Raw genomic sequence first — 71,218 nt, 5'->3', positions numbered from 1 at the left:
GTGTTATAAGCAGCCTGCAGAGCCCTCCCAGCTCCCCCCCTTGTCGTGCACCGCTTTGTGGGCAGGTGTGCAGGTCCCACTTGAGGGAAGCACTTTGGTGCTATGGCCATGGCTGCTGCAGCCCAGGGTGGAGCAGGTGAGGGCCTTGTCTCATTTCCCGGCTGTCGTGAAGACCACTCGCTGACCCAGGGCCTGGGAGGAGGCAAAGGCATCAGATGCATGGCCTCTGGGGTGATCATGGGCTGCTCGACTGGGCCATACCTGAGAAGGGGGAAGGTGTTGCCAGTGTCAGAGGCTTCGTTGACCTTGACTCTAGCTGGGTGCTGGCCCTCAGTAAGCCGTCTCTCTCTTTGGGGAAGGACATGGCGCAGACCACAGGGGGAGTGACCTTCTCCCAACATCTGGTGCCAGCTAGTCTCAGCTGACTTGGGGAGACAGCTACTAAGTGGGGGACGCCCCGGCACACAACCTCAGAGGCTCCCAAAGCAATGCAACCCAGTGGGGAGCCTGGTGGGAAAGGGAGTCCCCACGAGATTGCACAGTGGGAGAGCACAGGTCTGTCTGGTGCCCAGGGCCCTGGCCGGTCTCCTTCCAGGCTCCCCCCTAGGTAGGGGGATGGGATGCAGGGGGAGTGGGTCGGTGTGAGTGCCCACAGATGGCAGCGGCCTGGATGGGGCTGCGGCCTGCCTGGAGGCCTGGAGTGCTCAGTGTGACTGTTGGGGCCAGAGAGCCCTCTGAGGCTCCAATCTTGATGTGATCATGGGGGACACCCCAGTGCCCACCTCAGTGCCCCCTCTAACCTTGAGCTCCAGACTAGACACCGGGGTGAGGGGCTGACGGCAGACACGGGCCTCCCACAAGAAGGGAGTGTGCAATAAGTAGCTGGGCCTGGGCTGAAGATCTGGACAGTGTCTGGGACAGTGATGCTATGCATAGTGAGAGGGGCCTGGGACCAACCAGGAGGGTCAGAGCCAGCCCCAGGGAAAGGATGCAGGGCCCTTGATGGCTGGCGCCAGGGGTTAGGGCCAGCCGGTACCATGCGAGGAGTCTGCACAGCCCATCTGTCCTGTGAATCTGCAGACTCAGGGTGAAGCTTCCCCTACACACAGGCAGCTCCAAGGCTAAGAACGGACTTTGAGGCCAAACTCTGTGTATGTGTGTGTGCATGTGTGTGCATGCACATGTGCACACCTGCGTGTGTGTGTGTGTCTGACTCTACCACACATCATCTGCTGTTCTTGGATCAGACTTTGCTCACAGGCACTTCCTCCAGTCCTAACGACCATCTCAGCCCTCTCCCTTTTGGGTCATTCTGCATCCCAAGCTTGACCTGTTCTATTTGTTGTTTCTTCTATGACTAACCACATGGCCATCTATTGAACATTCACTCTGTGACTGGCAGTGCCCTCAAAATAGCCTTATGAGGTCGGTTCTCTTGTCAACTCCCCCCCCCCCCATTTTACAGATGAAAAGCCTGAGCTCAACAGATGCCCCAGAGGCCGCGTACATAGAGGGTGCAGATTTGAATCCAGGTCCCTTGGCTCAGAGTCTGGAGGATGGCCTGGAGGACACTGCTTAGCCCCCCTGATATAAGACACCCTTGCTCCTGAGAACTGAGTGGCCGGCTGCAGGAGGGGCTTTAGTGTGGAACAGGCCTGGGCAGGTGGCACTTGGTGAGTCTAAGGGCTGGATGTGGCCTGTCCTCACTGCAGCTGCTGGAACTTGTCCCGGGGGGAGTAGAGAAGGACGCGGCACACAGTCAGGAGTGTGAGGGTCACCCTGACTCAGTTCAGCAGACATTGGCTGACTTCCTCTAGGTGCTGGGCCCTTAGGGCTGGGCGCCGAGGGGACTGCAGGCCTGCTGCCGGGGCTCCAGCAGCATGGAGGACGTTCAGAGCACAGTGAGACAGAGAGAAACCCAGAGCATGAGCATCCGAGTGAGGCCTCCATGCCAACCTGGGGGCCAGAAAAGCGTTCCAGGGACTGGGGGTTGTTGGGGGGTGGCAAGGTGGCAGGGCTAAAAAATGGACGCAAGTGACCGAGGGATCCAGCAATCCCACTGCTGGGTGTATTCCTAAAAGAATGAAAGCAGGGACTCAAACTGATGTTCATGGCAGCACCATAGCAACAGCCAAAGGCGGAAACAACCCAGTGACCGTCAAGACGACGGGAGGAGTAAAGGGTGGTCCATCCATGCACACGATGGGAGGTGATTCAGCCTTAAAAGGAAGGAAACTGACACAGGATACAACATGGATGAATTTTGAGGGCATCATGCTAAGTGAAGTAAGCAAGTCACAAAAGGACAAATACCGATGATTCCACCCATCTGAGGTCCCTGCAGGGGTCAAATCCACAGACAGAAAGCAGAGCGGTGGGAGCCAGGGGCTGGGGGAGGGGGATGGGAGTCAGTGTTTAATGGGACAGAGTTCCACTTGGGAAGGTGAAGAAGTTCTGGAGATGATGGTGGGGATGGTCGCAGAGTGATGTGAGTGTGCCTGATGCCACGGAGCCGTACACTAAAAATGGTTAAGACGGTCAGTTTTATGTTTCGTGCTGTTTTATCACAATTAAAAAGAAGAAGAAGAAGATCAAAGTGACCCAAACCACGTCCTGGGAGAAAAGGCCAAAGAGACTGGGAGCGTTTATAATAAATGAATGTGAAATAAATGTGTGAAATAAATGAATGAATGAACTAATGAATGAATGAACGAATAAAAAACAGCACAGCAAAACTTTAGGAAAGTTAAGAATTGTCCTCAGTTTTTAAAAATGTGTCCCGTGAGAGGCTGGAACATAAACAAGGAAACAATACGTGGGCATCTCTAGACCCTGGAGCACTCTAGCCTAGCCGTGAGCAGCCTTGGAGAGGGGTTCTGAGCTCCTAGACCACTGACGGGCGGGAGGAAAAGCCAGGGTGCTCCAAGCAGGGCTTCTGCATGGGCAGGAGTTTGGCTCAGGTGACCTTTGGGTCCCTTCTGGCCCTGGAATATTCTGTGATGCCACAAGAGCTCCCTCATCTCTTAGAGAAGGCAGAAGGGCCCGTGGCAGACAGCAGTGTCTAGGAGGCTGGGCGATCAGACCAGTAAGTGCTGGGCCTGGTGGAGCACAGTGTGTGGGGAATGCAGAGGGCCAAGGCTTCCAGCATCTTCTGCACACGGCCACCTTCCGCCTTCTGGGCATCCGTTCATTGTCACTCATCCTTCATTCCTCTACAAAGTCCATCTGCTGGGACCCAGTGGGGCTCTACACATGGACCCCCGTCTAGTGGGGAGGGAGCCCCAGAAGCAAACGCCAGCAGCACAGGACATCAAGGCAGGAGGCGTCTGGTGAAACCAACGGGGGAGAAATCAATTTTCCAACACTTCCTCTGGAAGTCATCTCTTGAAGCTGATTCAAAAATAATATTGCCTGACCTTCTGAGGAGGCAGTTCACAATTTCCTAAGCACGTCTGCATTATCACTTTCAAGCCTCGGGACAATCTTGCTGCAAAGTAGCTTGACTTGACAGAGGAAGAAACGAAAACACCCAGAGGTTAAGTGGCTCGTCAGGGCGCAGAGTGTCTGCAGGACGGAGCAGGAGCAGAGTGCAGGCTGGTCTGGGTGCCGGCAGGGTCCGAGTCCTCTCCCAGGCGGCTGTCCCCATGGGCCCCAAACCCGGGTCAGCCTCTGGCCTGCCTGCCTCTGTCTGCATGCTGGGGCTGGACAGCGTCTCCTTGTCCTGGGGGTCCTGCACCTGCAGCCACAGAGCCGCAGCCTCTGCCCATCTGCTGTGGGAGAATCCTGGGCCGAAGCCCAGCTGACCTGGAGCATGGACCCCTCTGGGGGTCAGGTTCTGCAGAGAAACAGACCAATGGGATGTGTGTGCACAACCACACACCCTCTCACACACACACACAAATACACACACATCTTATACATTCACACAGCACACACTCAGGCATATACACGCACATATATATATATACATGCATATATACAAACGTGTATATAGAGAGAGAGAGAAATATCTGTCTTAAGGAATTGGCTTGTGTGACTACAGAGGCTGGCAACTCTGACATCTGTAGGGTGGGCTGGCACGGGAAAGACCTCGGGAAGAGCTGATGTTTCAGTTGGAGTCTGAAGGCCGTCTGGAGGCAGAACTCCCTTTGCTGGGGGAGGTCAGTCTTTATTCTGTTAGGCCTTCGACTGATTGGATCGAGCCCCCCCACGTTAGGGAGGGAAGTCTGCTTTACCAAAATCCACTGATTTAGATGTTAATTTCATCCAAAAATGCCCTCACAGAGACATCCAGACTAACGTTTGACCCAACATCTGGGCACTGTGGCCGAGTCCACTGACATAACATTAGCTATTACCCCCTACATGGCTGGGCCCCCCTCTCTCTCAGGGGCCCTAATCCAGTCCTTTTTCCTGGGCACCAGCCCTGCTGTGACTTTGATCCAGCAAGTTGTCCTGGAAGAAAGCCAGGGGCAGCAAATATGTTTCTCCTGGACACGAGAGCTCCCATGGACTCGCGTGGTGCCTGCTGTACCAGGGGTCCTCTTGCTTAGGCCATGGGGTGGGGGGCTGTGTGCCCCACTACTTATTCTCTGTGGGCTGGAAGCTGCTTACTGCGGTGTCCCCCCACCCCAGGAAGAGCCGAGCTCACCGCCATGTCCAGCTCCGAGCCCCTCTCTGCCCCACCCCTGCCCCCAGAAGAGCCTCCTGTGCCCTCTGCCTCTCCCAGGAGCTCGCTGCCTCCTCCCCAGGCGTGGTCCCCAGGCCAGCTCTCCTTCTCGCAGCTTCCCTCACTGATCATCGAGGCCTGTTGTGGAAAGGCCCACGGCACCTTCTGAAGGACCCTCCTTGTGGCCTTGACCCAGGGGTGCCCAAGTTGCCCCTGCAGTCGCAGTATCATGAGGCCATGAGAAGGGCTGGCTGCCCTGCTACCCAGGTCGGCTCTCAGGGGAGCAGCCGTGGAGCTAGTTGGGCACGAGTCCTCTTGTCCTGTCTGACTGGTGGCAGAAGTCCATCTCAGGTCACCAATAATCTTTGATTAAAGCGGGATCCAGACTCCTGGCAGAGGGCTGGCCAGCCTGCAGACCTGGACTGCCTCCCCCCCGGAACCCCACTCAGCAGGACTGTGCCTGCCCAGGTTGCCCATGGACTGGCCCAGCGCTAGCCTCCCTGATGTCCGCGGTGGAGGAGGGGCATGGCTATTCCAGGACCTCCTCCCTGGTTCCCCAAGCATCTTGCCCCACTGCCCGGGCCACCTGCTCTGCTTCCCCTTCTGAGGGCAGCACGTCCACCTAATGTCCCAGCGTGTGTCCTAGCTAGAGCTGTGTGCTGGGCCACGTGGGCCAGGAGCCCAGGCAATGTGGAACCTGCTGGAACACCGGGCGCTGTGGGCCTTGGTGAGGGGAGCAGAAGGTGATGTTAATTGAGGTTGGACCAGACTCTGGCTTCCAGCAGCCTCGGCCCCCAGCCCCGTCTGCTCCTGCCAGTTAGTCAATGAACTATGACCTGCGGAGTGCTGGACACTGCTGGCTGTGGGCACAGGGGATGGACATGCTGGAAAAGTGAACAAATCCCCAACAGCCTGGCGGTCGGCATCCGCTCCAAGTAAGCAGACCATTTGCAGACACACGCGGACGCTCCCCAGGACAAGCCCCATGCCAGCAGCTCCTCGGGGCGAGGCGTGGACAGCCCGACAGCCACTGGGCTTGCACTCATGGGTCCACTCTTCTGGCCAAGTTGGGGTGACCAACTTGGGGTGACCAAGTAGCGGGCACATACACGCTAGGGCAGCTCGCCTTCTCCAGCCAGGTTCCGGGACAGCGGAGTGGGCCCAGCAAAGGGAACAGAGGGATGGAGGGAGGAAGGGCCTGGTGCTCTGCAAGGAGGGGACAAGGACAAGTGAGGGATGCCCCAGGGGTCTGTGGCATGTGTGGGTGAGCAGGGCAGGCTGTGTCCCTCTTGTAGGTCAGGGCTCGGAGCATGGCCACAGGGTGTGGGTTCGGGGAAGTGCAGGGCTCGACCCAGCTTCCAGCACCATGTCCACAGCTGGCTCTGCCCCATCTGATCTGGCGGCCAGCTCCCAGCTCTCTTCTTGCTGACCCGGTTACTGGGTGCTCTGGTGGCTTTGCAGGATGGCCTCGGGCATGGTGTCTTTCCATGTGTCCATACTGGATTCTGCTCTGTTTTGCTCAATTGAGTCATAAAATAATGCACTCTGGAGAAATGGAAACCCTTGTGCATTGCTGGCGAGAATGTAAGCTAGTACAGCTGCTGTGGAAAACTGGGTGATGCTTCCTCAGAAAATTACACAGAGTCACCGTATGACCCAGGAATTCTGCTCCTAAGTGTACTCTGAAAAGAACTGCAAGTAGGGACCCAAACAGATGCTTGCTCAGCCGTGTGCACAGCAGCATTATTCAGAGGGGCCAAAAGACGCAAGCAAGCCAAGTGCCCGTCGACGGATGAATGGATGAACAAAATGTGGTCTATCCACACACTGGAATATCATTCAGCCTTAAAAAGGAGGAAATTCTGCCACACACTACAACGTGGATGAACTTTGAGGATGTTATTCTGAAGGAAATAACCCAGACAAAAAATATTGTGTGATTCTACTTATATGAGGTCCTTAGATTCATCGAATTCACAGAGACGCAAAGTAGAATGGTGGCTGCCAGGAGCTAGCGGAGGGGGGTGGGGAGGTAGTATTAAATGGGGACAGAGTTTCAGTTTGGGAAGATGAGACAGTTCCACAGGTGGACGGTGGTGATGGTCGCACAACAATGTGAATGTGCTTAATGCCACTGAATTGTTCATCAAAAAGTGGTTAAAATGGTAAGCTTTATGTTATGTATATTTTATCACACAGAAAAAATGCAATGACAAGAGAAACAAAATACACCTGGACGCCCGACCCTGACCTCAGCTGGAGTCAACGGGCTCCTTACCTGTGGCCATGTCATTCAGCAGAGCTGGCTTCTGTCTGAGCCGCCCCCGAAAATGACTGTTTTCCTTCTGCTCAATTCGTACGCGCTGCTCAGATCCGGAGATCCTGATGCATTACAGAAAGCATCCAAGGATACACCTGAACTCCACATCGATTGCTCAAATTACGCAACTGAGAGAGAGATTTTTGATGTGAAATCCCCCCTGTCTAAAATTATGTTTTCATCTGCAATTAGGGAAATAAATGTATTTTTTACACTTAAATAGTTTGCTTAAAAATAACACTTTCTCTCTCCTTTCTCGTGTGAGCCCAGTGTTTATGCCTTTTAACAGATTGTTTGGAGAATTTCGTAAATGCCCTCTCCCCTTTCTGACACCTGCTCTTCTGTTTTTGGAAGCCCCCATGAAAACGGTCGGCTGACGTCAGGACGCAATTTGTGTTGTTGCCCCACCTTGGTCTGCACCAGAGAGCCAAGTATCTGTAAATAGGTAAAATTTTTCCCAACCAATAAAATGTAAAGTGAAAAAGATGGGGATTAATTTGGTAGAAACACTGTTAACTGTAGCATGAAGATTGGAGTCTTTTGGAAGTTTTTAGAGTTGAATGTGACAAAGGAGAACCCATGGTGAATGATGACTCTGAGCGGGTGACCCAAGGCTGGGGAGCTGAGAAGAGGAAGGTAGAGTTGAAGCAATTAGTCATCTAAACTGAGAGCAAAGCCGTCCAGAGAGGCCTCGCAGGCAAGGCTTAGAGTCACAGGGGAGCCCTTGGTGCCTGGTGACGAGGTCATGGAAGCTCTGAAGGTCCCGCGTCAAATGCAGAAATGGTGCTCGGAGATAAATAACATGTCTTTAATGATGCTAGAAAAACAATGATAACCTGCCATCAGATGGGCCATCAGTTGTGACCAGATGGTGGTTGGAATCCACAAATATTTCATTCCTCCATCTGCTCCCATCCGCAGCATCCGCTTTGACGGATACCAGAAAGGTGGGTTTTCCTCCAGATTTTATCATTAGCTTCATGTCGAGTTGCTTAGTTTGATTCACGACCCATTACCAGGCAGCATCCTGTGGACCGCTGCGGTTTTCGGGCAGGTTGGGGGTGGCTGGGGGCGTCTGGTGGCCTGGGATGCCCTGTCACCCTGACAGACTCAGAGAGAGCCCTGCCTGCGTGGGCCCTGTGCCCTCCTCCACCCCGGACAGCAGCACAGGCTCCACTGGCCTTGAGTGGGAGAGGACGTGCTCCTGCCCAGAGCTCCACCACGGCTGTAGGAGGAACTAAATTTCTCTTGATTTCTCTGCAGAGGAAACTAGCCCATTCGTTCATTCATTCATCTGTTTGCTCACCTGGTCACTCCTCCATCTGTCGAATAGTTACTAACCGACACATGGCTGCCGACCCTGTGTGCCACAAACTCTTGATGAAACAGAGAACTTTGTGGGGTCCCCATCACACAGAGGCTACACATTGCCAGACCTATTTGTCTAATAACCTCATGAAACATATCCAGCACCTACTGTGTGCAAGACGCTATGTCAGGAGCTGTGGGGATGAGGGGGGATGAAATGCGCACGGAAGGAATCGCAACGCAAGGCAGATGCACACAGGAAGAGGCGCCGGGAGTGACCCAGGAGGGGTTCATGGAGGGCTGTTGACCACATTTCAATGAAGCAGGGAGGAATCTCAGAGTTTACCTCCACATTTCAGAGACCAGGACCCCAGGTCCCAGGGAAGGCAGGTGACATGCTCAAAATTTCAGATAATGAGCAGCAGAGCGGGGACGTGGACCCAGCTCTTCTGTGGGTTCCCCCAGGGTCACCCTTCCCTCGGCACAGGCAGCTGGGATCCTGATGAGGCTGCCTCAGGGGATGGAAACTGCAGACCAGAATCCACGTGGAGGAGTAGCGTGGGGTCAGGGGTCTGGGCAGCTGCACGTGAGGGAAGGCTGCTGGTGGGAAGATGGGGCAGGAATAGGAAGCCATTTATCCTCTGGGTCTTTATTCTCTGTAACCACACCCCGTCCACACACACACATTTCTTGAGCCTTCTGGGCCTGAGCAAAGAGCCAAGAGCAAGGCTCCAGGGCCCACGCCCTTAGCTGCCCACCGCACAGGGCATCCCGGCTGCTTGCACACTTCTGTGAATTCTTTTCTTCTCTGGGTAATTGCTGGGGTCCGCAGGACTGCGGTGAGGAGGGGTTTCTCTAGGGTCATCCTGTGACACACCTTCCTGTCCTCAATTCACAAAGGAGACTGGGCGGAGGCTCAGCAATGTCTCCCTGTGTGACGGACGAGTTCAACCCTTTCTCACCACCTGCTTGGAGGACCATCTCCCCCGCAACATCCAACTAGCCGGGTGCTCCTCTCTCTAGCCCGGGGGTACACCTGCTGGATAGCATCCATCTTACCGAGATGGTTGTCGACACCTGGGTGGAAATAATTCAGGAACGACCTGAGCACAGACCCTGGGTGGAGGCTACTGGGCCCTGGGGCATTGCAAGATGGTGGGACTGGCCTCCCCCACCCCACAGCCCCCCGGGGGCGGAAGGCTTCCCTCCCTTGGACAAGCCTGTCCAGCAAATCCACCTGCGGCTTCTCCGGAGCTGCCACCGGAGGGAAAGGTCTGTATCCCCAGCCTGAGACAGCATCTGGTGCTCAGCCAGTTTGCAAAGGCCCCTCTGTTGGTGTGGATAGTGGAGGGGCAGGGAGTAGAGTGGAGACTGTGGCCCTGCTCATTCTGTCCCCAGTGGTATTTACTGAATGGTTGGGTGGGAGGCATCCCTGTGTGCTGGCCTGGATTTCTCCCAGATGATCCAGGAATTCGAGATCTTGGCACAAGATGCTCATGTTTTATTTAAATGGGGAGGTACGGATTTGCATAAGGCAATGTTTCCATGTTCCACCAAGATCTCCCGTTCCTTCAAACCTCTCTCTTCTCCTCTCTGCTCCTCTCCAATTTCAAGGCTGTTGCTCCTTCTGCAGAATTTATTAGCTGCCTCGGGGATGATAAAGAAATAAGTTCATTACACCATCTTATCTAAGACAAACCTTCACCTTAGCCGGTGCGGGAGCTAAGGGAGGCCAATTGGTCCTTGTCTCCAGCAGCCACTGAGTCCCTTTAGGAAGGCAGCCCTGTGGTATAGGGCACTTTATTCCCTTCCTGGGGGCCCTAGGGACAGGGCACAGGGGGACACGCAGAGCAAGTGCTGGTGCCGAGGGTCACTGGTTTGGACGGGGCTGTGGGTGGTCACAAGACCCTAAGCCTGTGAAACCACCACTTTACTGTCTAGAAAGTTCCTCCCAAACATCAGCAGTGGAAGTTCAAGCTCTAAATGGCTGGTTAAATGACTTACCCTGGGGTGGAATCTCTGGGGCCTTCAGATCCCTCGTGGGCGCCCTAACTTAGTGAAGGGCTTGTGGGGACCACAGAGAATGGGGATGCACATGCCTATCCAGGCACCTGCTGGGGGCCACACAGACCTCCGGTGCCAGGCCTGGAGGGCTCCCAGAGGCCAGATATGGGGCCTGCTTACTCTCTCAAGGCCCACTGGATTCAAGGAATAGCTTCTGAGTCAGCTGAATCACATGTGGGCCAGTTTGCAACCTGGGGCTGATGCTCCTGAGCCCATCTGCAGGTCGTGAAGGTGCTCACCTCCTCGCAGTGGCTCCATCCACAGTCTTGCCTGGAGGCCACTCAGGGAGACCCCTGGACGGGCGTTCTCAGCAGGGAGGCAGTGGTGTGGCGGCTGTGGACGTGTGCTGCTCGGACCTCCCCTCGAGATGATCTTCTGTGCATCCTCAGGGAGTGTATCTGGCCGACAGCTGGAACTGAGCTGCAGTCAGCCAGTGCCGAGTCAGTGCCAAGCTCGGTGGGGCCCAGAGCCTGGCCTCCTGCCCATGCCGGACTCCCCTGGGGCATCCAACGGTTCTTTGCTCTGCACGCTCTGTGGGTGAGCCAAGACTTTGTAGGGTCTGCATCACAGCCCGAAGGCTTCCCACTCAAATCTCTTCCTGCTGGTCTTATCTCTCGCGGGCACCAGCTGCTCCACCATCAGCCTCCTGTGCTCCCAAGTGGCCTCAGCATCTCCTTTCTGGAAGACCACCAGGCAGGGGTCCCTCAGGGGCACCCACACGTGCCTGGACGCAGGGTGAATGGGTGCAGCTTCCAGGGCCCCCAGGCTTGCTCAGCACCGGAAGCTGCACTCAAGAGAAGACCCCGTCCCAGAGATGCTCACTCCACATGTGTCAGGTATCTGTGCCCTCCAGGCCCCAAGACGGAGCAGTCAGAGACAAACAGCTTCTGGACTCGAGTTTGCAGCCTGGATGGGAAGGGAGACCCCAAATGACCAAATCAAAGCACAGGTGTCAGGTGGTGGGCAGGGCTACAGAGAAAAGTCCGCAGCGTCAGGAGGACAGAGAGAGAAGATGCTGGGAGCAACTTTCGTGTCATCCACGGGGGCGGGGGACATTTTTTGGTGGGGTGGATCGTTGAAGTAACTTTTTGGTTCTAGCGTTTTGTTAGTCAGGTCATGGCGGTGGGGTAGGGGAGGCTGGGGAAGTGGAGACCGCTGCCCGGGGACGTGAGTGAGGGAGGGAGGGAACAGCTGTTCTCTGGATGGAGAGAGTGACCCAAACCTGAGGACATCCCAGCATCGAACGGGACACAGTGCCCTGGGAGCCGTGGACCGGTCCAGATGCCTGATGAGCTTGTTCTTCCAAAAACGGCAGTTCAGCTTCAGCTGACTTAGCCTGTGACCTCCTCCACGGCCCCCCGGGAACCACGGGCTACAGTCAGATTTCAAGGGGACACAGACAATTTTCCTTATGGTGGGAAGGAGAATCTAGAAGAATCAGCCCCCAGTGGAGCAAGAGGAAGGCGTGAGCAACAGGCGAACGTGTGGAACAGCATGTGAAAACCTGTGGAAGAGTGTGTGAAAACCCATGGAACAGTGTGTAAAGCCGTGGAACAGTGTGTGACACTTGTGGAACAGTGTGTTAAAGCCCATGGAACAGCAGGTGAAAGCCTGTGGAACAGCATGTCTGAACAGCTCCAGAGGAGCCCAATCCGTAACTCAGCTCACCTAGAGGGCCCAAGACAGCTCTCCAGACGTCTTCCACTTTATAGAACCTTGTTAAGGGATCTACTTAATGATAACTTAAGAGAAACAAAACTAAGAGCCTAAAGACCAAACGATGAAACGTGCATGAGACTGAAGGCAGAAGGCAGACCAAGGAAAAACTGCGGGGCAGTCAACATCCCCAGAGAACCAACAAACAGGGTAGGAGCGACAAGGAGCAGGACGAACTCGGCTTCACTGGAGTTACTGACTCAAGAAAAAGCTGGAGACATTGATGTGGAGGAAAATTACGAGAGGACGATGGATACATTGGCAACACGTGCAGACCACAGGTGGTGAATTGTCGCCCCGAAAAAGAGAGGACCGCTGATGGCAAGGGGGGCATTCAAAGGGAACGTTAGGGAGGAAAAGGATGTCCCTGAAGCCAGTATACTGAAGGTGTTATCAGAAAACCTGACACAGAAATAGCTCAAGATGTATCTCGATTAAGTTATTGGATTTTAGAGATAAGGAAAGAATTCTTCAGATATGTCAGCAGGAAAAAAAAACCCCAATCGCCCACGAGATGGAAACATCAGGCTGACGTCAGACTCCGTAGCACGAGGCCCCCGTGTGGTGGGTGAGGGACCCCAGGTGCCGAATTCACACAGGCCAATTTTAGGATCTGGGTGCTTCCCAGGGCTCCTGTTAGTCCCTGCTCTGAGCTCAGACAAGGGAACAATGTTTGCAGCATTGTCATGGAAAGACACTGTGACCTAAGGCTTCCGTTGTGTAAATATAGAATTTTATATTTAATCTTTTTCATTTAAATATAAATGTGAGAGTCAGACATTCCCAAGCAGGAAAGAACACAGACAATAGATCGCTAATGAGTACTTCCTAAAAAAATACATAATCTGGGCAAATTAAGAGACAAGAAATGAAGGCAACCAATTCAACACTCAAAATCGGCTTAGGAGAACAAACATCCCTTCTGCTCCAGGGACCAGATGAATTGAGCGAAAATTTTACATCCAGCTAAACTGCCTTTCAGTATTCAATCAACCAGCAGAACTTCTCCACCCCCCGGAGGGGTGGGGGTCACGGGGACAATATAAAACGAAAATGTGTTGAGCAAAAATAATGATGCCAACCTAAGGTTTCAATGTCAGCATTTTCCTTCACGTCGGAGGAAACTTTTAGAACTATAATGCTGGTGATCAAGAAAGAGCTAAAATATAGCAACGCCTCTAATTTCACTTCACTTCTTTTTAATCCTTTCAATGGGAATTAACGTCAAATCTTTGTTACAAACACCATCTCCAGCATTTTCTCCTTTTATATTCTTGTTCCTGTCGTTCGTCCGTCCATTCATCTCCATCTCTACCCATGTCTGTATCTGTCTAATGATCAAGAGAGATGTTGAATCTTTTTTTCCATCCTAACTTTATTTCTGGATGATAGGGTTTGGATAATTTTTTGCTTTTTTCTTTGTACTTCTGGAATGGCTTTAGTTCTTTAAGATACACATACATTCCATTTGCAAAGACTGCGAGGTCACCCTAAAATAGAAAGGAAGGACAGCTGGTTTTGTTGCTCACATCTGGGCAGGAGGCCAAGGGTGGGTGGCACGGCTGCTGGACCCTCACGCGGGGCCAACTCGGCACAGGCAAGTGCCCGCTAAGCCGCTGTCGACCTCGAGTTCAGGATGTTTTGGACTCGGACTGAAAGACGGCTAGGGCCAAGTGCGTGTGTCATCTGTCTCACCTCAGCAAGCTCTGAGGATGGAGGGGACTTCGGCTCCCCTGGTCTCCAGGGCCTGCCCCCCGGCATGTGCCTGCACGCACCTGGGCCAACACGAGACCTCCAGGTGAGGAGGAGGGAATCAGGGAAGTGAGTGAGAAATGGCCAGAGGGCAGGGTGTGCATGCGTGTGTGTGTGTGTGTGTGTGTGTGTGTGTGTGTGTCTGTGTGTGTGTGCTGATGAAGGGAGGAGAAGCCCCCTCCTCTTGGCCTGTGGCCCTTAGCAGGCCCCTTTAATTCCTGTGTTAATTTATTTCCGTCTCCACCTGCTCACTTACCATCATCTCTGCACCCACACAGGCAGCTCCCCACGGCCAGGAGCCGCCTTGTCCCTCCACGTCTCTGACAGCTTTACCCACTGCCCACGGCCGCAGGCAGAGCACGTGTCCAGTGTCCGGCTCTGGCAGCAATGAATGGATTTAATTTGGCGATGCCTGCCAAGTAGAGCCCCCCAATTCCCCTCTCCAATATGCTGTCCTCCCGGGGCCAGAGCTGCGTGGGAACCTCGGCCCCTCACAATTAAGCCGCTTCCCCTCCCCTTTACGAGCTGAAGCGTGTTTAAATGACCTGGATTTCCCTGCGTTCCTAAGGCAGTTTCTTGGGGGGACCTTCTCGCCCACACTTTTCTCCCCCTTCCAGATTAAAGAAAACATCAGGAAAATGACAATCCGAGTGGTATTTACTACTCTGAAGAGCTCAGGTTGCTTTTGCAAAGGGGGGAAATGGGAGCTTCCAGAGCTTTTGCTCCCATAAAACTGCTGAAGCAAGGTCAAACATTCCCGGGAGGAGATAAATGTTAATAAATGGCGGCCATTGTCCCACATTTCTGAATTCATGCAGTACATCTATATGGCATCGCTCTCTCCTTGGTTAAATTCAGTGAGTAATTTCTGACTGCATTCATCGCCGGAGGATATATTTCTTTAGCGTTAAATATCACTAGCTGTGCATTTTGATATGAGGAATGCAGGCTGCAATTTATAACCGACAAGAGCGTCCCTGATTCTCCAGCCGCGCCGAAAAGCAGGACACGGGGCGTGCACGCCGGCTCCAGAGTGTTTATTTTAGAATTCATTTGTGAGGAAACATCATTTCAAATTCCACTGCCAGGTTCTAATCCGAGATTGCTCGTTCCTTCGGCAGACATCCAGGGGCCTCGCGATGGCACTAGGGGCTCTGACGGTGCCCTGCCCTCCACCCTGGCTTTCCTCGTGCCCCCTGGGTGCACTCCCTTCCCTGAGCCGAGCGGAGCCTTGGGCGGTGATTGGATGGAGACGAGGAGGCTGTGCAGCATCCCCACAAAGGTGAGACACGATGCCCGGAAGGCCCAGAAGGTGGACAGGTAGGAAAGAGGCAATGGTGAGCTGGTGGGAGGGGCAGTGCACAACTTCCCAGGCTCGGGGCGGCTTTGCGGTTGGGCCCTGCACCCCTGGAGGAAGTAACAGAACTAAAGGCTCTCCGGTCTTCTCAGGAGGGGACCTGGAGCCCCCAGAGTGAGGGGCGGGTGAGGCCTCGGTGTTGGAGGCTGTGCTGTGAGCTGCCGGTGCTGACGACCAGGGCTCCAGAGGGGCACGGGGACACCAGGTCTGCAGGAATTGCTCCTCGAGCCCACCGAAGAAGCCCACCTCCTCCCTCCCGTTTCTCTCCCTCCCTCCTCCTTCTCCCCTTCAGTCCTCCCTCCCTCGCTCCTTCCCTGCTTCCTTCCTTCGTCCTGTGTTCCTTTGCTGAAAACCAGTGTTCATCAGCATGAGAAGCTCTGTGGGAGACCAAGATTGTCTTATGAGGCAAGAGCAAGTGGCCCAGAGGTGAAAAGTAGGGACTGTGCATCTGAGTGGTGCAACCTGGGCTGGCCTCCTGGAATGCAGTGGCTGTGGAGCCACTGTGCCAGCACCTGCCCACTGTGTGACCCTGGGTAGGTCTCCTAACCTCTCGGAGCCTCAGGGCTCCTCAATTGCAATGTGGGAATGATACTTCCAGCCTCTTAGGTTTGCTGTGGGAATCAAGCCACTTGTCTGGGACAGAGCAAGTGCCCAGTGAGCACCAGTTCCTGCCCCTCTGTTCCTCAGTTTACTCATCCCTGAGATAGATATGTGCTTACCCCTCGTGGTCACAGATGTGTGACGTGGTGGCAGTGAGAAGCTGTCAAGGTGCCCAGGTGACCCCTGGGAGTGATCCAGTCAGCATGGTCCCCCGCTCATCAGGGGACACTCCCAGCTGCTGCCCTCAACGGGCTCTGAGCTTGTCTAACCAGTGGGGTCACGATGCGATGCACCAGCTGCCCACACCAGGGTGATGACATATATTTAGCGCTCATGGCGTGACATCTTTTGTGTTATTTTCATCTTTCCTAGTGCTGTGAGGGACAGGTCACAACCCTAGGGACGCTGGGCTGGGTGGTCCCAACTGACCCTTATCCGTCTGTGGGCCGTGCTCCCGTGGCCGAGGGGGAAGCCTGTGGGCTGCCCGCCTTCCCACACTGAGCTGCCATATGGCTCCAAGCACGCCCCAATGTGTGCTGTTTGAAAATAGCACAATTCTGAAGCCTACTGACAAATTTTATGGGTTTTTCTCTCTTGCTAATTTATGGAAAAATAGTTCTTAACCATTTATCCACAAAAGGACCGCCTGAGCCATGGCTGTGAAAATCCACTGGCAGGACAGTTTCTTAGTTAATGATCATCTATAAACGCAGACACCATGGGAGGAGGGGTTTTCGTTATTAAAATGCATCCAGGAGCGCCCTCTTCTTTTCCGAGGGCGCTGGAATCATGTCAGGACCGGTAGACAGAGATCATGGGATGCTCCGGTCTAATGGCTCCCGAATCTGGCTGCCTTTGGGCCCGGCGCACAGAGCCCTGAGCCTGGCCGGTACTGGCCACAGCTCATCTGCGCCTACGACTTCTCCCTGACGTGTCCCTCACCAGATGTCCGCTCTTGGGGGCAGCGAAGGGAGGCATGGGGAGGACACGGAGGAGCTGGGAGCGCTCTCGCTATTGGCTGGCCCAGCTCTCAGATGCTCATTCCAGCATGAGAACCAAGTACCAAGTATCACAGTGGCTTTCTGGGAACTCAGTCCCTCTTGGAAAGTGAGGGGTCACATCTTGTGAGGCTGATGCTTCAGGGCACTGAGCAGAGATGCTCAAACCCTGCTCGGTAAATCACACAGACCACAGGGATCATGTACCCCACCCTCCCTCTGGGGCCTCACAGGCCACCCCGCTTTCCATTTTCCCATTTGTCACCTGCGTCATGGGGCTGAGCGATGACCCACATGGCTGACAAGATGCCTGGAGACATTCAGGTGGAAGCACCTGAAGGTGAGGCACACACACGGGAAGCCCTGGCTGGACATCCCCACAGCAGGCAGAGGGGCTGCTGTCCTCAGCTGGGGAGACAGGGGCGTAACTGAGACCTGGGGATACAGACCGTCTTCCAGAGGTCATGCAGAGGGCGAACAGCAGCCGAGCCTGGAGCCTGGTGGGTGACGGAGACCTGGAGCGAGGGACGTGCAGGGGGAGGGAGGGCCAGGGGGAGCCGCCCTCTTTGCGTGCAGTGTCTCTCTTGCACGCTGCCCTCTTCAGCCTGTCCAGGGGACTCTCAGTTATAGGGACAGAGGCTGGCTTTGTGCAAGGTAGATGGCCTGAGCTGGGGTCAGAACATGCAGAATTGGGGTTCCAGGGAGCTGCCTACTGTGCTCCTGGTCCTTTCTGTGTTTTTGCAGGGCGGAAGGCCATGAAATTTCTCCTGCTCATTTCCTGTCCTACAGATGGGAGCCCAGAGCCCAGAGGGGCCGGGTCACTCGTCCATGGTGACCCAGCCAGTGGAGGCAGGTGGGGGCCCCATTGAAGCCTCTCTCGTCTGCTGCACTGGCCTTCTTCCCTCTTCCTGAGCCAAACTGGCTGGGACACCAGGGAGAAAGAGCCCGGCAAGTCTGCCTCGCTGGGCCTCAGTTTCCCCACCTGTAAAAGGGAGATAGAGTGCATCCCTCCATGCTGCTGGGATGACAAGGGTGGAGTCCCAGACACACGCCTTGCTTTGGGATCCTAGAAGGTGTTGGGGTCCCCTGTGGTGGCTGGAGATGTCATGATGTGGGTGATGACCGATTGGCAAGTTTCTCATAGAAGGACTGTGGGGCTGACCTGAGGGACCTCCTTCTAGGAAGCTCACCCTCTGGCCACTTGCCCTTTGTGCCCCAAAAGCCGCACCCCCACCCCCGGCCCTGTGCTACCTTCTGACCCACAAAGGAGCATTTAGGACAGGCCACTCAGAAGAAAGGCAAACTCAGAGACCTGCCGTCTGGTTCTGCCCACGCCACAGCTTCTCGGGGCCCCTCCTCCAAACCCCTTGTGGACGCGGACATCTCCCCTGCTCCCCGGTGGCCTGCAGCCGTCTCCTCGTTCTTGCTCTTCCAAGTGAGAAGCATGGCCTTCTCGAAGAGCAGCATCCGGTCCAGTGTGTGCCCAGAATCCTCTGTGGTCCTTCAGGCAAGGATGAAGGCAGTGGATGCCCAGCAGGGCTCTCTGCAGGGGGAGGGCCGAAGGTGGGGCTGGGAGGCTGTGGGTTGGGGTGGGGGTGGGGGGGTCTCTGCAAAGGCCGCCTGGCGGGCCTAACCCCACTGTGCAGGCCCTCCTGTGTAGGAAGGTCACCATGCCTCTGACTTCTCTCTGCGTTGGGAATGGTCTCTCCCCGTCTGTCCCCAGGGCACCTGTCCCTCCACATGCCTTCTGCCAGCCAGCTGTGCAGGGACATCCCGCTCCTGTGTTCACCTGGTTGGGGGCCCTGTGGAGCACGGTTCTCTTTCCTCCACAGAGCTGAACACCTGTCTCCTCCTCCATTGCTGTCAGAGCCACGCATGTGGGGACTTCAAGAGAGCAGGCCGCAAAGCTAGCATCATCGTTCCGAGGAAGCAGCAACCATGCTTCTGAGAAGGGCCGGCGGTCCCAGGCACGTCCTCATCTGCGACCATCCAGCTTCCTCCACTGTCCAGCTCCCCCCACATCCCAGACTTCCGGTCCACTCCTGTCCTTGAGTCTGCGCAGTCCCCACCCGGGCCACACTTGGTGCCTCTGCCCCATGCTTGGCATTCCTGGAGCCCCAAGAAAGAGCTTCAGCTCCTTCACTCGCAGGTGGCCCCAAAGACGACCAGTGGGTCTTGCTGGCTGTTTCCTACTGAGGACCACCCCTCCCCATTCTTCATGTCTGTTGAGTCCCCATGGTTCAGGTGTGGCTGCCTGCTCTACTGAGCCCAGGGTGACCCAGGACCTGGGATGGCCCACGAGAGCACTGCTGGCTGCAATGCTCCTTTTGGGGCTGGTTCACATCATATAAGATCAGGCCAGGAGTTTGTCACTGAAAAATCACTTCTTCTTGAGTTTCTGCCAGGGTCGCAAAGCTGGCAGGCTGAGAGCCTTGAACTGCGGCTGGCCGTCCCTGCAGGTCCCGGGGAGCAGCACCCCAGCATCGAACCTGCCCAGAGGAGAGGCCACTGAGAGCCCAGCGAGCAAGGCAAAAATCGCCGTGACCTCAGGAGCCGCCCGTCAGCAGCAGCTGGACCCAGACTTCTTTGCAGGTGGATGAGTGGAGGGCCCGCGTGGAGCCTGCGTGGTCTGCAGCATCTCTAGGCGTTTACTCAGCCGGGAGGCCTCCTGATGTGCCAGGAATAGCAGGAGGCGTCCTTCAGTGCGTTCGTGCGGCTGGCTGACCCCAAAGGTGCTGGGCATCTGATGTGGCTCCACATATACCCAAGTCCTACCCTGTCCGGGTCTTCCCCACAGAGGGCGCGGGAGATGGGATGGAGATGGCAATGCTGGGGAATTTGACAAAGCTGAAATACTATTTTGATTTTTGGTTCTTCATCAAAAGGTCTTTCTGTCAAAATAGCTGGATGTCAAACTTGGGGGTGTGTGTGAAGGGAAAGGGCACAGGGCCTGCCCGAGGTCCCTGCTGGTGTACAGGAGGAACGGGATGCAAACCCCACCCTCTGTCCCCCATGCCAGGCTCCACAGAGGAGCCTGAGAGTCCACTGACAGCCGGGAGCCTGAGACGGGGCCTCGATCTTCCACCCTCCCTCCACGTCTGACTCGGAGGCTGTCAGGGCTCAGTCCGTACAAAGGCTGGGGGTTGCCGGAGGGAGATGCCAGATGTGGGGCGGGTGACCCCAACAAGGAAATCCTCTGCTCTACCCCCGAGAGCCATACCAACCCCAAGGAGCCGTGACTGGAACCACGTCCGGGGAAAGATGATCTTTTCAGGCTTAAACAAAGAAAAAGAAATTCAGAGAGTGCAAGCGGGTGAGCCAGACTTCACTGCCATTCCCAGGCTGCTGGGCATCGCCGAGCGGGTGGAGTGTGCTAGAAAGATGCTGGGGGATCTGGCGAGTCCTCAGGACTCTGTCGCATCTGCAATCAGCCTGAGAGAAGATGAAGTGACTTGAAGTGGATTTATCTGAAGAGGAAGGGTGCTCCGGGCCCCTCGCGGCCGGCCTGAGCTCTCACGGGAAGGACGGGAAGGCGGAGGGTGGCAGCTCTGAGCACACAGCCCTCCCCAACCGGCCCGCTGGGCCCTGGAGCACTTCACTTCATGCTTTAAGAAGTATTTTTCCCTCTGATTATAAAAGTATTAGATGCACACTATGGAAAATAGAGGAAAGTTAGAAGAATCTAATACCTAATCCAGTCACTCAAGCTAAAACTATTAGCACTGTTTTTTTGGGTGTATTTCCTTCCAGACTTTTGTTTGTGCCTAAAAAACAGAATGAGAGTGCTGACGGTGCCCTAGGCCAGGCTTTCTCCCGAGAGCTTCAGACGCAGCGTCTCCCTTGCTCCCATCAGCAGACACCGCCATCGGAGACGTGAAGAACGAGGCGTGGGGTGCAAGCTGGCTGCCCAAAGCCCGCGGAGGGAGGGGTGGGGTTGAGACAAGAGTCCAGCCCCGGCTCCAGAGATGTCCCCTAAATGATGACTCTGCCGGCTGCTGTCCAGCACTTTCCCACGACATAAACTCCTCATTTGTCCTTACAATAATACCATCAGTAAAGATCCGTGCCCTGCTTCGTCATTTACTAAGACACGGGCACAACTCTTCATAAATAAGTTTGTAGTGTGGACACACCGAAATGTAGTTCACCATCCCTCCATTACGGGCTGTTTAGGGTCTTTTCAAATTCTCACCACGATCAGTAAGGCAACCATGAAGACTGGGGCTTACGTCTTTGTGGCATTTCAGGTTACTTGCCAGAAGTGGAATTTCTTGGTCAGGTAAAGACAGTGCACCTGTCGATCGAGGGGGTGGGTTCATCACGGTGGTATCACGTGGTCCATGGGACAGCGTGGCGGCATCCTTTCCCCGTTCAGCACACGAAGTGCAGATCGCTCCATCGCCCCATCACTGCGACTGCTAAGTGACGGAACCAGGATTGGGACCCAGGTCCACCAGGCTACAAACCGCACGTCCCTTCCACTAGACAGCAGTGCCTCCCACCCCTCCCTCCCTTCCTTCCTTCACTCGTTCATTCACTGCACTCATGGAGCTTACATTCATGTGTGGGGTGTGTGCATAACCACCGACAACAAGCTAGAAAATAAGGGTATAAACAGGACCTGCCCTGAGTGTGAAGTCTGTGGTGTGAGCATACAAGCAGGGCACTGTGGTGGGGCGCCTGGATGGGCATTTGGGGGCTGCCGTGGGTGGCCCAGGCAGACCTCTCCCAGAAGGCGTCCTTTTAGCTGAAGACCTTCCTTCCAGCAAACACACTCAAACAGTGTAGATGCTCTTAGCGCCGCTGGCTGCACGTCCCAGGAGCCGGGTCTGGGGACAGGAGTTGCTTTCCCTAAGACCCCAGCGGCCCTGAGCAGGTGCTTGGGTTCTTTTTGGAGCGGATGGATGAAGGAAGTATCTTTTATTTTTTTTAAAAGATTGGCACCTGAGCTAGCATCTGTGGTCAATCTTCTTTTTTCCCCTTCATCTTCTCTCCAAAGCCCCCCAGTATAGTTGTATATTCTAGTTGTGGGTCCTTCTAGTTGTGGCCTGTGGGATGCTGCCTCAGCGTGGCCTGATGAGCGGTGCCGTGTTTGAGCCCGGGATCCGAACCAGCGAAACCCTGGGCGCCTAAGCGGAGCGCCCGAACTTAACTGCCTGGCCACGGGGCCGGCCCTGAAGGAAGGATCTTGACATCAGGCTGCTCAGGGTGCGCTGGTTCTGGTCTGAGCAGAGCAGGCGGCAGCAGGCCCCCCATGTGGCTCTGGTGGAGCCCTGGGCGTTTCTGGGGACCCCATCTTGAAAGCAGGAGAGAGGCTGCCAGGCGGAGATACAGGAGCCCCAGCCAACACCTGAGGTGACCTCAGAGGCAGGCCCCCTCAGCCACATGCAGGACAGACAGCTGCCTGGGCCCAGGGCGGAGCATGCCTTCCCGCCTCCCAGGCCGCTGCTCCCACAGGGCCCCGGCCGTCCTCTGGAGGCCCATCTGCTGGATGGCAGCCAGCCCACGCCAAGGTGGGCCGTCCACCGCACTGTCAGCCGGGCTGCACATGAAAGCTGGCAAGCGGGAGCGGGTCGTGCTGCTCCGAGGGGCTCCTGGCTGGAAGATGGCCACGTAGTGTCCTTGTCCCCGAGGGGAGGAGAAGGCCCCACGCCTGGGGGCCCTGCACATCATGGAGCCAAACGGTTGCCTACTGCCTGTCAGTGATGGGACATCCCTGGGGGGGTGCTCACCTCCCGCTAGGATAGGCCGGGAGTGGCGAGTTACCAGCCTGGGGCGCTGACTGTGGAAAGTGCTTGCTCTAACTCCCAGCCTTTGATGCTTCCCTGCCCTGAGCAGGGCTGTCACTTCCACACAAAATCCACGTGTGAGTCCACCATGTGAGCCGTGGGTGCCTTGCCCGTGCTCCAGCGGCCTCCTCATGGGGCCAGTCTACCCTCCCAGTGTGGACCCCAATCACGTGCTTTTTGGGTTCCTCCTGCCTGGACCCTGGGATCCTCCTAAGTAGCTCAGGCTCATTCATGCCCAACAACTCTATCTGGTCCCCTGGCCAACATCTGCGCGGGTCGCCTGATGGGGGCTCACACAGGACCGACCTGGCTCAGCAGCAGGTGCAGCTCAACCGAGAGGTGGAGAAGGCTGCCCCTCGTGTGCCCAAGGCCTCGACGGCTCCTCACCCGCATCCCACAACCATCTTAATCTCGTCTTGTCAAAATCCTCTCTCCCCAAACCTACCCCTCATCTCCTGTCTCCTCCATTTCAGTTACTCCAGCCACAAATCTTGGCGTTTTCCTTGGCGTGTCCCTCTCTCTCTCTGCTCCCCCAAATCAAATTTCCCCCACCTCTTGCAGATTTCCTAAATGTATCTGAGAGCTTCTAATTGTCTGTCTTCATCCCTACCATCACCACTCCCGTCAAAACCACCAGTGGGTCTGTCTGGCATCTCTGTGGCTGAAAACCTAATGTCCCCTGTCACCGGTCAGTTTCCTTCCCTGGCTTCTCCTCTGTGTCGGTCAGCGTGGGTCGCCGTAACAAATCCCATAGATGAGCGCTTAAACCTCAGACAGTATTCCTCACAGTTCTGGAGGCTGGACATCCAAGGTTCCGCCTCTACCCTCCAGCCTTTCTGCCTCTTTCACTCCCTAAATGCTGGTCCTGTCCCACCCCAGGCCCTGGCACAAGCTGTTTCCTCTGAAACACCTCCTACACATCCCCCTTTCGACTTGCAAAACCCCGGGGAACTTCATGCCCTCCCCAGGAGTCCTCCTGATCTCCCCAATTCCCTCTGATCTAAATACAGTCAACTCATCTCAACTCCCTTTCTAGACTAAAAAACATGCAATTGTGTAAAGAGAATGCAAAGCTTTCTCAACCAGGCTCTCCTCCACGGAGTTCCGTTGCAAAACAGCTACGTATAAAACAGCTACATATATATATTTTAAAAACCCACATCTCACTAAGAGCTCCCAAAAGTCAACTGGGTAGTGAGGAGGTTTGAAAAAGGGAAAGAATTGATACCTGGACTAGATTGTTGGATTCGGTTTGCTGGTATTTTGTTGAGGGTCTTAGTGTCTATGCTCACTAGAGGTATGGGTCTGTAGTTGTCCTTTCTTACAAGGTCTTTGACTGGTTTTGGTATTAAGGTCATGCTGACCTCATGGACTGGGTTAGGAAGCATTTCCACTGCTTCTGGTTTCTGGCAGGGATGTGAAGAAGTGGTACAATTTCTTTCTTAAATGTTTGATAGAGTCCAGCCTGGTATTTTTGTTTTGTAATGTTATTAATTATTGATTCAGTTTCCTTAATAGATAGAGGCCGTTTGATTTTATCCATTTCTCCGTGTGGACATTTTGGAAGTCTGTGTCTTTCAAGGAATTGGTCCATTTCGTTCAAGTTATCAGGTTTGTGTGTGTGGAGTTGTTGAGAGGGTTCCTTTATTTTCCTGTAATGTCCATGCACTTACGCGTGGTGGCCCCTCTTTCAGTTATGACCTTAGTAATTTACACTTTCTCCCTTATTTTCTTGGTTAGACTTGCTAGAATTTTTCAATTTTATTGACTTTTTTAAAGAAACTGTGATTGGTTTATTGATTTTCTCTGTTGTCTTCCAGTTTTCAACTTCACTGATTTCTGCTCTAACTTTTATTACTTATTTTTTCTGCTTGCTTTAGGCTTCAACTGCTCTTCTTGTTTCCTAAGACTGAAGAATAGATTATTGACTTTACATTTTTCTTCTTTTCTAATATATGCATTAAATGCTATAAATTTCCCTCTAAGAGCTGCTTTCACTGCATCCCACAAATTTTGATGATATGTTTTTATTAAATAAATTAAAAAAATTTTAGAACAGTTTTTGGTTTACAGGAAAATTGCAAATGTACAGAGTTCCTGTATATCTGGCATCTCATTTCCCATATTAACATCTTACATTAATGCACTACATTTATTTCTATTAATGGACCAATGTTAATACAGTATTGTTATCTGAAACCCACAGTTTTATTTAGACTTTCTTAGTTGTTAACCGATGTTCTTTTTTTGTTCTGGGATCCCATTACATTTAGCTGTCGTGTCCCCTTAGTCTCCTCCTGGCTGTGATGGTTTTTCAGACTTTCCTTGTTTTTGGTGATCTGGACAGAGAGAAGCCTTTTGACCTCTTGTATTTTTGTTTTCTTTTAGTTCACTTTAACTTCTCTCAAACTTCTCTCAAACTTCTTCTTTGATCCATGTATCATTTACAAGTGTGTTGTTTAATCTGCAAATAATTTGGTATCTTCCCGCTATTTTTGCGCTCTTTATTTCTGGTTTAAATTTATTGTGGTGTGAGAACATGCTCTGGTTTCTATTTTCTCAAATTTGTTCAGGTGTGTTTTATGGCCAGAATGTGGTCTGCCTTGATGAATGTCCCATGAGAACTTGGGAAGAAGTGTATTAGAAGACTGTTGGATGACGTATTCTGTAAAGGGCGATTAAATCAAGTTGATCAGTAAGCTGCTCAGTTTGTCTGTATCCTGCCTGATACGCCAGATCTATCTACCGTCAGCAGAAGAGCGGGGAACTCCAACTATCATAGAGGTTTTGCCTATTTCTCCTCGTAGTTCTAGGAGATTTTGCCTTGTGTGTTTTGATGCTCTGTTGTTAGGTGCATACGTGTTCACGATTGTTAGGTATTTATGGATAATTGACCTCTTTATTATTATGTAATACCCCTCTTTGCGACAATTTCCTTGTTCTGAAGTTGCCTCTGTCTGAAATTATATAGTTACTCCAGCTTTCTTTTCATTAGTGTTATTTTGATATATCTTTCTCCATCTCTTTACTTATAATCTCTCTGTGTCTTTATATTTAATATGAATTTCTTATAGACAACATATCTTTGGATCTTTTTCTTCAACCCACTACCACAATCTCTATCTTTAAATTGGTGTATTTAGACCATTCTCATTTAAAGTGATTATTGATGTAGTTGGATTAAGATCTACCATGCTTGTAACTAATTTCTACTTGTTGCATTTGTTCTTTTTCTTTCCTCTTCTTATTCTGCCTTTTCTGGTTTTAAGGGAGCATTTTATATGATTGAATTTCATCTCCTCTCTTAGCATATCAAATACACTCCTTTTTTTTTTTAAGATTGGCACCTGAGCTAACAACTGTTGTCGATCTTCTTTTTCCTTTCTTTCAATCCTTCTCCCAAAGCCCCCGAGTACATAGTTGTGCATTCTAGTTGTGAGTGCCTTAGGTTGTGCTATGTGGGACGCCCCTCAGCATGGCCTGATGAATGGTGTCATGTCCATGCCTGGGATCTGAACCCACAAAACCCTGGGTTGCCAAAGTGGAGCGCATGAACCTAACCACTTAGCCACAGGGCCAGCCCCTCAATTACACTCATTTTAGAGGTTGTCAGAGAGTTTTCAATAATAGCTAAATATTTGATGACTGCCTTCAATAATACTGTACTGGTTTACATGCAGTGTGGTTATATTTCCAATTCCTCCTTCCCATCACTTATGGTATTGCTGTCATTCATTTTAATTATCCATATGCTGTAATCACCCAATGCATTGTTAGTATTTGATCAAATGGTTATCTTTTAGATAAATTAAGAATAGAAAACAGACTTTTACCCTCATTTGCTCCTCCTCTGATACTCTTCCTTTCTTTGTGTATATCCAAGTTTATGACCTATATCATTTTCCTTTTCCTTGAAAATATTTTTTAGCCTTTCTTGCAGAGCAGGTCTGCTGGCTACAAATTTCCTCAGTGTTGTTTTCTTGAGAAAGTAAATGAAATGCTATGAAAAAAATAACAGCTGCCACAGTAATAACTGGTTTGTACTTTTATAACAGTACAGTTTACAGAAGACTTTCCCTGACCTCCTTTCCCCCACGGAGCTGGTTGTCTTATCCTTGGTGGCCCATCCCCTACACTTTCTGTTTTGCATCTGTCCACAGTCTCCATAATTGCTGGCTTACATTGCTGTTTCTTCCAACAGACAGTGAGTCATTAGAGGCAGTGCCTGTATCTGTTTAATTGTTTCATCTTTGTAAACTTGACACAATTTCTCAACATACGTATTTTTAATTAACAGAAAATTTTTAACACAGTTTTAGATTTATAGAAAAACTGAGCAGATAGCACATGGGGTTCCCATACGCTTTCATCCTCACACACTCTCCTCTATTATTAACATCTCGCGTTAGTGTGGTACTCGCTATAGTTAATGAATCAATATTGATATGTTGTTATTAAGTCATGTCCATAATTTACATTGCGGCTCACTCTTTGTGTTTTAAATTTCTCTGGGTTTTAACAAATGCATAATGTCTTGTGCCCGCCATCACGGTCTCATTCAGAAGGAGACTGTCCCACCACTTGTAAACCACCTGTGTGCCACCTCTTCACCGCTCGCTCTACCCTTCACCTTCTGGCCATCACTAAACTTTTGCTGTCTCCATAGTTTTGTCTTTCCCAGAATGCCACATAACTGAAATCATACAGTATGCAGCCTTTTCAGAGTGGCTTCTTCAAGTAGCAATGTACGTTTAGGGTTCTTCAATGTCTTTTCATACCTTGATAGCTCATTTTTTAAAAAATTGCTGAATAATATTCCGATGTATGGCTGTATCACAGTTTGTTTATCCATTTACCTATTGAAGGGCATCTTATTAGCTTCCAGTTTTTGGCAATTGGCAATTGCGGATAGAAGTACTATGAACAGTTATGTGAAGTTGTTGTAACTGTTTTTCAAGTCAAGGGTAAATACCAAGGAGCACATTTGCTGGATCATATGGTAAGAGCATGTTTAGCTTTGTAAGAAACTGCCAACTCTCTTCCAAAGTGACTGCACCATTTGTATTCCGACCAGCAATGAATGAGACTTCCTGCTGCTCCACATCCTTGCCAGCATTCGGCGTTGTCAGTGTTCTGGATTTCGGCCATTTTAATAGGTATGTATTGGTATTTCATTGTTGTTTAAATTTGTAATTCTATAATGACAAAGGATGTTGAAAATCTTTTTATTTGCCATCTGTATATGTTATTTGGTGAGATTTCTGTTCAGATCTTTTGTCCATATTAAAAAATTGGGTTGTTTTTTTCCTTATTATTGAGTTTTAATAATTTTGAGAAATTGAGTGCAACAATTTCTTCGTATAATTTAGATACAAGTTCTTCATCAGATATGTGTTTTTCAATAATCGTCTCTCAGTCTGTGCTTGCCTTTTCATTCTTTTAACAATATCTTTTGCAGAATAGGAGATTTTAATTTCAGTGAAATCTAATATCAATTCTTTCATGGATCATGCTTTTGGAGTTATATCTAAAATGTCATTTACAAACCACAGCTCACTTAAATTTTCCCCTATGCTAGCTTCTGGAAGTTTTAGTTTTAGGTCTATGATCCGTTTTGAGTTAGTTTTTCTGTGAGTGAAATAAGGTCAGTATCTACATTTGGTATTTTTGCTCAACACTATTTGTTGAAAAGACTATTAATTCTCCACTGAATTGCCTTTGCTCGTTTGTCAAAGATCAGTGGCCTGTATTTATGTGCGCCTATTTCTGGGCTCTCTGTTCTGCCCAATTGATCTATTTGTCTATTCCTTCTGTAATGCCATGCTCTCTTGATTGCTGTAGCTTCACAGTGTGCCTTGAAGTCAGGTAGCGTCGGTACTGCAATTTTGTTCTTCTTCAGTATTGGGTTGACTATTCTGGATCTTTGCTTTTCTGTATAAATTTAGAGTCAGTTTGTCCATATCCACAAGATAACATGTTAGAATTTTGATTGGGATTGCACTGGCTCTATAGGTCAAGTTGAGAAGAATTGACATCTTAACAATATTGAGTCCTATCCATGAAGATGGACCATCTCTTTATTTATTTTGATCTTCTTTGATTTCTTTCATTAGTTTTGTTTTCCTCATATAAATCATATACAGATCTTATCAGATTTATACATAATATTTCATTTTTTTGGTGCTAATGTAAGTTATACATGTTTTAAATTTCAAATTCCAATGATTCATTGCTCATATATAGGATAGAAATTTACTTTTATATACTAATCTTATATATATATATATTTTTAAAGATTGGCACCTGAGCTAACAACTGTTGCCAATCTTTTTTTTTGTTTTCTGCTTTATCTTCCCAAACCCCCTGTACATGGTTGTACAACTTAGTTGCAGGTCCTTCTAGTTGTGGGATGTGGGACGCCGCCTCAACGTGGCCTGACGAGCGGTGCCATGTCCACGCCCAGGATCCGAACCCTGGGCCGCCTCAGCAGAGCACACGAACTTAACCACTCCGCCATGGAGCCAGCCCCTAATCTTGTATTTTGAAACCTTGCTTTGTTGCTTGTTAATTCCAAGAAGTCATCCATGCTTGTTTGTGTGTGTGTGCATTCCTTTAGGATTTTCTACATAGACGATCATATTATCTGTAAACAAGGATTATTTGAATTCTTCTTTCTCACTCTGTAGAAATTTTATTTCTTTTTCTTGACTTATTACATTAGCTGGGACTTCCAGGACAATGTTGAATAGACGTGATGACAAACTAGATTTGATAACCAGGCAGGCATACAGTTGTTCATAATATTTCTTTGTTATCTTTTTAATGACCATGGGATCAGTAGTGATTATCCTTTCATTTCTGATATCGGTAATTTGTGACTGTCTTTATTTCTTCCTTGCCTGGCTAGTGGCTTATCACTTTTAGCAATCTTTTCAAAGAACCAGTTTTTAGTTTCATTGACTTTCTCTAGTGATTTCCTATTTTCAATTTCATTGATTTCTGCTCTAATTTTTATTATTCCTTTTTTTCCTGCTTACTTTAGATTTGATTTGGTCTTCTTTTCAGAGTTTCCTAGGATAGTAGCTTATTGATTTTCAAATTTCTTCTTTTCTAATACATGCATTCAGTGCTACAAATTTCCCTCTAAGCACTGCTTATGATCCATCCCACAAGTTTGATAAGTTATACTTTAATTTTCATTTAATTAAAAATATTTAAAAATTTCTCTTGAGATTTTTCCAAATAACACCCATGTGTTATTTAGCAGTGTGTTTTTTACTCCCCCAATATTTTGAGATTTTCCGGCTAACTTTCTCTTATTGATCTGAAGTTTAATTCCATTGTGGCATGCAAGAATATTTTCTATGATTTATATTTTTTTAAATTTCTTAAGGTGCATTTTATGGCCCAGATTGTCTATCTTGGTTAACGTGCCATGTGAGCTTGAGGAGAATACATATCCTGCTATTGTTGGATGAAGTATTCTATAAATGTCAACTAGATCCAGCTGATTGATAGTGCTGTTCATGTCAGCTGTGTCCTTACTGATTTTGTGTCTGCAGGATCCATCAGTTACTGACGGAGGGGTTGAAGTCTCCAACTCTAACGGATTTGCCCATTTCTCCTTGTACTTTGATCACATATTTTGACACTGTTGTTAGGTATATACACACTGAAGATTCTTATATATCTGTGGAGATTCATTATGTAACGCCTCTCTTTGTTCCTGATACTTTCTCCTTTTCTGAAGTCTGCTTTGTCTGAAATTAACATAACTACTTAAGCTTTCTTTTGATCAGTATTAGCATGACATATCTTTCTCCATCCCTTGACTGTTAATATATCTGTGTCTTTATATTTAAAATGGGCATCTTATATATAATACATAGTTGGGTCTTGTTTTCTTCTTTTTATCCACTCTAACAGGATCTGTCTTTTAATTCATATAATCAGACTATTCACACTTAAAGTGATTATTGGTATAGCTGGATTAACATCTGCCATGTTTGTAACTGTTTTCTACTTACTACATGTATCAATTGTTTCCATTTTTAAAAATCTTTTTCTGTTTTTCTACCTTCTCTGATTTTAATCAAGCATTTTATTGTTCCATTATCTGTCGTCTGTTAGCATATCAATTACGTTTCTTTTAAAAGTTTAGTAGTTTCAGTAGAGTTTGCAATATACATTTACAGCTAATCTAAGTCCACCTGCAAACAACACTGCACTGTCCCTTCACAGGTGCTGTAGCTTCCTTATAACAGAGCGTCCCGAATTCTCCTTCCCATTCCTGATAACGTTGCTGTTGTTCATTCTGTTTATTCATATTGTATAATCACCCAATATATTGTTGCTATTATTACTTGCAACGTTATCTATTAAACAAATTGAATAAGAAAAATAAAATATTTTTCTTTACCTGTATTCTTTCTCTGATGCTCTTCACTTCTTTGCTGATCTAAGTTTTTGACCTGTATAATTTTCCTTCCCTCTGAAGAATATCTTTTACCATTTCTTTAAGGGCACATCTACTCTTGACAAATTCCTTTAGTTTTTGTTTTTCTGAGATAGTATTTCTCCTTCACTTTTGAAAGATAATTGTGCTGAATACAGAAATCTAGTTTGGTCAGTTTTGCTTTCAACACTTTAAATATTAGACTCAGTCTCTTCTTACTTGCATGGCTTCTGATAAGAAGTCTAATGTAATTCTCATCCTTGTTCCTTGAAGGGTAAGGTTTGGTCCTATGGTTTCTTATAAGATTTTCCTTGCCTTTGGTTTCCTGCAGTTTGAATATGATGTGCCTATGTGCAGATTTTTGGTATTTATCTTGCTTGGTGTTCTCTGAAATTCCTGGTTCTGTGGCTTGGATCTGTTATTAATTTTGGAAAATTCTTAGCCATAATTACTTCAAATATTTTATATTCTCTAGCCTCTCTCTTTTTTATCTTTCTGGTATTATCGTTACACATAGGCAACTCCTTTTGTAATTGTTTCACAGTTCTTGGATATTCTGTTCCTTTATTCATACTTTTTTTCTCCTTGTATTTCAGTTTGTTTTTATTCATGCATCTTCAAGATCACTGATGCTTTGGCCATGTCTGGTCTACTTTGATGGCCCAGAAAGGCATTTCTTCATTTCTGTTAAAGTGTTTCTGATTTATATCAGCTCCCTTTGATTCTTTCTCAGTTTCTATCTCTTTCATTAAATTACCCTCTCTTCATGAATGTTGTCTCCTTTTTCCATTAGAGCCCTTCACATATTAATCATAGATATTTTACATTCCTGGTCTGACCAGCCCTATGCCAGTGCCACATCTGAGTCTCTTCTGATGCTGTGTCTCTTCAGACTGTGTTCTTCCTTGTCTTTTGGTGTGACTTTCAATGGTTTTCTTGAAAGTTGGAGACGACATATGTGGTAATGGGAACTGAGGCCAGCAGGCTCGTGGTGTGAGGTTCTGTGTCCCTCTGCTGGAGCTGGACCACGTCAGCACTGGCCAATGTGCCATGTGCTCCAGTGTCATTGTTTGTTGCTTGATCCATTCCTGTTGTCTTCATGTTTACCTAAGAACTCCTTCTTAACAGAGTGCATGTTTTGCAGCTCCTTCATTTGTAACCCTTGCTGTCATGTTGGAGCCCTGCTCGTGGGAAGTGCTCGGTGGTCTTATGATTAAATTTCAGTGTTTCTGGTGGGCCTGAGTTCTCAGGCTGTGACCTTTAAGGCACTTTTAGTCTTTTTTATTCTCCCCCTAGTGAGACAAGAAGGCTGGAGGTCAGATAAGGTTCTGGTAAGGCAGCTTCCATTGAGGGAAGGCTTTGTGACTAAGAACCGAGCCCTCTGGGTGTATGTGGTCATTGTCCCCTGCCCTTCCCTTATGATGAGCTTTTTTTGATCCTTAGATCTTTACTCTGAGACCCAGCTGGGGCTCCTGGATGTAAAATCTACAAAAAACTGGGCCCCCAGGACTATTTAATCCTCCGTCGAGTCCACACTCAGCCTCCAGAGTCCTCAATTGTGTTTAAGAATTCTACCAGGTCCTGGCTCCAGCTGCTTCTGCCCACAGTGAGCTGATACCTGACGTGGTTCTCTGCATCCTCTGTTGTCTCTCCAGCCTTCAGGGTGGCCGTTCACGTGGGACCTCATCCTCTGATGGAGCTAAGTTGTTGCTTTTCAGTTTGCTCATTTTTTTTTACTGTGAGGACAGGAGTGATCACCTGCAAGCTCTTTTCATGTTGGCGATGAAGCTGGAAATCTCTCAGCATGTTTTTAAAAGCACCACATGTAATTGCACAGCCCAGCAGGTGCCTCATCTCAGCCCTTAGGCAGGAGGAGAAAGATGCTCACAGCTGTTCCCAGCTTCCTTGCAGGTGACATGCCCTCCTTTCTACCTGGCCTGATGGAGGAATGGGGACAGACTGCCACGTACACAAGTAGAAAGTGGCATATCACATAAGCTGATCACAATATTGTTGTTGTTGAATCTTTCTCTAGGCTTAATTCTTTCCCAGTGATTCCTCAGCTGAGCCAAGCATCAGCCCTAATTAAAAGGCTGCAGGTTCTGTCTGGGCTGTGTCTGTAAGTGACCCAAGGGGTGTGATGGGAACTGGAAGGACCCAGGATTGCTCTGCAAGGTCAGCCAGACTGGTTCAGCAGGTGGATGGCATGTGGGCATGAGAAGGAAGCCAGTGGCCGAGTGCTGTGACTTTGATCCACATAGCCAGGGGAGTGATTGGTGCTGGCAGCCCAGAGGGCCTCAGGCAGGTCCCTTCCCTCAGCTTCTCATCACCTCCGTGCTCTCATATCCAGAGGTCCAGAGTGGCACAGACCTGAACCGGCCCTGCTGCAAGAGCCTCTGTGCAGGTGGCCTGCCCCCTCCTGCCCTCTACTCTGTTTGCACAGCAGCTAGGTGATCTTCAATAGGAAAGGCCAGATAACACTACTGACCCCACTCCAAACCTACAACAGCTGCCCATATCCATAAACCAAAGCCCAAGCCCATTCCCCTGGTTGATGGGCTTGACCTTCTGGTCCCCCCAGATGCCCTTCTGTGCTCGCCCACTGGATGGCCCCGTTCTAACCCCACGGCCTCTCTGCCTCTCCTCGAACTCTCCAAGTTCTTCCAGCCGGCGACATGGACCCTGGCTAGCCCTCTGCCCGGACAGCGTTCCCTCAGGCCTTTGTGACCTGGCTCCCTGGTCCACTGAGGCTTCTGCCTGCTGGTCCCTCTCCAGTGCTGTCTTCCCCGCCAGCCCACATGCAATGTCACCATCCTCACTGACCTGGTCCTGCTCAACCTCTCCTTGCTCTGCACCCGTCAGGCCCCACACAAAATGGGGGTGCAATCGCATTTATTACACATTCCAGAGGGCCCAGCAGAGCTTGAAACCCAGCACGGCGCCCTCCAGAGCCAGACTGTTGACTGCATGCATATTTCCTTGTTTTCTTATTTATTGTCTTTCTCTTTTCCTTCAGAAAATAAACCTCTGTCTGGCTCTCCTCTGTGCTCTCAGCACCTGAGGCAGTATCTGACCCACTCTCGGCCTCCAGAACATGCTTGTCCAGTAAATGAATGGCACTTGAAAGAGCCTCTGTCATTGGGGTGGCTGGAACTGCATGGAGGACAAGAGCCGGGGCTTCAGGTGGAATTCACAGGTCGGCAGCACTTCCGCAGGTATTTGCACACTCTTGTGGGCACAGAGGCAGCTGTCAGCCCCCAGCCCCTGCTGGGAGAAGGCTGGAGACAAGAGGCAAGATTCTGGGTGGGGTTAAGGGGGGAGAATGTTAAGCCAATACAAACCCCTTTTACATTTGCGGCTGTAAAACTTTATAGAGATTTCTCAACACACGACATGAATAATAACCAGGCTTTCTTTTCAGTAATTGCCAAAGCCCCAATGACCGTGAGGCCCTTTGCAAGCAGGCTAATCCCTGGGCGCCGGCCCCGGGCAGGAGGCCCCGGAGAAGGAGCCCAGTGTCCCGGCTGGTCTGGGAATCGGGCTGCAGCTTTCAGAGGGAGCCAGCTGGGGGTCCGCCCACCCTGCCCTCCGGGCAGGGGCGAGGCTGCTGGCTGGCCACCTGGCCTGGTCCACAGCAACCTCCAGCGGTAAGAATGAAATTGCTCTGGCCTGTTCCAGAACCTTCTCTTCCCCTGAGACTGACGTGGGGGTGGATCAAGATGATCTCATGCCCCATTTGAGGCTCCATTCCGATACCCATTGGCCGTGGGAGGTTGGCGAGCCCCTCCCAGCTCTGGGCTCGGTTCCTTCAGTTGTGGAAGGAGAGAGAGGACAGGGTCCCTCAGCCTGTGCAACTCAGTCCACACTGAGTGAGTGTGATCCCGGCTGGAGGCGGCATGGGGGCCCGGCTGAGCAGGAAGCTGGGGTCCAGGCGCAGAGGCTGAGGGCCGGTTCAGGGGCAGTGAGGTAGAACCAGAACCAGAACCAGGAGAGGAGATGCTCCCTCTTCTCCTCCCCTCTCCCCTCTCCTCCCCTCACCCAGCATATTAGACAGCTCCCTTAGAATTCCTCTAGGATCTGGGCTCACTATAAAAAGAGAGCAAATTAAAGAGTCTCGCTTTCGCTCCCTCATCCCACTTCCATTTTCAGTTCCCACAATGCCATAGGTTTTCTCTTGCCCAGCTCCCTCGCTCTGTGGCAGCCGATCACACAGGTAACAATTTGTGCCTGATATTCGGGTGCAGGCTCTCGAGTTCTGACCCTGGGCTGCAGGACTCGCACTCGTGCCCTACATCTACACAGGGCCCCTCCTGTGCCACCCCTGGCTGCAGCTCCCAGAGGCTTGGTCCTCCCCTGACAGCTGACGGAGCAGGGAAAGCAGGGCGTCAGCGAGGGGACAGACGTTCGGGATTCATGGGTGTCCTGACCACAGGCCAGGGCTTCTTCCATGGCCCACACCGACACGGCAGGCACCCTGCTTTCCATTGGCCTGGAGCTCACTGCATGTGTGCATTTGTATGCATGTGCCCTTGTGTATGTGTATGCATGCATGTTTGTGTGTATATGTGTGAGTGTATGTGTGTGAGTACATGTGTGTCTAGGTGTGGGGGCATGTATGTTTGTGCATGTGTACATATATGTGAGTGTGTGTGTGCATGCACGAACACATCTCAGTGGAGAAATGAGGGTCAGCCACACCTGGGAAGCACATCCCTGACTCGTTTCCTCACAGGAGAGCCTCCCACACTGAGAACCTGCCCCCTAATGAAACCCTCACCCTGTCTTTGTCCCAGCGCCTCCCCCACCCGCTCCTGGCATCCTCCAGCGCCCAGGGCCTGTGATCTCCCTCCCAGTGCTGACCCTCCATCCTGATCCTCTGGGTGGGTCCTCTCTGCCTTGCAAGTTTGCTCGTACAGCCTCACCTCTCTGCCACCTAAGGCTTCTCAAAACTGCAAGTCAGGGGGCATTTCTCTGAGGCCTCCCTGGAGCGGCCCCCATCCAGTCTGCCCTTCCATTGGGTCCACTGCACAGAAGCCTGTGAAGTCAACGACACACAGGCATAGGACCGGCTGTGGTCAGTCTTGTCATCCTAATTAGGCTGTAAGATCCTTGGTAACAGAGGCCTGCCTCATGCTTCTAGGACCCCCAGCCCACACTGTGCGTGGAAAAGGCCCTCAGGCACACGGACTCTTCTGCTTGGCTGAGACTCAGGCAGGGCTGGAAGCCTGTCCATTCTCCCATGCTTCGTGCCATTTGTATTCCACATGGCCCCCAACTGGAGCAGTTCTCATGGTCAGACAGGGGTCATCTGGCCTCCCAGGCCCCTGGGCAGTGGCAGCATTTTGGTGTATGGAGGCTTTTACGCTCCACGGCCGGCCTGCTGAGTGCCCAGCCTGTCTCAGTGGACACGACCCTGGCAGGACCAGGCTCTTCACCTGAAAGAGGACCTGAGCATCGGGAAGATGCTGAGGGCTGGGCAGCTGGAGGCCCTCTAATGCATTTGCACCCTCTTATCACAGCCTCCTCACTCAAATGACAGAGCTGAGCCTCACGAATGTCCAGACCAGCTCTAGAGATTACCAGGTGAGTTTGCAGACGGCGGCCAGGTGCATAACTAAACACCCTCCCCCCGTTCCCAGTGTGCTTTGCACAATCAGGTCTCCTTTGGGGAGATCCTGAGTTCTTCCCCAGCTCTCCAGGTCAATCTGCACCCTGGGTTTCCTTAGCATCTTCAAGATGCTAATGGTGTGTGGCTACTCCAGGCCTCTGATCTGGGCGGCATTGGGCACGCCTCCCTCCACTCTGGCCTTGTCCTCACTTGTTGGCATCCAGTCCAACAAGATGCCTTGATTCCTTCTACTAGCAGCTGTAGACTTCACACAGGTGTGCTATCATACACACGCAATTTGGCAATTTGCGTTTGTACTCAATGTTATATGAAGAGCACTTTTTGTTTTATTACTCAGAGCTTCCCACAATGATTTTAAGTGCTGCGTAATAGCCCATCAAGTGGAGTCATCATAATTTACTTGCTCCCCTCCCCCATTAACATGCTCTTGTCTCTTGGCACATGTTCTAGAAAGACCCTCCTGGACCCTGCCCTGGACAGGATGGTTAGGGAGGGCCCAACTTGAAGTAGGGAGGCCAGTTGGAGGCTGCAGGAATGAGGGAGTCTTGGGTAGAGCATGTCTACGAACCTCCACTGCACATCATGTTGTAACTATTTCTCCTGCTCCCTGAGACTGTGAATGACTCAAAACCCAGGGCTTGGTCTCACTCACCTTTGTGCGGTGAGCACATCGCACAGGATCTGACTGCAGGAGGCATCAGTGAACACAGATTGAACACCGGGTGAGGGCGCACAGTCCAGGCAAAGAGGAGACAAAGAACCGTGAATCTGAAGACTAACGTGGCCGGAGGAGGCTTACTGAGGACCGCTCAGACTGCTGGGCACCTGCCTCAGGACAGAGGAGCACAGCTCTCCTCTGCGGCCTGGAGCAGAGCTGGCACCAAAGGGCAACAGCTTGAGTGGGACCAATCTTGGCTCCAATAAGGAAGCTTTTTGATCAAGAGGAGTTCCCATTGTTAATTCTGGTGGGAATGGCTGAACACGAGGGGCAGTTGCCCTGCCACTCTCTGGTTCCTGCCACTGCTTATTTTTCTTCACAGTCCTTGACACCTCCCACATATTATACATGTGCCTGTTTATCTAGTTTTGTGCGTCTTTCCTTGTAAAGGGCAAGAATTTCTTTTTCTCTAGTGAAACTCCAGTCACTTTAACTGTGTTGCATGCATTGGAGGCTGTCAAAAAATAAGTTCTAAAAGAGCAGATGGATGGATGAATAGATGCATGTGTGGATGGATGAGTGGATGGGTGGATGGGTGGATGGATGGATGGTTGGATGGATGGGTAGGTGGATGAATGGATGGATGGGTGGGTGTTGTTGGACTAGACAGCCTCCAAGGTACCATCCAATGAGGCAATTTACCTGCTAAGATCTGCCTCCTTCACTGCATTTCTTGCTCAGCTTTTTGGCCTTGGGTAACTTGATGTGGCCACCTGGGCTTGCTTTGTCTCTGTCTTCTCCACATCCAGCCCTGTGGTTCAGAGCCTGATACTTTTCACTAGCTTTCTCCCTGAAATAGACATCTGTGCTCCCCTACCATGGTGCAAATGAGCAAAAGGGGCTGAGACCAGTGTTTGCCAAACTCTCCTCACATAGTAACAGGTGGAAAAGGAAAACAAAACCAAACACATCTTTGTCCAAACATATTTGGGAAAACGGCACCTTAGGTCCTACGCTTGGAGATTCAAAATGCTTAGTGTTTCTAAGGTTCTAAAATGTCCTATGTCAACCAGGTCAACTTGTGTAATGGGGGGTTTCCAAAATTAGTTGACCATGAGCTTTTCTGTTGTTAGGACTAAAAGATATCAGCTAGTGGGTCCAGTGTGGATTTGGGCATTAGGACAGAACTGGGCTGAAAGCTGGGGTCCATTTCTTTCTAGGAGACTGCTTAACCTCTCAGTATCTTCTTTTATGAGACAGGATAGGAATTCTGATCTTGCCGTGGGGACATAAAGAGTAAGGGAGACGACATAAAGCATGTAGCACGGTGCCTGGCATATATGCACTCAACAAATGATATACATTTATTAGTTATCATTTTTCATTGAGGTAAAATGCACACAACAAGTACAATTAGTGACATTTAGTACTTTCACGATGTTATATAACCATCACCACTATCCAGTTCCACAACATTTCATCACCCCCAAAAGAATCCCCATACCCATTAGCAGTCATTCTCCATTCCCCTTGCCTAGCCCCTAGTCTAATTTCTGTCTAGGTAGATGAGTGGGTGGGTAGATGGATGGATGGATGGATGTGTGGATGGATGGATGGATGGGTGGATGGGGGGATGTATGGGTGGTTGGGTGGATGGATGCCACTAGTCTACTTTATATTTCTGTGGATTTGCCTCCTCTGGACCTTGCCTATCAAGGGAACCACACAATATGTGGACTTTTCTGTCTGGCTCATTTCACCGAGCATAATGTTGTCAAAGTTCATCCGTGTTTCAGCATGTGTCAGTGCTTCATTCTTTTTTACGGCTGAGGAAGTTTCCATTGTGTGAATGGACCATGTTTTACTTTTCCATCATCACTTAATGGACATCTGGATTGTTCCCGCTGTTTGGCTGTTGTGAATAACGCTGCCTTGAACAAATGTGGACACACTTTTGTTTAGTTGTTACAGCATCGTGAGGAGCATGAGTGCTCGTGAGCCTGCAGAAGAACTCTTCAGTCTAGACCCACTTTCTCCATCCTCACCAGCTCTAAATCTGTTCAATTTGGCACCGTGTCTACAGTTTCCCACACACAACATCTAAAAAGACCCCCAACCCAGAGGCACACGCCAGGAGCTACAGTGGGGCTGTGTTTCCTCTTTTGCTGTGATGTGCGACCTGCAGGTAAATTTCCCACCTGCCCCCGTTTTTTGTCTCTTCTATTCTCATTTGTTCTTGCCGCGTGCTTGCCAGAGAACCCCGGTAAAATCAGACTCATCGCAGGCCTTCGCCGAGGAGACTGGAGAGGCACTCCATCACCAGCCCATGACAGATGGAAAGGAGATAATTTCCTTCTCTGTGTTCTAATAAAGCATCCAGCCTCACAATATCTCTTTTATTTGTCAAAGAGCAGAACAATGGTGCCGCGTGTCACCCCTTTCATGCGAGATCCAGTCCACTTTGTCAGAGCCTGCAAGAGTCTCATTTTCCTTACCCACGCACGCTCCCCAATAAAATATTCCTGCTGCGTCACCTCCCCGGCTAGCAGCAGACTCCAATAGTGCTGCATGGAGCAGAAAGGAGGGCACTGCCAAATACACAAACCCGGCATGGCTACAGCATGAATAAGAAGCCACGTGGACAGAGAAAATCACCACCAGAATTGATCGTTCCCACTGCTTAAAGGACCAGCCATAAATAGCATCGCCCGTAGTCTCAGTTGGTTGGGGTCCTCTTAAGGAAATTACTCATTCTTTCTATAAACATCTGCAATTAACGCAACATCCAGCATCCTGACTGTAAGTCCTCACCCCACTCAAGGCCTGGGGTCTTGGAAAAGGCGCTTTGCACGTAGATTGTGTTAGAACACAAGGGAGACCGTCAGCCTTCTGGAAGCTGGGAGAGGAGCCACACTGACTTGTTTCAGGCAGATGCTGTGTGCTCAGAACTGTGGTCTCAGGCTCCTGGCGCACAAGGCTAGTTCTTCCTGGACAGAGATCTAGAGAGGTTACGAGGCCACTGGCTTGAGAATTTGGAGGAGCCTCTCCCCAGCAGCCTCCCAACTACGCCTCCCCTTCCTGCTCCCTCTGCATTATCCACCACCCCTAGAGAAAGTCTGGAGCTGGCCTAGATCAAGATGGAGCATCCACACTCTAATGCTTCCCTTCCTCCATTCTCTTCTGTGGCAGACATCACCAATTGATCTCTGCACTCATTGCCTCTAAGCCCGGCCTCTTCTCCATCAAGCTTTGCAATGTGGTACATCAAACAGACCCTCTTAACTCAATAAAGATGGTCTGTGAGACCAACCCCTGGACTGTATTCTCTGCAAAGGTAAAGGTGAGATCAGACGACGACACATTCATTCCACAGAGAGCTCCTGAGCACTTGGCATGGGGAAGGCACTGAGCTTGGCACCCTGGGTACCGAACAACAAACAAAACCTCATCCCAATGGTGGAGGGGCTCATGGTCCAGTGGGAGGGGATCCACAGTGGTCAGGGTATAACAGAGAATGTGAGGACTTGAAGGCAAGCCCCATACACTGAGAGGAGAAAGGGTTTTGAGGAATGAATAGGAGTTCATCAAGCAGAGGGTGTAGCATCTTTGAAGGCTCAGAAGCACAGGGCAGGAAGTTCAGTGCTTTGCAGGTGATGCAGGATGGCTGGTGTGTCTGGAGGGAGCGTGTGCAAGAGATGAGGTTTGAGAAACAGGCGGGGGATTGGTCACTAAGGGGTTTGCACTTCAGACGACGGAAAATCATTCTAAGTTTCTGAACAGGAAGTGACTTTTTCATATTTATGTTTTGGAAAAATTAGTTTTGCTGAGGTTTGAGGCTCTTCCAGGGCAACACATTAACAGAGGAACTCCAGTGACCACGGTGAGTGCATGTGACGGGGGGAGTCACGAACTCCGTGCCTCTGAGGCCCCAGTTTACCTGCTGGGATAGTCACGGCCTCCCATCTCAGGCTCAGCACTTCTGGAAATCTCTAGCCGAGCCACCTTGGGCTTCTGTCCAATGTGCTCCTCCAGGCTCCACAGCCAGGCTGAGGGCTGCGACTGTGCTTGGAGACCCTGCAAGGTGGAGCGTGCACCACGTCACAGGCCACCTGCAGACCCTGCTGCAGCCTGGGGATGATCAGAAAGGATCCCCCCACAGGTGAGCCCTGCCCTTCCGAGGGCACATGGTGGGTGGTCAGTGAGAGCCCGCTCTGTGCCTCCTTTGGTCCCCTCCTTCTGTCCTTCTTCAGGGTTCTCGTGTCTCTGTGCGTCTGGCTTTCTTTAGCGGGAGGCGGGAGACAGTGACTTCAACCACGTGAAACCAAACCTCCAACAGACAAACACGGCTTGGGGCACGTGGCAGGGGCCCTCACTCTCCTTCTCTCCACCGCCCTCGCTCCCCGCCGCTGCTCCTCCGAGCATGTTCCCGTGGTCCTCCTGGGGGCCAGCCGGGCCTCCCCAGGCCGGACAACAGGGCAGCCAGCATGTCTGAGCTTTCACCTTCCCGTTTTCACAACCAGAGGGGAAAGACGACCCTCTGGGTGACCCAGATTGGAAAAACCCGGAGAGAGATCTCAGGTTGGTCTGGCCTGGCCATGAGTCCAGCCATGGGACTTCAGGTCTTGGAGTGGGTGCCGGATGGGCCCTGTTTGCACAAGTTCCAGAAAGTAGAGTAATGGAGTCTCTTATCAACGTGTGTGTGCATGAGTGTGTGTGTTGGTGTGTGTGAGTGTGTTTGCATGTGTGTGTGCTGGGGGCCAAGTCTTGGCCATGCTCACTGTGGGCCAGGCATCCAGGTTTCAGTAGCTCCTGCTAATTTCAGCCCATCCACCATCAGCCGTGAGTTACAAGCACTTGAAAGAAGTCAACGGAGCCTTTGGTAAATGCGACTGGCCTCGGAGAAGGCAGGGGCCCGGCGTGCTATGAGGTCCCACCCTGCTTTGGCGAGCCTTGTGGTTTTAGATTGGTCGTGGCCCTCCCAAGTCCCGACTCTTGCAGGAGAAGTGAGCAGGACCCCGGGGACTCCAAGGCACCATGCCACTCTGGGGTTTGCAGAAAGTTCACAGGCTTTCTCCAACAGTCTGGTTACACGGGTCTTGTCATAAAGTGTAACGAGAAGCAGGAGAGAACAAAGATAACTTTCATTTATTCTATTTTATTTTTTCTCCAATTTGTAAAACCGTGCCCTCCGGGAGCAAGTTGCCTCTGGGCTTGAGTACAAAATTTGAAAACATTCAATTAAAAAACACGGAGCAGCCTTTTGGGGGCCGGGGTGAGCTCAGCTGCACCGGAGGTAGTCTGCGGGGTGTGCAGAGATGGGCATCGGCGGAGCCACAGGCCCTGGCCAGGTGTGCTGGGACCACGGGGGCCCAATTTGCAAGTGCTGGGCTGCCCCAGCTGCGGAGCTCAGCCTCACAAGGTGGCCGCGTTGGGCTGGCATTAACTGGAGCCGGGCAACAGTCAGACTTGCGCAGTCATGGTTTGTAAACAGGCCGGCGCACAAGGTTTGGGTGAGTGGGCCTGGAGGTCCCAGGAGCGTTGTGTCTCCTTACCCAGGAAGGACTCCCTGTAGCCTCTTGTCTCAGCTGTTCCCCTCAGGCCGGGCTGGGTCAGGAGCCGTGGGGACCGCACAGGGCTGGCCAGGCTTCAGTCCCACCGGCAGGTCTCCAGGGAGATGAAGCACTGCTGACGGGAAAGACGATCTTGCCGTCCTGACTTTTCATCCAAGAAGCCTCTTTCACCACGGAGGCCGTCCCTTCATTCTGGGCTAGAGCCTTATTATGGGTTGAATTGCATGCGCCCCAAGTTCATATGTTGAGTCCTAACCCCAGAACCTCAGAATGTGGCCTTATTGGGAAACAGCGTTGTTGCAGATGTAATTAGTAGGATGAGGTCATTAGGCTGGGCCCTAATCCCATGGGAACGGTGTCTTTATAAAACGTGGAAATTCAGACACACAGGCGCGCGCACAGGGAGAAGGCTGAGGACGATGGAGGCAGGATCCGAGTGACACTTCTTCAAGCCAGGGAATGCCAAAGGTGGTCAGCAAACGCCCAGAAGCTGGGAGGGAGGCCTGGAGCAGAGCCTCCCTTGCCACCTCAGAAAGAACCAACCTTGTCGACACCTTGATCTCGGACTTCTGGCCCCCAGACTGCCAGAGGATAAATTCTGGCTGTGTAGGCTACACAGCCTGAGGTGCTCTGCTGGAACAGCCCTGGGACACGAATCCAGCCCTATTCTATAAAAAGAGCAGGCACCTCCATGTGCCCGGGGCTTTCTCCATGTGAGCTGAGCCGCATGACCCTGAAAGAAAGGAGTTAACCTCCGCCTGCAGATGAGGCCGCGGGGGCGCACGGACGCGGAGAATGAAATGCTAGTGGAGGGTGGAGACGGGGGGCTAGCGTGGGGTTCAGCCCCCGGAGCTGAGGCTCCTCTGCTTCTGTCGTCTTTCAAGTGGAGGCTGCTGCCCGTGGGGAGGGTCTTGGAGGCAGGCCAGGGGCAGATCAGCAAGGCTGCAGCTGTGGTGGGGTGGGCGTCCGCTTCCCTTTGCCCCCTTCCCAGCAAAGTTCGCTCCCTTCAGGTGAACACGTCTATGGATTCAGAAAAACGTACACAGTCATGGAGCTGCAACTACAACCGAGGTGGAGAACAGTTCCATCCCCCAAAAATCTTCCTTCAAGCCCTTTGTGGTCAGCCCTCATCGCAACCCCAGGCTGTGGCCACCACCGACTGTTGTTGTCTCCAGTTTTGCCCTTTCCGGGATGCCACATGAAGGCATCACACAGTTTGCAGCCTTTGGAGGCTGGCGTCTTTCACTTACAATAACACTTTCGCGAGTCCCCTCATCTCATGACTCGGTACAGTTACACGATGCTCAGTGTTGGGACACGTTCTAAGAAATGCATCCTTAGGTGATTCTGTCCTTGTGCGACCATCATAGAGTGCACTTACACAGACCCAGACGGTGCAGTCTCCACACACCTAGGCTGTATGGGACTAATCCTATGGGACCACTGTCGCATGTGCGGTCCATCCTTCACCAAAATGTCGTTATGCAGGACGTGACCGAGGTTTGTTCCTGGCTGTGGCTCAGAAGTATCCCGTTGTGTAGACGGAACACAGTTTGCCTCTCCATTCACCAGTTGATGGACATGTGGGTTGTTTCCAATGTTTGACTGTTATGAATAATGCTGCTATGAATGTTGTATACATATTTTTGTATAAACATACAATTTCCTTTCCTTTGGGTAAATACCGAAGAGTGGAACTATTCGGTGCTGTGGCAAGTGTTTATTCAAGTTTAATAAAAACAGTGAAGCCGTGGGGCTGGCCCAGTGGCCTAACAGTTAAGTCCGCGTGCTCTGCTTTGGTCGCCTGGGGTTAGCTAGTTTGGATCCCGGGTGCGGCTGTAGCACTGCTTATCAAGCCATGCCGTGGCAGGTGTCTCACATATAAAATAGGGGAAGATGGGCAGAGATGTTCACTCAGTGCCAATCCTCCTCAGCAAAAAAAAGGAGGGTTAGTGGCGGATCTTAGCTCAGGGCTAATTTTCCTCAAAAAACAAACAGAAAACTGTCGAGCTGTTTCCTAAAGTGGCTGCACCATTTTATATCACGCCCAGAATGCATTCGTGTTCCAGTCATTCCATCATCACTGACACGTGGCTCCATCTGTCTGTTTGTTTACAGTCATTGTAACAGGTGTGGAGGGGTATCTCATCCTGATTTTAATTTGCATTTCCCTGAGGACTAATAATATTAAACTTCTTTTCATGAGAATATTAAGTGTTTCTGTACATTCTTCAGTGAACTTGTTATACAAATGTTTAGACCATTTTTCATTGGATTGTTTATGTTATGGTTACTCAGTTGTAGGAGTTCTTTATATAAACTGGATTTAAGTCCTTGATCAGATATGTGATCTGCAAATAAGTTTTTCCAGTCTGGGGCTTGTCTTTGCACTTTCTTAGAGGTGTCCTTTGAAGAGTAGAATTAATTTTAAGGAAGTCTAAATTTTTTTAATTCTTTTTTTTTTAGTATGTTTTTTTGGTGAGCAAGATTGGCCCTGAGCTAACATCTACACCAATCTTCCCTCACGTTGTACGTGGGTCACCACCACAGCATGGCTGACGAGTGGTGTAGGTCTGTCCACGGGATCCAAACCAGCCAACCCTGGGCTGCCAAAGTGGAGCATGCACAATGAACCACTCAGCCACAGGGCGGGCCCCACCAACGTTTTTAATGGGTTAGGCTTTTGGTGGCATGTGTAACTCAAATTTTGCATAATACAAGATCCCCTATGTTTTATTCTAAAATCTTCATAGTTTCAACTTTTGTATTTAGGTCTATGCTTCATTTTTAGTTCATTTTTATGTGTGGTGTGAGATAAGGGTCTAAGTTCATTTTCCTTTTCTTTCTTTTTTTTCCTTTATTTGCATATGCTTATCCAACTTTTCCAGCACTATTTGTTTTCTCATTAAATTTACTTGGCATCTGTGTTGAAAATTAGATGTATGGGTTTATTTCTAGACTCTATTCTGTTGCCTTGACTTACATGTCTATCCTGATACCAATTCCATTCTGTCTGGATTACTAAGCTGTGTAGTAGATTTGAAATCTCGTTCTTTAAGTCTTACAATTCTGTTCTTTTCAAAAATTATTTAAGCTATTCTAGATCTTTTGGATTTCCATATAACTTTTAGGATCAACTTTTTAATTTCTTTAAAATTGCTTGTCAGGAATTGGATAGAATTTGAATTGACTATATATGAACTTGAGTAGAATCGCCATCCTAACAATATTGAGTGATCCAATGAATTGAACATGGTCAATTTTGCCACTTATATAATGTCTTCTAAAATTTCTCTAAGCAATAATTTGTAGTTTTCACTGTACAGGTTTTGCATTTCTTACAAACTCATTTTTAAGTATTTTGTTATTTTAATGTTATTATGAATGGAATTATTTTCTCAATTTCACTTTTGAATTATGTGTTCCTAGTCTATAAAAGCAAAATTGCTTTTTTAATATTGATCTTATTAAAATTGCTTGTTAGTCCTAGCGGGATTTTTTTCTTATGATTTTCTGTACATAAAAGTATGTCATCTTCAAATAAAGGCATTTTAACTTGCTTTTTTGCAATCTGTATGCCTTTATTATTATTTTTTCCCTGTTGCTATAGCTCCAATGATGAAAAAGTTTTTAGTAGATGACTTTTTTAGGTGGAGAAATTTCTTCATAGAAATCATTTCTCAGTTTGTGGAAGTTGACTTCTAATACTACTTTCAAGAGTTTTTGTCCTGAATGTGTGTTGCAACTTGATGAACCATTTTTCTGCATCCATTAAGATAGTCATGCGGTGGCTGTCCTTTCTTCTATTAATATTATGTTTTACATTAATGGAATTTTCAAACGTGAAATGAATCTTATATGCTTGGGATAAAATCCACTTGCTCATGTTGCATAATCTTTTTTTTTTAAGGATTGGCACCTGGGCTAACAACTGTTGCCAAGCTTTTCTTTTTTTCCCTGCTTTATTTCCCAAATGCCGCCCCCCGCCACAACCCGCGCCGCCCACGGTGCATAGTTGTATCTCTTAGTTGCAGGTCCTTCTAGTTGTGGTGCGTAATCTTTTCTATATGTTGCTGGATTTGGTTTGCTCATATTACATTAAAGATTTCTGCATCTATGTTTATAAGTTATATTGGTCTTTAGTTTTCTTTCTTTGTGATGTCTTTATCTAGTTTTAGTACCAAGTAATACTGGTCTTATAAAATGGGTTGTAAATTGTTCTCACGTCTTCTATTTTCTGGAAGAATTTATGCACGAGAGATGCTTTTTCCTTCAAAAATGTTTTATAAAATTAACCAGAGAAGTCATCTGAATCTCAGTTTTTATTTATGGGAAGATTTTTGCTTTCTAATTAAATCTTTACCTGGTTATGGGTCTCTTCATGTTTTCTAATTTTTCTTAAGTAAATTTTGGTAAACTGTGTCTTTCTAGGAATTTGTCCATTTCATCTAAGTTCTCTAGCTTGCTGGCGTAGAGCTATTCCTTATCGTTTCCTTATTATCTATTTCACTTCTACAGGGTCTGTAGCGACATCTCCTCTTACACCAAAGGCTTTGATTCTGTGTATCTTCTTTTTTTATTCTTGGCCAGTCTATTTTGTTGCTCTTTTTAAAGAATAAACTATCAGACTCACTGATTTTTCTGTATCATTTTTCTGTTTTCTACTTCATTGATTTGCTCTGATTTTTTTCCTTCTTTCCACTTAATTTTAATTTGATTTGTGCTTTTCTACAGATTATTGAGGTGGAAGCTCAGATTGTAAGTTTAGATCTTTTTTCTTCCTATTATAAACATTTTACTGCTATATTGTAATACTATAAATGCTTGTAAAATGTATAAATCTGATAAAATTTCCCTCTAAATACTTCTTGAGATGCAACTAACACACTGATTCATTTTCCTTTTCATTCAGTCCAAGATATTCTCAAATTTCCTTTGTAGTTTCTTTTTTTGAAGTATGGTTGATTTCTTTCTGTTGTCAATTTCTAATTTAATGTCATTGTGATTAAAGAACATTCCTTTTAAATTTATTGAAAGTTGTTTAGTGATCTAGCCAAGTGTCAACAGACCCACGACCCCCAGGCCAAATCCAGCCCATGGCCTATTTCCAAATGACCAGGCCTCCCCCTGCCTGGTCACCCTGCCGGGAGAGGGAGCTCAGAGGGCACAGAAAACAGGGCGCTGGTCCCGGAAAGTTCATGGTTCTGGAAAGTTGCCTGCAGAATCCTTCTCACTGATGCGAGGATGAACTTCCAGGACAGTCACCTGCACCGACCCTCGCCTGCTGCAAACCCCTCAGAAGCTCTCGTCAACCATCTGGGGAAATGCCGGCTCCTCAGCCTGGAATTCAGGGTCTCCAGGATCCAGCACCGCCTTCTTCTCGACCTCCTTCCACTTTCCACGTTCTGCCGCGTGTGGAGGTGTCAGGAGGCATACTCCTGGGCTCCGCCAAGCTTGGAAGCACATGATAAATCCTGCAGCAAAGAGGCAGATGATGGTCAAAATAGTGGCTTTATTTCAGTGAAATGGCTTAAGAACACCCCTGGGTCTTAGCCAGAATCCAGTTTTCTAATGCTTCACCCTTGATTTAATTTACCTGCTCAGAACTGTAGGCCTGATGGGGATGTCACCACGAGAAGAGAGGAAAGAGGGAAAATCGATGGGAACCCAGGTTTTTAAAACCTGAACCTCCTCCACAAGGGAGATGTGGACCATTGGGTGCTGAGTTCTCACCATCACAAATGAGAGAGGGAGTGAGGGGTGAAGGAGAAACTGGAAGTGTGTCTTCAGCATCTTAGGGAAATCTGAGGGTGGGAAAGAGGGTCTCCTGACGTTGGCTCAGTTTTCTATTTTCTTCGCCCTTTGGGCTAACCGACTATGGTCAACGCAGGAGTGTTTCTCCTTTTGCGGTGGGGGGACTGGCAGTCTCCCTGGGGCTCCTGCTCATGACTTTAGAAGGTCATTTCCTTAACCTTTCGCTCCTTAGAGTTCCAGCCCATGGTCCTGGTAGGAGGCGTGTCTTCTGCCTCCAGAAGTCTTAGAATAGATTAGAACAGCATTTTGATAAATGTGTGTGCCTTCCTCCCAAGGGTTACTGCCTATTCTGCTTGCCTTCTCAAATTATGCTTAACTCATCAATGTAAAATATCAGAGATTAGGCAATAGGCTCAAATGTTACAGATAATAAAGTGTCAGTGACTTAAAAATGTGCCAACTTAGAACAACATGAACCATCTCCCACCATTAAAGACATAAGAGGAAATTTAAGTCCAGATATTAAAGAGCCTTTTAAAGTGAAGTCCAAAATGGGGATGTTCGAGTCTACAGAAATGAAAGTTCAAATCCGTCCCCTTTGCAATTCTGTCCCCTTTGCATTTCTAATTTTCTGAGAGCGGTCTTGCTCCAGGTTCAGAGGGAGTCCGGCTTCCCTCGGGCGCTGAGCCTGATGTGGGTCTCCCTGGACAGACCAGACCCTTCTGGACCATTCGATGAAGTTAGTCCCAGCCATGTCTGTCCTATGCTTCTGTTTTCAGGTGAGGAGCAGCCCCACGCTCATGGAATTTAGAAAGTAGCATGCAGGCCGCTAGCCTCTCGGGCAGTTTCTCCAGACAAAATAACGCTCTCAGAGCTTGGTGATTGAGACAGTTGAGCTCCCTGCTATTGTGGCCAATGGCTCATTGCGTGTGACAGCAAGAGGGAAGATAGAGAGCGTAGGAGAGAGAAATATATCTGGTTTCAGCCTAGTCAGACGCCAATTGGTGGGCTCCCGGTGACCGGAGTCCGTGGCCCCTGGCATAAATCTTCCTGCAGGAGGTGACACGACATCACGGTTGTTACTCTGTCTGGGGAGGCGGCAGAATCCACTTAGGTAAAAATCTGTGACATGACCTCCTCAGTCACCACTCTCGCTTGAAGTGTCTTTCTTTCCGTCCCACTAAATTAGGACGTAGCCTTTCCATCTCCCCGTTGAGGCCGTGCTCCTGGCACCTGACACCCAGGCTCTTCACGGTGCACAGGCATTTGCTGTTCTGTTCTATGGTGCCCTCTTGCTCTGGAATGACTGAGGCCCCCGACACCCCCCATCCCATGCTGGTCTCTGCTGGAAAGTCTCCGTCTCCTCGGATTCCTGCCCCGAATTCGACTTTGATGCTGCTGCGGCCCACGCCCCCGGAGCCTGCGGAAGATTGATGCCCTGCTGCGAGCTCTTCCCAGACGCCGTCTGTCCTCGGTCTTTGAATGGTTGGGTGTTGAGTAAATTAGGCCTCTTTGGTGGCAGCGGAACCATTTCTTGCTGTCACATCTTTTTTCTGCACCCTGAGATATGTCTCCACTGTTCTATTTCCCACCTTCCAGGAAGCCTGAGCTTTTAACACTGTCAGCCTGCTGGTGAAGCTCCTTTGTCCCCCTCTCACAGGAGCAGTACTGCGGGATTGCAAGGCTTTCCTTTTTTCACTGGCTCTCCATCTGGGGGCTCGGAATTTGCTCTCTCTGGCTCCTCTGGACTCTGCTATGGGGTTCTGCTCTGTTGACAGATGCCCGTTCAGGAGATTGGGGTCCGGGCTGAGCAGCTAGTGTTCAACCAAAGCTTGCTCACCTTCACCTCTCTGAGCTGGAGAATCCGAAGAGCAGCCATTCATCCCCTGGCTCAGACCCGCATTGCCCCGTCACTGGCCGTGACCAGGTCCTGGACTGCAGGGCCCTGCTTCACCTCCCTGTCCGCACTATCCCGGCGTCTGTGAGCACGGATCACGCCGCGCTTGCAGCCCACGCATGAACCCCTCCCTCCCGCTGGGAGATAACGCCCTACTTGCCTTAATTGTCCTGACATCTGAACGTGGCTCTCCCGTGCCCTTGCTGGGTGCTTTTGGCTTCCTGGGTGCTGTTCCCTTGGGGGACATCCCTGGGGTCCACTCTTTAAGTTTCTGCTTCTCTTCTTCTGTTGATTTCTTGCAATGCAGGAAGAGGGTTTCAGTCCCACTTGCAACTGAATACTCCCCGCTTCCTGTGGTGTCAGAGAGAAGCTAATTGTGGTGCATCTTCTCCATACTGTCAGGTTCCCCTTGTGGGATCGCTCTCTTCCTTCAGAACCTGACACTTACCAGCGTTCCCTCTGCCCCCAGAGCTGACCCCTTCCTCTGCTCACCTGGAAGCGCTGGCGGTCTCTTGGTCTACTCCCTGAGGTCCTTCCCCCATTTCTGGGCCATCTGATCTACAGGTCAAAGGCTTCCTGCTGTGGGCTTTGGGCCAACAGTGAACAGCATCTCTGATGCGATGGCCTCCTCCCTCACTCCCCCTTCACCCCACTCATCAAAGTGCCCACCAGGCTTTTGTAACGAAGCGTTCAGAACCTCCTTGTGACCGTGTTGGGGAGATACCTCCAGGAGTCTGGGGACGTGATAAGAAACCATTCCTGCCCCTGTCCCCTCTTTGGCTCCAGAATTTGTTCTAAACAAGATGCAGAGGAGTGGAATCAGGGGCAGCCGGTCTTGTGTCCCCTCGTGCTAGTCCCTACAGTCTGGAGGCCACAGCCTCCCTCATAAGCTCTCCGTAACCCACAGCACGTGGCGTCGTTGTCTGTGGGTTTTACAAGCTCGCGCACTGGAGCTTTGTCTGTCTGAGACGAGTCTGTGTGGGAACTGCAGTAGGCTGCCCTTGCTCATCTAACCTCTGATTCTCACGTCCTGTCACACAGGCTGTGGATACGGTGTGTCTGTGCAGGTGAGGGGCAGCCGCGGAGGCCCGGTGACCTGGGCCTTCCACCTTGGCCACACCAGAAGTCATGGTGGCCTCGTTGTGACTTTGGTTTCTAAATGCCAGATGTTTTATGCAGTGTCATGACCAGGGTTTCCTGGAAAATGTACTGTGTTTTGGGGTTTGAGGGTGATACTTAGCTGCGCTTCTTTCTCTAGGAGAATTCCAATCCCGTTGTGGAGTAATTGAGGGATGATTTTTCTGGTGTCTTTCCAGTGTGGGGAGAGCCTGCCATGGTGAGCAGAGCACATGCAGGAGGGGAGGACAGATGCCTGCTCTCCAGGAGGATCTGGAGAGTGAAGCTGGCCCCACGGAGAGCAGAGCTTCGCCCTCAGCCGTGCCCTTGGAGGACGGCTGACACTGTGTCCAGACCCTGCAGCTGGACAGGCCCACACTGGGGAGAGGGCTGAGAGGCAGGCCACGTGGCCTCTGGTGGAAGCGTCCTCATGGAAACAAAGGGTTCCCCACAATACAGACCCCAGCATGGGGTTCCCTGAACTCGGCCCTCTCGACTGTGGTAGAAGCTCTGAGCAGGCCCCTCTTCCCGCCTGAGCCCCTGATTCTGGGAATCACACAGCCATTGCTCCCTTTTCCCTACCCTTTCTCCTTCCCTTTAACTCTCCTCCGTCCCTCCCTCTCATGCCTGCTTAGCGCTCCCTCCTGTCAGAGCCTGCTTACGAAGAAGGACCAGAGAGAGAAGATGTCTGCATCATTTCCTCTTTATTACATTTGATGGATGTATTTGGTCCAGTTAGTGGGTCAGGCCCAGTTTTGAGGCGCTATGGAGAATCAGGGAATTGTTCTGTCCAGGGACTCTGCAGTCGTCCCTTAGGGAGGCAGTGGTGATGGGCTGGGGCAGCCTGTGGGATGTCTGCAGGCACTCTCTGACTTCCCTCCCATCAGCAAACACATCAGGAGAAAACCAGCATATGTGCCCAGTGCTGGGTTCTGAGATGCATCCTTGATGCACCAAATGCCAAAGTATTTTCAACAGAAAGTCCATGTTGGGTCTGAGATGCCAGTGGGCCGGCCATCAATTCTTTAAACGAAAATTAATGGAGAGAATAGCAAGAAAACAACCTCAGGGGCACAAATGTTGATGAAGAAGATGATGATGAAGAAGATGATGATGATGATGACGATGACTGCACTGCATGCTCACCATGCACCAGGCACTGGGCTCCTTCAACCACTTTGTCTTGAAGATGAGGGAACCAGACACTGAGAAGCAGTAGGTGATGGTACAGGGGTGGACATGACAGGGCTGTCACCAGAAGCCTGCTCCTGGCGATCCTAAAGCAGGAGTCTGTGCGTGTCATCAACGAAGTGCGGATTCTTGAGACAGGGAAGGCTGTCGGGAGTCCTCCCTGATTCGCACCCAGGAGTGCCCTGCTTGCCTATTTGTGAATCATTTATAAACAACCAGTGGGGGGCATCGTCACAAACACACCCGCCATATTTGGCTCTGCCCAGGGCTGCAGATGTCGTCTCCCAAGGTGGCACAAACAAACAATTATCACCTTCTTAACAGAGATTGCGCTCAAAATTGCTGTCAGACTTGGGAATATCACTTCTCTCTTCTGCAAGAAGATCATTTCAGTACGTGCCACAATTGGATTCTGTTCTGGTTTGCGGCATCGCTGAGAGGTAATAAGGTTAGCAGTGATTGCTGGGAACATTTGTCATTGAGTCTTTTGAAAGAAGGACTGCATTTGGGGGAAAATAAAAAGGACAAAATGCACATAATAGATTTGCATTTGGAGTCACTTGAGGACCTGGAGCTGAGCTGAGGGCTGGCTGTGGATGCTCCCCATGTCCAGGGCTTCCAGAAACCTCTGCTCATCGATCATGGGGAGCCTTCGCCTCCTCAGGGGCACGTTGTGTTCATCGGGGAGCCTGACCTGGGAGTTGGGAGGCTGAGGGGAAGGTGTGGAGTCCGGAGAAAGGGTGTACACTTTGAGGCAGAAGGGTGCAAACCACACCTTCTTTACATGCTGTGTGTGTGGTTTTGGACCTAAGCTTCACATTCGTAAAATGGGGTAATGAAACGTAACCTGCGGGGTTATTGCAAACGTCTAAGGAGACGAGGGACACAAAACATGACAAGTCACAGCTGATCTGACGTAGGGACTCCACCTCTCCCTGTGAGCTGCAGGCCCCGCCAGGTCACAGAGCTCCGCAGAGCATCTATGTCCTCACATAGACACCTCGCGTCAGTCCCACACCTGGCCTCCCTGGCGGGGAGAGTGAGGCTGCAGCACTGTGATGTGCTGGCAGGATGCTAAGGGGCTAATGTAAGAAGAAAAAATGTCCAATTTTCCCAAAATGATTCATTATTTATTCATTAAGAATTAAATTTTCTATTCAGAAATCTAAGCCCGAATCTTGGCTCTGTTACTTTCTTATCGATTTGAACTCTATGAAATTGTTATTTGTCTAGGTCCCAAAATAGTGGAATATCGGCAATTTCAGGTGCCCCACTTAAGAGCTCTGTGGCTTTAGGTAAGTCATCTGCCTCTTCCATGGTCCAATGCTTGCGTTCGTCCCGTAGACGTCGCAGTGTGACCTCGCTAGACAGCTGTGAAAACCAACGCCCAGGGGCCGGATCCTTGCCTGACCCATGACGGGTGCATCCTGGTTGAATCTGAACCTTCGTAACAACACGCGGGGCCACGTGTCGGCTTGCCCTTGGTGACAGGAGTCTCCTGCCACGTGCAGGAACAAGCAGAAATCGTACACAGGCTGATATTATCCTTTTGGTTGAAAACTGGGGGAAAAAAAGGCAATGGATTTCCAACTTAAAATTTCAGGCAGGTCGTTTTGCTTCTCTCATGTCACTTTACGTATGAACATGTTTGAGACGTCGACATGACACCCAAGAAGAGGCTGGCATTTCCTTTGGAAGATTATGTCCCTCTGTGCTGGACCAGATATTGTAGAAGAGGCCGCCTTTGCTTTGAAAGAAGGGAAAGATACCTTCTGGGGATGGATTTTCTTCCGGCTGGATTCTACTTGCAGATAAGGAGATCCTTCTGTGGCCACTGGCCCTCACCAGTGTAGACTGGCATGGGGGCTTACCTCTGGGCTCACTCAGCGTGTGTGTGTGCGCGTGTGCGTGTGTGTGTGGTCAGACTGTTGGCTTATATTCAATTTGTAGTCAATGAACCTTCTTACACCACTTACACCAGAGCTACTGAGAGGAGATGCTGCCTCATCATGTCGGAGGCAAGTTTGAATTGTTTCTAGGCTCAGGCTTAGAACTTCACATGCATTCCTATTTAATGTCAACTTTCCCAGATTGACCCATTGTTCCAGCTCGTTGACGTCGTCTTGGATTCCCATTTGCTCATCTTATGATGCATATGTGCTTTCTCCTGTACATTGGATCAGCATACAACATAATGTCATCTGATTTTCTATACCAGCCATTAGCTCTTCATCCATTTAATTCTCTGCTTATGCAAAAAATATACATTAAGCAAAATTTCGGACAAGATCATTAAGAATCTTTACATGGCAGGGTTGGGCTCAATTCAGACGTCTATGCCTTTGGAAGTGATTATTTAATTGGGTTGAAGTCACCCAATTGCCCACTTTCCTCATCTGTACTTGGGAAATATTTGTTGGTTGGATGGTGATTTTATTTGTCCTAAAATTACTTATTGCAGAGTTAGAGCATTCTAGGGTTTAATGAACAATCAAGTGTTCCTTTATTTCCCACATTTTATGACAATACTCAAACACACTTCAGTGTTCCACAAACATAAAGGTCTGTTATTATTAAAAGCATTTCAGTTACAGCAACAATAACCCATTTATTATATTATGATTATGCAGCGGGCATGACGGCACTTCTCCCCCGAGGGTCTCAGATTCTGTCATCTGGCAGCACCGCTACTTTACACGACTCCCTGGGTCCAACGCTCCATCTGCTCCCCAAGGCAGCGTGTCTTCGTGAGTCTTTTTTCCCCTTTTGGGTGAAGAATAGGGTAGATCTTGGTTTCCATCAGAAAGGCCACGTAGGTGCATCCTTGGAAGAGTGGAGCCGAGGCCCAGCCCACTTCTGTCTGCAGAGCTCTTACGGTGTGACTTCAGCTCTTAAATGAGGATCCAGAAGTGTGAGCTCCTCTAGGGTGCATGATGGGCTTCTCCGCCTCTCCTTGCCGACCCTGCACACTCAGCCACAAGCCCCTCTGGCATTTGAGTGGCAGAATTACCCGACGTCCAGTACAGAGGTGCTCTCCCCTGGTGAAAATAACTACTCCTTGAAAAAGCCCGTTTCTGGGGCCGGCCCTGTGGCCACATGGTTAAAGTTCCATGGACTCTGCTTTGGCAGCCAGGGTTCTCAGGCTCAGATCCCGGGTGTGGACCTACTCCGCTCATCAGCCATGCTGTGGCAGTGACCCACATACAAAGTAGAGGAGGACTGGGTGCTGGTCTGGTGGCACAGAGGTTAAGTTTGCATGTTCTGCTTCGGCAGCCTGGGGTTCACCAGTTTGGATCCCTGGTGCAGACCTACATACTGCTTGGCAAGCCACCCTGTGGCAGGCGTCCCACATATAAAGTAGAGGAAGATGGGCCCAGGTATTAGCTCAGGGCAAATCTTCCTCACACACACACACACCAAAAGCCCTTTCTGAGCTCCATTTAAAGGATTGGAAGCAATATTATCGGCATTGTTATCACTGTTGAGCACACAGCTCACTTGCTGCCACTTTCTGTGAAAGCGGAGGTCAGCACATCATGGTGTGCAGGACCCACTGGGAAGGACGCACAGCACGCAGGACATGCAATCTTCTCCATGCGGGGAGCACTTGGAAGTCAGGAGGGCTGTCCTGGGAAAGACAGGCAGAGCTGGAACCCATGAGCAGGAGAGAGGAAGAGCCAATGAAAGAGCGCAGTTGGATGTCAGAGCTCTCAGCGTGGAAGAAACCATCTGAAGAGGAAGGATCCAGGGAGGAAGGTCAAGCAGTGGATGTTGGAGGGGAGGCCTGGGAGCTGGTCGCGAGGCCCAACTGCTTCTCTCTCCATCTCTCTCTGTTCGTGGGGTCTTCATCTGAGGGTAACACCTGTTTTCCAGAAAATTTGGGGTTCCTTTAATTTCTTAGCTCTCTTGACCCACCCCTAGGAGAATACACCTGTAGCTGTGTCCTGCCACCCTACCCAGCCACCCTGGGATGGGGATGCTGAGGGTCAGCCACTGGCCAGCAGGACCTCATGGCAACCAGGTGAGCAGAGAGGGTGAGCAGGGCATTGACATTTTTTTCTCTTTTATTTCCAGTTTTATTGAGAACTAGTTGACACACATGACTGTGTAAGTTTAAGGCGCACAGCGTGATGGTTTGATTTACATACATTGTGAAACGACGACCACTCTAGGCTTAGTTAGCATCCATCATCTCGTATATACACAATAAAAAGAAAAGGAAAACATTTTCTCCCTGTGAAGGGGCTCTCAGGGTCTATTCTGGTATCAACTCTCCTGTACACCACACAGAGGAGTTAGCTGTAGTCACCGTGTGTGCATGGCGTCCCGAGGACTCGGTTATCTTATAGCTGGAAATCTGTGCCTTTTGACTCCCTTCCTCCAACTCCCCGCCCCTTACTGAGGTGTGAATTTTGGTAAAGACCCAAAGTGAGTGGTCTCTGGGGAGAAAGGCCTCCCAACCACGTGGGACCATGCGTGTGACAAACCCCCAGTTCTCGGACTCATCCCTCTGTTCTTGTCTTCCCCACTCCCCCCGCCCACCATGGCCCCTCTTTCACTGGTGCTTACACCATCCGCCGGAACCAGCACAGATGACACATTCCTCTCCTAGACACCAGCTGACCCCTCCTCCTCCAATTTTACGGCCAGGGAGCCCCAGCCTCACCCTGTCACAGCACTTCTGCGAGATTGGGCCTGCTCTCTGCGACTTGTAATCCTCCTCTAGCAGCCCCATCCGAGGGCAGATTATGTGCTTTGGGATCTCCATTGCCCCCCGGTGCCTAGTGCAGAGCTGGGTACAGAGTTAGGTCTGAGTGTTACTGAATTAACAATTCCTTCTCCCCTTGTGCTGTTGGAAGAGCCAAGAGCAGGGCATCGGAAAGCCTGGGCGTGCGTCCAGGCTGGGAGCTGAGCAAGACCTGGCGTCCACGGGCATCGGAGTCCTCCTCTGTCCTCGGTGGTAACTAATGGTACCTCAGGGGCCAACTCACACGCTGCCAGGGGCAGGAATGAGCCCGCGTGTGCAAGCTCTTCCAGAACTCGAAGCAGCATGTGAGCCTAATACGAAGTGCTGGCATCATCTGATTTTGTATCCGTGGTCCAGACCGTAAGATGAGTCAGCGTCTGCCCTTCTCTTGGTGGGGCACTCTTCCCTGAGCTCTCTGGTGTCTGTGTGACATGTGCAGCTCTCGTGGCAGCACCATCGGTGGATACTGAGGATGGGGTGCTCTGGTCCTTGTTGAACTGTCTCAACACACGTTAGGGGGTTGGGGGTGAACCTGCCAGCCCCAGGAGACAGCCAAGCGCGAGCCTGGAGTGAACATGGATCCTCAGGTTACATGGAAGGGTTTGGACCCAGCTCGTCCCCGCTAGCCGTGGGGCCCTGAGGTCACTCACCCTCAAGGAACTTCCCTGGAAAACAAACAGACCTGAAAGAGTATGACGGCCCCACCCAGCAGGATGCTGAACCCGTCTGCATAGAACTTCAGGTGTTTTAACAATCACTGCATGCTACGTGTCTGTCCCTACTTGAGAAATCTGTGTCCTGTGTTGGATGTAGGCACTGAAGTACCCCCAGGGTGGGCAAAGCCGTGTCCTCTGGCAAATCACTCCAGACACACCCCCCTAGCCCCAGGCAGGAAAGACTTCACCCGCTGTCTGTCGTCCTGGAGGACAACATGTGAGTCTGTATTTATCCTCCATCTGTTTGCCAGAAGCATCAGAATCATAGCTGTAGCTGTGTTTATGGGGCACTTCCGTCCATGCGCTTAACTCATGAAATCCTCACGGTAGCCGCTTCAACCCAAGACCATGAGCACCTCCATCTTGTGAGTGGGGAAACTGAGGCCTAGGGAAGTCAAAGTGACACAGCCAGGGGGTAATGGGGGTGGCACTGGACGCAGGTCTTGCATGAGTTCAAGCCCCACGCTCTCAGCCACTGGACCCACCCACACACTGACTGTCTTAGAACAGCACTCCGTGATGACTGCCCGGGGTCTTCTGGACGGCCTTGCTCGGTGAGCAGCCCTCCGAGGGGGCTCCCAGGCAGGTGCCGTCACAGGTGCAGGGGCTGGAGATGGCGGAAGACTCCCCAGGCTTGCTGTCAAGACAGCTCTTCTCCAGGAGGGGCGTGGAGCCTCTGGTCTGGAAGCTCAGCTGGGGCAGCAGACAGGCACGTTCACGTGGAGTGGGGGGACCTGGGCCTCTGCCAGGCAGGGCTCTGGGTTCCTAGAGGGGCAGTTCCAAGAACGCCCTGTACACGCTGCACCGAGTTATTGACGGAGCCTTGGGATCCCCAGAAGGTCACTTCCTCCACATCCTATTGGTCAGCTGAGTTATTAAGTTCAGCCTAGATTCAAGATGCTGAAGTTGCAGGTATTTCTGATGGGCTGGAGAAGCTCGTGGTCAAATAGTTTGAATTTTTACCATTGCAGCCACACAGTAGGTTCACTCCCATTAAGCAAATGGGACGGGAGGACATCCCACTCTCCCTGGAGCCAGCCTCCTGAAAGAGAGCAGGTGCGTGGGGAGGCTTCTTGGAATTAAACATAGAATTAGCAAGATGTTACTCCTGCCTTAATGACAAAGGCAGGCAACTCAACCGAGCGATAATTAACGCTGACTGCTCTGCCGCTCGGTAATAATATCTTAGACTTTATAAAAATAACTGAAATGTGGGAGCTGCCCACATGAATTACACATGCTTTGGCGAGTCTGGAATTCTCCCTGGAAGTTGGTGAGAAACACATCCCGACATTTTGGTGGCCAATGGAGAAATACGCAACGTACGAGTGACGCTATAGATAGAATTCTGTTGGGATAGCTCCTTGCCGCGGTCTTGACAGTCATGTTAGGTATACGAGCTGGCACGGCTCCCCTATGGCAGATGGTCTATGGCTGTCCCTGAACATTCGCCCAGCGCGTTCATCCTGTTAAAGCATTTTGGATTTTCATGAACACACTTCACCAAATCATTTCGAGATGCCTATTTGGATCCTGAATGCTTTGTACAAACTCAAATGGTTGTTTTTCAAGAAACATGCAAATGGGATATGTTCTCTCTCGGTTGGAGTCATCTGGATATGTTGGAAAAGATGTCAAAGGGACTGGCTCCTCTGGAGAGGGAGCGCAGAGTGACAGCCAACCAGCCGACAGAACGGCGCTGGCACATCTCTCTTCTCTTGTCGAGTTCAGATCGCAAGGCCTCCTTTCCTGTCTCTTGACCTCGGCGGGCTTTCTCCTTCCTGAGCCTGTGTCTTAATCTTTAAAATAGGGTAAAGCCATCTGCCTCGAAGGGCTGTGGGAGAGATCAGATGAGATTACAAATACGAAACATCTGATGCCTTCAGTGTGCAAAAACCATTCATACATGAGCTGCGTTGTCCATCCGAGACTCCGAGCGTTTCTCAGAGGCAACAGCCCCCCAGAGCAGCCCCGGCTGTTTGCCCGCTTTCTTGCCATGAAGTGGCTCGTTTCCACGGGAAAGACATAAACCATGACGTGGAGTGGAGGTGAAGGGAGCTGTGTGTAATTCGTGTGTGTGACGCGGAAACCACACCACAGGAAAGTTTACAGCCCCCGTGAGTACTCCAGTCTTTTATGGGAAAGTCAAACTATAAAAAAAAAATGAGAACTGTCATTATTATTGGAAAATATCTTTTGTGCATTGAGTGACTTTTGTAAAGTGCTGATGATGACCCAGGGCAAAGCACTGCAAGGACAGTCACTCGATGTGCACCCTACAACCGAGGCCCAGATCAGCATCTCAGCAGCCACCATCAGGAAACCAAAACTCAGAGAGGCTTTCTAATCCTGGCTGGCTTTCCTTCAGCGTGCACTGAACACGTGCCAATAGCCAGCAACAATGTCACTTACTCATTCAACAAATGGAAGTTCCTACTATACCCCGTGTGTGTGTGTGTGTCTGTGTGTGTGCGTGGCAAATGTTCCCTTTGCTGCTATTTTGTGGGTTCCTAAGTGCTGCTCAGGCAGTCAAGTCTGTGACTATAACAGCCTATACAAAAAGAACCAGGCTGGTCTGTGAGGAGCATTCCTAAATCTGGCCTGTGGTCCATTTCCACTCAACGTTGGGACCAGTGAGAGGACTGGGCAGCATCTTGGGGCCTGGGGGAGCTGGCCCTGGGAGGATTTGGCTTGGAGGACCCATGGTCCGCTTGTGTAGAGAGAGACAGAGGCAGGCCAGGACGTGGGAAACTGATCTGCTCCCTATGGGGTTCCACGAACTGTAATGCTCCTCGTTCACCAAGACATCATTCAAGGCCCTGCACTAAAGAGCTGGAATACCTGCTGTTTTCTTCCTACTTCCATGCAACAAAGATAATCAAAAGCTTTATTTTGGGACCATGCAGTAGTTAGTTTTTGTTGCACAAAAAGAACACCTCAACACTCAATGTCTTGAAACGGCGGTCATTTATTCAGCCCACAGTTGTGCAGCTTCACAGTTTGGGTGGTTCTCCGGGTCAGCGGGGCAGTTCTCCTGGTCCTGGCTGGTTAATGCGTGTGTCTCAGGCCGAGAGTTGAGCGCCTCACTCCCACGACGGCGGGCTCCAGTGATGGGGATGACGGGCCGTGTGTCTCTCGTCACCCAGCAGGCTCGCTGGCGCTCACTCATATGGTGGTGGTCGCAGGTTTCCAAAAGCAAGAACTGAGGCACACATGGCTTCAGCAGACCTGGGGCAGGATTTGCGCATCTCTTGTGCTCCGTTCATTGACCCAAAACTGTCCCAAGGCCGAATCAAACGTCAGGGATACAGAAGGAGCGGGGAGCTGCAGCCTTTTTGGCACTGTACCACAAACTGAGAGGGAAAAATGACTTATGCAAGCAGAACCCAGAGTCTCATTTAACAAAAAACAAAAGCTAAACTGAACTAATTTTCACCTTAAAGATGTCTTAGCACACATGTTAATAAAACACCAAAAACTAAAGCTAAATCGAGTGCTATTTGACATGGAAGAAAGTGTCTGATGTGGCTCAAACTCCCATCGCAGTTTTCTACCACATTCCACAACATTATCAGATTTTATTCATTTCTTGCACTATAGATTCAAACACAGTTTCAACACCACTTTAATCCAATCTCTATATTTAAATCTGAAGGCTCCTGCCAGCTGAATTGCATGTTTTTACAGAATTAAGCTTAAAACCAGGGAGTGGTGGTGGGGGTAGGTTGGGGGAGAATGTTTCCATGGAAACAGCACACAACATTTCTCCTCTGAGTCAGTTTTGTGCAATGTTGGGTTTGGAATATGTGGGCGATAATGGTTTGGGGAGAACCCTAACCATCCACGCACAACACCGCCCTGGTTCCTCAGATGTTTAGTGTAACAGTGTGGTGAAGGATCCCCACGTCCTATGGAAGGAAGGAGCTGGTGCTAAGTGCTGCTGGTAATTAGTTTCTCCAGGTCAACTCTGAAAGAGGAGCAACAGGGTCTGAAATGCTGCGCTTGTGTGTGAGTGGTGGCTGTGCCAGGGAGGCCAGGAGGAGGTGGAACTCGAGATTTTGCTTCTCTGAGAAACAGCAGAGTCACAGGGGGAACCGGCGAATGACTGCTCAGCACGGACGCTCGCTGCCGATTTTTCTCAGAATTGCAGCTCACACGCCAGGCAGGAGCATTCAACAGCAGCTGCCTGGCTTCTCCCTGGCCACAGGACCCCGCCCATGCCACCCGGGAGACACTGTGAAAAATTGACAGTTCAACACCATATATTTGCTTCATTGTACCAACGCTTCCTCCAAGTTGCATCTTCCGCCTCGTTCAGCTTCCAACATCTGTCTTCTTAGGAGCTTGCCTGTTCTTTAAACCATTCACTCAAGATCTTTTCACCTGCTGTGTAAGACCGCGCTGGTGGGGTTGGGAGAGGTGGAGATGGGGAGATTCAGTCCTTGCTCTCTGGCTTCCTCAGCCCTGTTCCCCCGCATCTGAGCCAACGTGCCTCCTGGCTGTGCACATATCACCCGCTGTGTGGTTGTCCTTGGCTGGTCCTCTCCCCTTCCACAGGGTGCTCCAGCTTACGTTTGGGCCCAGGGCTGGTCTCAGCATGTCCTGGAGGAAACATTGCATGGACATTTGCAGAAAGGGCCTCCCCATCAGTTACAGTGCACGTCACCGTCCCAGGACAGCAGAGGTGATCACGTGGTGTAGATTTAAGGTCCTGTTGTCAGGGTTAGTTCACGCTTGACCCCACGTTTCCTGGCCCTGTCTTCAGCGCCTTTTCCAGTTTCTAAGACACTGCCTCTCTTCTTTCAGCCAAACAGCCCTGCACCAGGATGCCCAGAACTCGTTAGCTAGAAACGAAAGACTTTTGAGTTTGGATGGAATTTCTGTCTTTTCTCCCTGCCTTGAATTTCTACAGTGCTCCAGCAACGTGTGGGCTCCCCAGAGAGAAAATTCTTTGTCCCCCAGTGGGCAGTCGACCAGGAAGGCCACAGCCATGCTGAGGGAGGCCCTGCCTCATCAAGGTTGAGAGGGAGCTGGAGAGAGCAGGCGGCTGAAATGAACACCTGCTGTGACAAAGCGCCGTGTCACAGGGAGCCCCGGGGCCCATTAGTCTCCAGGGCTCCCCAATCAGCTGCTGTCGGAAAGCGAAGGGGAGAAACCTGGCTTTTGTTTACACAGACAGCATGCCGGGCCGGGGTGAAAATGGGCCTGACCTCGCCACAGGAACGGCACAGACACCACATGTCCACGCCACATGTCCACGTGCCACGGGTAGGACAACATCTCGAAGGATTGCCGCCTGAGAGAAAATCAGCAAATCCGTGAAGTTAAATCTATAGTAAAGCTTCTTTGTAAATTCGACTTGTTTGTTTGTTTTAAGAGGTTTTGCCTTCAGCAAAACGACTGTGTGGAGTGTGGATGCTGAAGGAGTGGAGTGAATGTCGCATTTCAGAGCAGATACAAAGCCAGAGCATTTCTAGCTAACGAGTCCTGGGTGTCCTGGTGTAGGACTGGTTGGCACAGCGACAGTGGGTTGCCCTCAGCCAGGAAAGCAGTGGACAGACTTCCATGAGGATGCCCACCTTTCTCCGTTGCCTCCGTGCGTGTCTAAGGGTAGAGGGTGCATCTGCGTCGAATGTTTGAACGTGTCGCACAGCGTCCTCTGAAACAGATGCGGGCTCTCTCCAGAACCCGATCATCTTTACAGGACAACTAAGGGATTCCAGACCAGCCTCTGCCATTGTGGGCAAGAACCATTTTACTCACATGAGAAAAACTGAATCCCCCGGACATGGGGAGGCAGGAAACATTTTCCAGATTACTCAACAAGCAAACTGGGGCTCAGAGAGTGAGGAAGGTTGCTCAACCCAACAGTTAGTGATGGGCAGGGATGGTGACTGTTGGTCTTATTTATATTCTATTTTTAATTCTTATTTATTTTATTTGTATATTTATTTAGTGTAGGTTTATTTTCCTGTAGACTTATTTACAAGTAGAATTTTTTTATCCTAACCAAAATTGTGAAGGTCTCTGGTTATTTCGGAACGCCTAGCCACCCCATCCCCCTTGCTCACACCGTGGCTTTCCTGGCTCGTTGGGAGCTGGGTGCTGGGCCGCCCGGCTGTGAACCAGCGGCGTCTGCCAGCCCCCTGCCGTGGCTCAGCAAAATCCATTATTCCTTAACTGCTAATCCGAAAATTCTGTTTCTTACCCCAGACTCCCAGAGTCACTCAATGTTTAACACACATCCTTATTTATTTAAGGAATGGCAGACACTCATACCTCTCCCAGGGGTAGGAGATACAAATTTCAATAGCTGGTAGCACAGCGGGTTTGTAAATGAGGCCACTTTAGGGCAGTGCGCTGAAATCGCACAGTCACCAGCTCAAAGTGTTAGCTCGTTTTTCCCAAAGGGAGAGAAGTTCACAAATACGAGGCTGCAATTATTGAATTAAATGCACGCCCGAGGGAAAGCTGCAATGTGTTTGGTGAGGTTGGACATTCAGATGGTTTGTTCTACTGAGGGGCCCAAATGCGGAATCAGGACGGTGTGAGGACAGAAGGTGGATGGAAGGCGCTCTCCCACCCTCCCCCCGTCTCCCCTTCCTTCCTTCCTCTTTTCCTCCTACCCTTCTCGCTACCTTCCTTCCCTCTTCCGTCCTTCCTTCCCTCCTGCCTTACTTCCTACCTTCCTCTCTTCCTTTCACCTTCCTTCCTCTTCTCCCTCTTTCCTTTGGAAACGCATTTCCAAATACATTTGAAACACATCTGACATGCAATTACTCATTCATTCAACAAACATTTAGTGAGCACATGCTGTGACACAAGCCCTGACGATTAGGGGGATCATAAATAGCTCACAGCATTCAGTCACCTGTTCAGGGTACATTTAGTGAGTACCAACTATGTACTGGGCTCGGTTCCAAGCACGAAGGACACAGCTACATGTGGGATGACATCTCTGCCCTCGTGGGGCTCAGGATTCCTGTGAGGGAGTCAGGTAATTATTATAAACAACACAACAAAGATTCCCATCAAATTCTTAAAGGGTCCCCCCAAATTCATGCGTTGAGATCCTAACCCCCAAGGTGATGGTTAGGAGGTGGGGCCTTTGGGAGGTGATTGGGTCGTGAGGGTGGGGTCCTCTTGAATGGGATTAGTGCCCTTATGAAAGAGACCCCACAGAGCTCCCTAGTCCCTTCCACCAGCTGGGAACACAGCAAGAACTCTCTGACCTGGAAGAGGCCCTCGCCAGACCACACTGGCACCTGATCGCAGACTTCCAGCCTGCAGAACCCTAAGGAATAAGTTTCTGTTGTTACAAGTCCCCTAGTCTGCGGTATTTTGTCAAAGTAGCCCAAACCCACTAAGACGGTCCCTCTGAAGGCTCCTTGGAGAACGGACTGGAGGCACAAGGGAGGGTGGAAGCAGGTGTTGAACGGGGGGCCATGGAAAGAATCTGGGAGCCGTTACAGTGGGTGTTCCAGCCAGTGATGGGGCTCCGGGTGCGCAGTGAACGAGGATGCGGAGTGAAAGTGAGGGGAGTTGATGACCTCCCTAGCACTTTGGCCTAAGAAACGGAAAGAACAGTTTTCCCTTTACAGAGCGGAGGAAGACGGGGGAGAAGCAGGTTTTGGAGTCACACACGTCACATGTGAGATGCTCCTTAAACATTGAAGTCTGTGGCGTGTCCAGTGGTAAATGCAGGAAGGGAAGGGAGGAACGCGGCGGGCAGGGAAGATGCTGGCCTGGGGATACAAATTTAGGAGTCTCCCCAGGCAGATAGTCTTCAAAACCCTGTGACTGGATAAGATGGCCCGGCAGCGGGTATAGACCGGGAAGAGGAGTGGCAGGGGACTGAGCCGGGACGCCTGCATGTAAATTCACCGAGTTGAGGATGAACTGGGAGAGGAGCAGGGATGAGGAAGGAAGAGACAAAGAGGCCTGGTGAGCTGGAGGCCAGGAGGAAAGAGCGTCTTGAGAAGGAGCCAGGGACGGTCTCGCGTGTCTGCTGAGAGAAGGAGAAAGACCCAGAGCAGGTTACAGTCATTCCAGGTGTGGGTGGCTCAGCCTCTGACCCCTCCTCCAGGAGGGCAGCAGGACATGCCCCCTGCATCCTGAATCTGCCTAGTGCTGGAGCAGTAACTCGTGCATAATGAACGCTTACCAAGCGCTTGTTATCTCGCAAATGAACCAGAACACACTTGACCAGCGGTGGTACCTGAGCACGTCCTGCAAACATCAGAGGCCCCATCCTGTGGTGGAAGCTTGCTTCCTGTTCCGTGTGCCCTAGGGAACCGTGACTGGCCACAGGGAGGCTGGTTTGGGCAAAGGCCGCGCTTTCCAACGCCTTCGCTTGCTGTGGCTCATGGCTCCGAGCTTGCCAAGATCTCTTCCAAGAGCAGTGAAATATTTCCATTTAAAACAATGAATAAATTTCTTCAGCCCACATCCGAGGCGAGCTGTCTGCATCCATGATGGGCAAAGGGAGGGGCCATGTTGCACATGCACAAGCCCCTGGCCCAAGACAGGGGCTAAAATGTCCAGGCTGAGTTGTGCAGCCCAGGACGGATTCCAGGACCCTCCGCAGTGCTTCCCGCCCCCCGGACCAGCCCAGGCGCCTCTCGCATCCCCTCACGAGGGCGCGAGGCGGACGGAATATTCTCCTTCCTGCCTTGGGAGCCAGGCTGAGGGTGAGCAATAGGAGCGACTGTTGAATTGAGAATTTTTGCTTTAGGCGTTTTCTCTCTTTGAAAACTATTCTAAGAGCAAGATTGTGCAAAGTGACTCCAAAATATAACTTCAGGGAAGAATTTGCAAACTGCAAACTGAAACCCATTTGCTTAAGTCAGAAGCAGGCTTTTGAGTCACGCTTGTTTAGATCGTTTTATTCCATTTGACACATTTTGCGAATATAAGCACATTTCCTGGAAAAGTTTATGTTGCTGAGAGGCACAATCTTAGGAAAACCCAGTCGTCTCTCTGCCCCGCAGGAAGTCTTAGACCAGTGCCTGCTTCCCTCCCTTCCTGCCAGTCACTGCGACCCTCCTTCCTGGAAAGTTGGGGCCTCTTAGGATGTGGCCCCAACCTACATTGCGTGGGTTGCTGGGGAAATGACAGCACGAGGGGCTTTGCGCATATAATCCTATCACTCCCCCAACCAGCTGGGCGACGACCTAGGTCCATCAGCGCCCTTGTCTCACTAAGGAGAGAAGAGGCCGAACGGACAACGTGAGGCTACGCATCGATGGGCACGGAGCCCTCTTCACACCCAGATCTGACATCACCGCAACTTCTTTTTACGCTGGACCACACGGCTTGTTGTTTAGTAAAGAAAAGGAAAATGAGAATGAGAGACAGGGAGCAAGGGAGGCAAGGAGAGGGGGAGAGCACTCACTTTGGTTTTGACGTCACGATTATTTTGACTTTATTACTGGCACATGAAGGACGTTTAAAAATTCCATGCAGCTTTACAATTTTTCCCGCCCCAGCAGCCACGAGGGCCGCTGTGAAGATGCCGGGGAGCAGAGGCGTGAGCTGTGAGGAAGCCCCGCAGCTGTGAGTCAGCCTGAGCCGGCTGAACCCCTTCTCGGCCCCTGGGAGCTGTCCAGAGGGCACCCCAGATGGCCAGCGTCTCCAAGAGCATCTCCCTCCTTGCAGTGGGACATCAGCCCCGGGGCATGATGGGGGCTCAAGTGGGAGGAGCAGGCCAAGCCACAGCGCCTGGCACAGATGAGCTCTTATTTTTAGTCTCTTTTAAAAAATTATTTATTTCGAAGTAATTTCAAATTTAACAGAAAAATAGAAAGGACAGTAGAAAAAAAAACCCCTGATGCGTCTACTTTTATGCAGATTCACAATATGCAATATTTGCTTATTTGCCATATCATCCCACTCTCTCTGTACATTATTATTGTTGTTTTTTGAAGCTTTTGAGAGTAAGTTACTTACACCAGGTCCTTTTCCTCCTGATTCTTTTTTTTCTTTTTTGAGGAAGATTAGCCCTGAGCTAACATCTGCTGCCAATCCTCCCCTTTTTGCTGAGGAAGACTGGCCCTGAGCTAACATCCGTGCCCATCTTCCTCTACTTTACATGTGGGACGCCTACCACAGCATGGCGTGCCAAGTGGTGCCAGGTCTGCACCCAGGGTCCGAACTGGCGAACCCTGGGCCACCAAAGCGGAACATGCGAACTTAACCACTGTGCCACCGGGCGGGCCCCCGTCCTGATATTTTAGTGTGTGTTTCCAAAGAATGAAGATATTCTCTCAAATAATCAGAGTGACGGGATCACGTTGAGTCATCAGCGAGTCAATAATCTAGCATATAATCCACAGACTAATTTCACCCACAGTCCGAATAATGCCTTTTATAGCGGTTTTTTTTCCGGTTCAGAATCCAACCCAGGATCCTGTATTTCACTTAGTTGTCACATCTCTTTAGTCTCCTTTCACCTGGAACATCCCTCAGCTTTTTGTTTTTGTCTTTTGTGTCATCGACGTTCCTTGCTAAAAGGGGCCAGGTCTCCTTGGGAAAAGCTGACTCAGGAGCTGGGGCGGGAGGCACCAGCTGAGCCCTAAGCGTCTTGTTGTGCCAGAAACTCAGGAGGTGTTCACGTGACGGGCAGGTCGAAAGACAGGGCGCCAGCTCCAAGGAGCGCCCGCTGGCAAGATCTGGGGCAACCTGAGCATCGAAATAGCTAACAAGTTATGTATATACGCCTGTTAAGTAAAGCCAGAACACGTGGTCCATACTCACAACAAATATATACAAACAAATGCATAGATAAATTCATAGCTGACTCAGTGGTGGAGGGGAGGGCTTTCCTTACAGCGGGACGTCCACTGAGAAACACCCAAGGAAGGGGGGAGTTAGAAGTGGTTGTTTATGGTCCTGGGAACAACTGACCCAGGAAGGCATCACGGGAGCTGCTGAGTCTGGAAGTGGGGAGAGTTTTGATGAGGAATAATGTGTTTGTATCATCTTAGAGTCACCCTACAGATTATTCACTAATTTCAAAATGGAAACTAGTAACTGCAGTGGAGAAACCAGGCAACTCTCTCAGAAAGTGCCGGAAACTGACATCACTGGTAGGGGCAGACAGCCACGGCCCTCTGGGTGTGGTTCCCTAAGGTGCACAGCATCCTTTGTGCAGTGTTTCAGCCGAAAATGTGTAAACTATGCCCGATCACTTGGAAATATCAAACAAACCAGAATTGGACATTTTATAAAATAACTGAAGTGCATTTTTCAAGTGTGTGTCAAAGCACCGCTGAGTCTTGGGATTTAAAAGCAGCATGTCCGGTTCAGGCTGTAGAGACAACGGTGTTTCATGCACTCGCATCGCAGCGTAGAATCTCACTTTTTCCAGGAACCTTTCTACAATTGGGCTAACTCAATTCCACATCTTTCTAAGCACAACATCTAAGACATTCTCTGAAAACAAACCCAAATTCACAAGATCACCGTCCTCAATTCTCTCCATCTGTGTGGTAGATCTCTCTGCGGGTAGCAAGAGGTAGCGAATGGGTTTCCTCTTGGTAAATGAAGGCGGAGAGTGGTGAGAGAGACATCGGCCGGAGTAAGTTAAATTGTGCCACAACAACAAATAACCGTGAAATCTTAGTGTCTCACACACACACTCAGATGACTCTTTGCTCATTGATTCTTTCTGCGCAGCTCGGCAGGGGTTCTGCTCCCCACCATCTCTCGGGGGCCCAGGCTGTCTGAGGCTCCACCTTCTTGAGGCCGCACCGTGTGGAGTACAGCCTTCTCTGTCGCCTAGTGGACGGAGAATTTAGACGAGGACGTATTGGCCGTAAGGGCACCTGTTACGTCTGGTACAGCCATTGGTCAAATGCAGGCACTTTGTGTCACTTCACTGCAAGGGGCTGAGATCACAGCCTTTCCGGGGTCCTGGCAGGGACAAACGCTTGGATGTGGCGAGTGCTGGTCACACCCACCCCAGGGCTAAGGAAAGGAGTTGAGGAAACTACTCATGGTCAAGAGGCTCCGGGATTGTCTCTTCGGAAAAGACCCTCAGAATCAACCCACAGGACAGCAACTCCAGACCCCTTGTGGAAAATGAAGCACATCCCAGGATTAGCTGCCGAAGCTGGTGTGACGCATAAGTAGGAAGGAATCCAGATTTCCTTCAAAAGAAGGACGCTCAAAGGCAATGTGTACATATATGTCTGTCCTGATTACCTTATTGTCATCCAACACTGCTGTTTCATACACTTCCAGTGTTTTATTTTCTTTCTAAAAATAGCTTCATCCACGCCTGGAGCCAGTTGGACTCGTAGCAGGTGTGCAGCCAATAAGTGCTGAGTGGCCTACGGGGCGGCGTCACTGTCTGAGAGGACGCTGGCGGTGATGCCCCGCTGCATTTGCCTGCTTCCCTCCGGTTAAGAGAAGGTAAGCACGCTGCAGGGGAAGTTTCTCTGTTTCTTTCTTTTTAAATAGGAAAAAACATTCTCTCCTTAGAATTCCCCTGAAATGTCACTCTTCACTTCTGAGAAGTCTGCAGGCCTTTCATCTCAGGCGGGCAGGATTGGCCCCGAACTACTCGTCTGGGGATAGGTCTTGTTTACTTAGAATTGTTAGGCATTTTAATAAATCTCATTTGCATTTGCTGAATCTTCCAGCAAAATAAATCCAAGAATGCAGGAGACAAAGAGAGAAGCCTTGGCAACATGGCACCCAGCTGCTGCATCGGCTGTACCTTCTCCTTCCTGGCCCACTTGTGGACTACAGTCACCGACAAGGTGCGATAAAAATGTGAGTTCTGTGTTAGCAGGAAGAGATCAAGGCAGACAACCAAGGCTGCCCCACGCTCCAGCCCTGGTTCAATTAATACGCTTTCTCCTGGTTGATTGTGTTGATGTCCAGATCCCACCACAGGCCCCGAGGATT

General features: G+C 50.2%; 2 long non-coding RNA genes across 2 annotated transcripts; both read left to right on the top strand.

The window, feature by feature from the left end:
* The first annotated feature begins 14,894 nt into the window (after nucleotides 1–14,894).
* On the top strand, nucleotides 14,895–20,842 carry LOC139080199 (uncharacterized). Its single transcript, XR_011534506.1, has 4 exons — nucleotides 14,895–15,111; nucleotides 18,125–18,291; nucleotides 18,617–18,751; nucleotides 19,244–20,842. It is a non-coding gene; the product is annotated as an uncharacterized lncRNA (long non-coding RNA).
* A 6,805-nt stretch (nucleotides 20,843–27,647) lies between these two features.
* On the top strand, nucleotides 27,648–39,703 carry LOC139080200 (uncharacterized). Its single transcript, XR_011534507.1, has 3 exons — nucleotides 27,648–27,729; nucleotides 34,045–34,243; nucleotides 39,278–39,703. It is a non-coding gene; the product is annotated as an uncharacterized lncRNA (long non-coding RNA).
* Nucleotides 39,704–71,218: the final 31,515 nt, after the last annotated feature.

The sequence above is a fragment of the Equus przewalskii genome, chromosome 29, assembly GCF_037783145.1.
Source record: "Equus przewalskii isolate Varuska chromosome 29, EquPr2, whole genome shotgun sequence".
Taxonomy (NCBI): domain Eukaryota; kingdom Metazoa; phylum Chordata; class Mammalia; order Perissodactyla; family Equidae; genus Equus; species Equus przewalskii.
This window is presented reverse-complemented; position numbering and strand designations above follow the sequence as displayed.